Source organism: Rattus norvegicus, chromosome 19 (assembly GCF_036323735.1).
Source record: "Rattus norvegicus strain BN/NHsdMcwi chromosome 19, GRCr8, whole genome shotgun sequence".
Taxonomy (NCBI): Eukaryota; Metazoa; Chordata; class Mammalia; order Rodentia; family Muridae; genus Rattus; species Rattus norvegicus.
This window is the reverse complement of record NC_086037.1, coordinates 31,282,157-31,354,245: the sequence shown is the minus strand read 5'-3', so window position 1 is coordinate 31,354,245 and position 72,089 is coordinate 31,282,157.

Genomic DNA, 72,089 nt, shown 5'->3' with positions numbered 1-72,089 from the left:
TTTTATTAATCAGCCCAGTACCAGGAATCCAACGTTAACAGTCCATCAGGTTCTTAAATACATTTGGTGACACTTTTACCGTGCATTAGCTTGATAGGGCAAGGCGAATATAATGTACCAATGATTGCTTTTCCATTGAAAGCACAAATGGTTTCATTTTTCCTGTCATCTCAAATAAGTGTTAAAGAGGTTTGGAGGGCTGTTGTGTCCACGCCGTATGCTTGGGACTTACAAACACTGATGAGCGCATTAAACAGCCATTAGCGTCTGGGCCTGGACCACGCACCGGCCCTTCTCTTCAGAATTTATTCTCTGATTTAAAGTGAAGGCAATCTGTGGTTGCTTTCATAAAATCCTGAGGCCCCTCCGTTCTCCCTCCGACGAAATGCATTACAACAGTAATTTTATGACTGTTAAAATAACTGTCGTTAACAAGCACTTAATTAAAATGTACAATAAATAGTCGGTTGCAGTCCTGTCTGCTCTCTGGAGTGGCCCGGCCTGAGACTGGAATGCCCAGGCCTGCTGCTGCCCGGCTTGTTTGCAGATTAATTGCTCTCTGAGCTGGCAGGAGTTGCCTCTGTAGCAGCCAGATCGTAAATGACCAGATAGGGACTTTATCAATCAAGCGAGTGTGTGTATGTGTGACCGCTGGTAGTTGGGAAGGAGAGCTGAGGAGCGGTCAGAGGACAAGCTTTGCCTCGGTGATATAGATGACCAGAAAGGAGATTGGTAGAGCTAGCATCCGGGGACGAGGCAGGATGTCAGCTGGACAAACCCGAATGGTCTAATCCACAGTGGGATTGCATGTTCCGGGTCTCATTCCTCATGTCTCCAACATAAAGATAGCTCTAACGATCAGTATAAGAAAATCAGCTAGCCTTAGAAGGGACCTCTTAGCACTGAAGAGGCTGAGAAAGGAGGGTCTCAAGTTCAAGACCAGCCTGGGCTATATAGTGAGATCTTTACACACACACACACACACACACACACACACACACACACACACACACACACGTGAGCTGCTACTGTATAGCCTTTTTAAAATTAATTTGTTTAATTCTCAGGACAACTCCATTAAATTGTTATTATCCAGCTTCTCATTTGTAGGTGAGAAAATGGAGGTTCAGAGGTTAGGTGACTTGCCTAGGGTCACACAGTTGCTAAGTGACTCAGGGAGAATTTACTCGAAGACTGGATGGAAGTTGAGCCTCTAAACCTCAGTGATGTGGCTTTTTTTTTTTCTTTTCTTTTTTTTCGGAGCTGGGGACCGAAAGTGATGTGGCTTTTCTCTGAAGCTGTGAGTTTATCCGTGTCCTCAGAGCTCAGCTCTGTATGTCTTTTCTCTTAATAAGTTCATAGCTTTGAGTCGTTTCCTCTGGCTTAGGTCAGCAAGGTGGTAGAGGGGTGGAGAGCTCACAGACCAGTAAAAGACAACTGTTAAGCAGGTAAAGGGACCTCAGACCCCACCTCCTCTCTCCTAAATTGTGTATGTGCACAGTACGTGTTTGCGTGTGCTCTTGTGCTTGTGTAAGTGGGGTCCAACAGAGCTTTCAAGGGGAGGCAGGGAAGTCACTGTCCCAGGCAGGGGACAACATTTGGGAACTGAAAGGGGTTTGGAGAGTAGTGTCCGAGTAGCCAGAAGACATTCAAGAGAGCTGGCTTCAGAGGGAGATGGGTAAAGAGTAAACCATGGGGTTCAGTAATCCAGCAGGGGCTAAATGATGGCGGGGACTTGTGAAACCAGTGAGTTAATCAGGGGAATCCGTCTGGTCTGTGCTGCCCCTGGAGAAAGTTGTGGTCAACAACTTTGTGAAGAAGGTGTTACAATACCCAGTTTTGGAGCTAAAGAAACAATGTCATGGGAGGTTAGTTAGAGTGGCTTTCGAGTGTTGTTGGATGAGAGATGTCAGGGCAGACAGTGGTTGGTGGGAGTTTCCCACATAGACAACTGGAGCTTGCTCACTGTGGAACATGTTCAGGCTGGGGATGTCTCTTTGAAGCTGTTGTGTTAGAACAGCTGAGTTGTGAAAGAAAGGTTATTGACTCGTTCTCTTGGAGTTTCAGGGTCCAAGGCTCTTCCCAAAGCTGCGGGCAGGTCTGGCACAATGTCTAGAAACAGTAGGACAAAATGTAATCGTAGCTAAGAACTGCAGACAGTGTAGACATTCACTACATCCACAGGAGTCTGGAGAAGGCCTTATAGTTCCAATCGGCTCACCCCCAGGCTTCTCCCGTGTTCTTGGTGCCCTTTTTCACGTGCTGGCTTTTCCTTTGCCTCTTTTCACACACACACACACACACACACACACACACACACGAGGCTGTGAGGTTAAAGAAGGCAGGTAGACAAAGGGGCAGAATGGGAAGCAGCTTAGAAATCTTTTGGCTGGAAGCTAGCTAGCACCTGTCCTCTTCTGTGTCATTGATCAAATTAAAGTCACCCGACTGGCTCTGACCTCGAGGGGATCTGGGAAAACAACTGCCCAGCTGATGCCGGGCTGAGTATTAGATCACAGCCTTGAAGAGCAAAGTGCTCCCAGGCAGTGCAAGGACGGCTGATGGGAAGCTTCCGTGGAGACCACCATAGCATTTCAGGGTATCAGCAACCTTACTAGGGGCTCCTCCTTTCCATTCTCACACCCCTAAAAGAGACAGCCCCAGAAAGAGACCCCGTGATTGTTGCATCTCTAAGAAGGGAGAGGGTACGTGCAGGGAGACTGTCTATCTCTAACACCCATAATCTTATTCTCCATCTATGCCAGGCACCCTGAGCCTTCAGACTTGGACCTGCAGCCTCCCGAGGACTAAAACCACCCACAGGTGATCTCCTAATGGGCTGGTCAAGAGCCCGATTGCTCTCAACAGCTGGCTGTGAGCCTGGACAGGTCAATAAGCTCTCCTTACGGTAAGAAAAACTCTGCCCCCAAATAAGAGAGGAAGCAATGGGAGATTTATTTACTAAGAAAATAATCGAGGGCTGGTAAGATGGGTGGCTCACCACCTAGCCTGATAGCTTGAGTTCTATTCCCAGGTCCTCATGGTAGAGGGAGAGAACAGACTCACACGACTTTTCCTGCAAGTTCATGCTCCAGATGGGGCACACAGTGTTCCTCCCCCATGACAGGCACTTATATACCCAGACACAAAGAAGCAAATAAAGGCACGTATCTTAAAAAATAAGGCAACACGCTGGGTGGTTGTGATGCATACTTTAATATCAGTCCTTGGGAGGCAGCCGGTCTATGCAGCGAGTTCTAGGACAGCCAGGGGTACGGAGAGAAACTCTGTCTTGAGAAAAAAAAAAAAAAGAAAAACAAAAATAATAAGAAAACTTAAGGAAAAAAGAAAATGATTACATTCTTTTCTTTTTCTAGATTTATTTTTATTGTGTGTGTATGAGTGTTTTGTCTACCTGTATACATGTGCACCAGATGCATACCTTGTGCCAACTGAGGTCAAATCTCCTGGAATTGATTGTAAGCCACCTTGTGGGTGGTAAGAACCACACCCAGGTCTTCTGAAAGGACAAGTGCCTTTACCTCTGAGTGCCGTCTCTCCAGCTAGGAAAATGATCAAAGTCTTTTCTGAGGTACAGTCGGGCTTCCACATCCATGGAGGGTTTGGGAAGCTCAGAGTCAACAATATTTGGAAACCTGTTTCATCTGTGCTAAACATGTCAGGCACTCTTTCTCCTCTCAGCATTTAATACACAACACAGCAGCACACTGTGTGTTCCCCAGCCTTTACAGAGTACAAGGTATTAAAACCATAGCTAGAGGCAGCTCAGAGTTTGTAAGACGGTCATGGGTTACACGTAAATGCTGTACCCCTTTATTATGAGACAGAATCAGTCATGGATTTTGGTATGTGGGGATGGTGGGCTCTAGATCCCCCGTTAGGGGAATCTATGTGTATTATGCACACCCATTAGGATCCCTGAAGAGGACTGTGTTTGTGTACATAATGTTCTCCAGACAGCACATTTAAATCATTCCATGCTGAGGAAGTCCATGGGCATCAACACAGACGTATACAGCAAGGACCAGGCTGGGTACCTGGCTGCATCCCCCAGCCTGAGGATGCGGGAGATTCCTACTAATGTGTGTAACTTCATGCATACGGCTCTCTCTTGGCCTCGTCCATTCCTAGAGGCCAGCCAGGGAGCAGCAAGCTACTGCAAACACCAAATCAACTATTGGGTGGAATTCAGGGCAGCGTTTCCAGTCTCAGCGTCTCGGGAGATACTTAGCAAAGGTCTCTACCTGGCTGATATATAACAAACTCGGGACGGAGGCAAGCCTGTCCACCGTCGCCGTGCTCAGGTGGGAGGGGGCGCTTCCTGTGTGTTAAGCTATCTGTATCAGCATCCTATGGGGGCGGACATGTTCAAATGCTGAGCAAGTATGCATAGCCATTTGCTGTGCAAAGGCCTGAAAAGGAGCTGGGTGGGCCCCCTCCGATGAGAAGAGGGGCACAGCCTCTCGGTGACTGGCATCTCCTGTGCATTCATTAAAGGGACAACTCAGTGGCCACATGGACAAAAAAGACGGGGCTGTTTATGCACTGGAAAAAGAGTGCTACCCAGGCATGCGCCATCCCAATTTACTTTGATTGGCTTGTTAGGAGTCTGCTTGCCGAGCATGGAGCACTTACAGAGCAGCAGAGCCCTGTCTTTGCGGGTATTTCTGGGCTTTGCTTCTGCAACTTGCCTTAGGGGTGTGTGCATGGTAGAGTTGAAAGGGAAGAGGCTTGGGGTTAGAGCCACCAGCCCTGGTGTGGGATAATTGTGTCACTTTAAGGACATTACTGTCTTGCTGAGATATATCACATCCTCGTCAATCAAGTGGGAATCATTTCTCTCTCAGCATCTTCGAAATAAAAAAAAAAAAAAGAAAAGAAACCCTGTCCTACCTGTGATCTGCCTAGGGTTGGATTCAGATCTTACCACATGACTGTAGCAAAGTCAGTCTAGAGAGGGAAACCTAGGGACACTAGTGGGGGAATCTGCAACTTGAGGGATAGGTGCTAAGGGGTTAGGTATGGGGGCCCCAAGTCCCACAGATCAAACTGGCTTGTATTTTCCCATTTCATATCCATCACAACCATTTTGGAACAAGGGTCTTGACTTAGTGCTGATATGCACTTAACACTTCTCTGGTTCATTCCAATTTCCCTTTAAATCAAAGAAATCATAGGAACAGAAAGTGTAGTGGTTAGGGAACCTGGACGGGTGGGGGACCTACCAGGGACCAGGACAAGGTGGAGTGGTGGCTACTGGTTTATGGCTGTGGAGTTTCAGTTTGGGAGAGTGATTGCTGGTGATGGCTGCTCCATATGGTGAGGGCCACTGAGGAGGGCTGGGAGGACTGCTGCTCAGTCATAAAATGCTTTCTAGTATGCTTTGCTTACAGTTTTAGAGGGTTAGTTTATGACCATCGTGGTGGGAAGCAGGCAGGCATGGCACTCTAGCAATACCTGAGAGCTTTACATGGAAATCTGCATGCAGGAAGCAGAGAGAGAGAGAGAGAGAGAGAGAGAGAGAGAGAGAGAGAGAGAGAGAGAGAGAGAATATGAGGATTCCTCTGGGTAGAATGGCTTTTCTTCCTCTTAGAAATCCCCAGATTTAGTCAAAGACTCAGTCCAGGTATTGGTACCTCTAGGAAGGCCTTTGTGGCCTTTCAGTTGAACATCTTTGTCCAGCATCTCTTAGCTAACTCCTTATTCTCTTTGAGGATTGTGAGGTGCTGGATGGCACCAGGGGAAACGCAAGCCAGGGCCCTGGTGTTGGTAGGTGAAGGAAGCTAGAACCAGAAAATACTGGGCTGCCAGCTCCAGGGGCGATGATGTCACAGCCAGGTCAACCCCTCTACCCGAGGCAGTGACCATGGAAGCAATGAGAGGCTTCCACTTCCACCTGTCTGAAGAAGGGTCATTCTGTGAGTTTCTTTTTCTTTCTGTAGCTAATTTCATCTCTGATTTTAACATTCAGATAGAGTTTGGAAAGGAGCACACGCTCCCACCCAGAGTGACAAGATTCTGGTTTCTGAGGATTCTTCCCCTTCCCTCTAGCTACCACATGGATCCCCTAAAGTGTGCTTACCTGTCAGCAACCTGACCTTTTGTTTTTTCTCACATTGCCCGACCTGCACCAGTCAGGACTGGTGAGGATGGGATGAGGTAACAAAAAGCCCCAAATGCCGTTGGCTCTGAGCTTGGGCTTGTTGTTCACAGGTATATCAGAACCAATGTCGGTGGGTGCAGAAGGCAGAGCTGGGGAAGAGGGAAAGTCTGTGGTGTCAGTCAGAATAACCTTCAGGTTGGGGGAAGCCTCACCTCGGGCCAGCGGTGTTTCTGTTCTAAGATCTTCTTGCCTAGGGAAGAGGGATCTGGTGACTTGAGTCCGTCCTGATTTTCCAGTTCTGGTCACAAAGACAAGGAATCTCCACTCTTCATGTATCCTAGGGAAGAGAAGTGGATCCTGTTGACCTATAGTGACCTATTTAGCTTCTTAATCCATTCATCTGATTCCTGTGTCCGAGGAGCCCACAAAAGGACCCAGAACAGAGCCTTTCTGGAACCTTCTTTGCTCCAAGGAGCAGCAGTGCAGGGGTTTTGAGCACGGGTTGTACAGCCTAGACTTTCTGAGCTTGAATCTGGCTCAGTTAAAGTTTCTGCCTCTCGAATGGATACAGAAAATGTGGTACATCTACACAATGGAATATTACTCAGCTATCAAAAACAATGCCTTTATGAAATTCATAGGCAAATGGTTGGAACTGGAAAATATCATCCTGAGTGAGGTAACCCAATCACAGAAAAACACACATGGTATGCACTCATTGATAAGTGGCTATTAGCCCAAATGCTTGAATTACCCTAGATGCCTAGAACAAATGAAACTCAAGACGGATGATCAAAATGCGAATGCTTCACTCCGTCTTTAAAAGGGGAACAAGAATACCCTTGGCAGGGAAGGGAGAGGCAAAGATTAAAACAGAGACAGAAGGAACACCCCTTCAGAGCCTGCCCCACTTGTGGCCCATACATATACAGCCATCCAATTAGACAAGATGGATGAAGCAAAGAAGTGCAGGCCGACAGGAGCCAGATGTAGATCTCTCCTGAGAGACACAGCCAGAATACAGCAAATACAGAGGCGAATTCCAGCAGCAAACCACTGAACTGAGAACAGGACCCCCATTGAAGGAATCAGGGAAAGAACTGTTAGAGCTTGAAGGGGCTTGAGACCCCATATGAACAACAATGCCAAGCAACCAGAGCTTCCAGGGACTAAGCCACTACCCAAAGACTATACATGGACTGACCCTGGACTCTGACCTCATAGGTAGCAATGAATATCCTAGTAAGAACACCAGTGGAAGGGGAAGCCCTGGGCCCTGCTAAGACTGAACCCCCAGTGAACTAGATTGTTGGGGGGAGGGCAGCAATGGGGGGAGGGTGGGGAGGGGAACACCCATAAAGAAGGGGAGGGGGAGGGATTAGGGGGATGTTTGCCCAGAAACCGGGAAAGGGAATAACATTCGAAATGTAAATAAGAAATACTCAAGTTAATAAAAAAAAAAGTTTCCACCTCTCTGGTTCTGATTTGTGGAACAGGGAGGGTTAGCACTGCATTAAGTTGCAGACACTGTGAGAAGAAAGAAGATGCTTGGTGCACAGTAGGTGATATGCAAGTGTCACCTTAATGGCCACCAAGTATGTGTTAATCTGCGAGGTGTCACGGAACAGCCTGAGGCCTGGGTAGGGCTGTGGGGCTGAGTAAAGCACTTCTGTCCTCCGCTGTGCTGCTCTCTGTGATTGTTGACCCTCCGGGCACATCGTGCCTTCTGGAATAAGGATTCTTAACTGTGGCTTAGTTAAATCTTCAACCATGGGAAACCCTACATTTCCATGGAGTGTGCGGCAAAATGAGGCCATGGCCTTGTGCCAAAGACAGAATCGAAAGGGAGCTGTGAGGGAGTCTCTATCCTGCTTTGCCTTGGAGCAGCCTGGTTCCTGATGTGCTCTGACTCCTCCCTCTGCTGCGTATTACCGGGCTGACCCCAGGCGAGCCACTCTCGAGTTTCCTAATCTGTGAGATGGGGGTTACAAGGAGGTCACAAGCACTCAGAGATACACTCTCAGCTGCGGTGTGACACAGACAGAGTGGTCAGTACGGGGCCTGTGATTGCTCTCCATGTTGTAATATGGGAAGTGTGCTGATTGCCTGGGAGACCTGGAGGTGGAGATCGAACAGGGTCTCGTGCAGGCAGGGCCTGATCACTTCAGAGTTTAGGCCACCCTCAGCTCCACGAAAAGCTTGACCAAAGGTGACTGACTGCCTTGGGGGTCTGAAATTTGAAAAGATCCCTCCCTCTTCATTGTAGATGGACAGGGACTATCTAGACAGTGTCCTGAGTGAGACTGATGGAGAAAAAATGGAATTATGGTCTATTTGCAGGTGTAGCCTTTTAATACCCAATATCCTTTTAGTATCAAGGATGGGTCAGGTACTGACAAAAACATCTCAGTATTTATTCATCTAGTATCAGGAGATACTAAAAACCTTCCTTTTGGGGTGAGTTGAAGAAATGGAGGCATGCCCAGTGTCTTACAGCTGAATCAAGGACTTGAAACCAGATCTGGGTCCATTGATAGCCGTGTACCAACTGTTAGTTTTCTTTGACCAAAATGAGAGCCTGGGACATGTGACAGATACAGACACCTCAGGGTTATGTGTGGACTGATAAAACATTGTCATTGTTGGCATTTTGTTTCGTTTTGTTCTCGAGGCAGGGTTTCCCTGTGTCGTCCTGGCTGTCTTGGAACTCACTCTGCAGATTAGTCTGTCCTTGAACTTGGAGATCCACCTGCCTCTGCTTCCCGAGTGCTGGCTGGGAATAAGGTGTGCACCACACACCTGGCAGGTTTGACAGGACCTCTCTGAAATGCTTAGGATAAGAGGCATTTCAGAGTCCAGGGTTTGGGATATTTCTCATGCATCTGTAATGAGGCATCCTGTGGACGAAACCCAAGTCTAAACGAGTCCCTTTCTGTTTTAGACTTACCTTATGCACACCGCCCGAAGGTAATTGTGTGATCTTTGTAGCACACCTGCAGTCTGACCGTGCCCCGTGTCATGAGAACAGGTTTGGAATTTTCCACCTGTGACGTCAGGAAGCATCAGCATTTGGAGCATTTCTGACCTGGATGTCTGCTCGGGGGAGGCTATTCGCGCTTACTGTGTGGCTACGCAGAGCTCACTCGCAGGGCGCTGTCACTAGCCTGTGGTCAGCTGTGTGATAGCAGGTAGCTTTGGATAGGCTCACAAGTTGGAAAGGTCAAGTGGAGGCAGCATGGGTCTCAGCCTTCGAGCCCAGCTATGCTCTCTTGGAAATGCAGAGGAGCCAGGGAGCTGGGAATCATGTAAAACCCAAGCCCTTGCTCTCAGTGTGCTGCGGGCCAAGGTTGACCAGCAGCCAGCACAGCCCTAAGGAGCTCCAAAACAGACCCCTCCCCTTTCTTCCCTTCCCTCCCCTCTGCTCTCCTTCCTCTCCTCTTCCCTTCTTCTATTCTCCCACCCTTTTCTACCTCCTTCTCTTCTCTCCAGTAACCGTCCTTCCTCTCCTCTTCTCTCCCACACCTTCTCTTCACCCCTCACATCCTCCCCTCTCCCCGCCTTCTGTATTTCTCTGGTCTCAGTATGTTGTCCAGGCCTTGAGTTTGCCATTCTCCTCTCCTCAACCTCTCTAGTGCTGGAATAGGCTAGGAGCGTGAAGGGAAGATCAACAACCTGGACCATTTGGTCACCAACAACTCATTAGTGACTCTTGCCTAAGTCCCAGATCCTTAGGTTGGGCAGCTCAGGGCCTTCCATCCCCAGCCGCTAGGCAGGCGAAGTAGAGGGAAGGGTGCTTTAAGGAAAAAGTGAGGGTGGGTGGGAGCTGACTGATGTTGAGCGTCTGTGACGGGTTGCACAATTGGTGCGATCAGGGGTTCAGATCCCAGCTGCTCTGTTCGGGAGCAGGAAGCTATGGACGGCGCATGGCTATGCTGACCTTGCTAAGTGTTTGAGGGTGCTGCCGGTAAACAGTTTGGCGTTTAGCATTTCTGTGCTGAGAAGGTTGCCTGCCTTCTGGCTTGGTAGAATTCTTCCCGGTTATATTCCCAGAGGAGCGTCTTCCTTCCCATCGGGCAATTGAACAGCTGGCCTTCCTCTCCAGGGACTCTCTGGAGTGGCTCCTGCAGGTGCTGGCCTCCAGGGACTGGAGCAAAAGACTTTGCTTGGACTCCAGGCTGCCACCCAGTATAGTCCACTCTACTCGGATTGGAGAAAATGGTAGTCCCTGGCTGATGGGGGCTGGATGGGCATGCCTGACTGGAAGCCATGAATCCCGGCTTTTCTTAGATTACCAGACAGCTCTGTAATCCTGTCACTTTGATACCCAGAGTGCTATCGCCCCTTCGCAATGAAGGAAATGACTTCCTTTTCTCAGGTCAGGCAGACCTACCCGATGAATTTATCACGCTCTCCAATGGCTGCAGGACAGCCTGATCCTAACCTGAAGCCGGATGCCCTTACGCTGCTTAGACACTGGCCTCTGCCCTCACTGTTCCCTTTCTGGGGAAGGCTGTGAGCAGTTGTTTGTCCGGGGAATTGGAGCAAGGTATCAGAGAAACAGACCAGGGTGGGCTAGACTGGTTCTACATTGTGGGAGACGGTCAAGAGCCATTTCCATCCTGCAGTCTCCTCAGACTAGACTGCCACATGGCAATGCTCCCTGAATTCTTTTACTTCCTCCTCTGAGGAAGGGAGTGAGGGCATTGCGCAGGGACCCAGCCTTCTCAAGCGCTGAGCACTGATTACTTAATCCTGTCTGAGCCTCAATTTCCCCTTCTGTGGAACAAGGCTGACTAACATCCACATCTTGAAGGGTCACTGAAGGGATGAGAGGTCATGTGTATGCGTGGCAGCTCCTGGTTGCTAAGTTTGTTATTTCTGTGGTTCATGAGCCTGGGCTCCCAGGGGCTCCCTCAAGGCCTTGCTCCCTTCTCCACCCAGCCTAACTTCTCCCTTCTGAGTCCCTTTAGGGGGACACTGTTGCTACACAGGAAGCATCCTGGGCCTTGCTTTTCGCTCATGTTGCTGAGGGCTATGGGCCCTCAGTGCGCGTCCCTCTCTGTGAAAGTGATTTGTAGCCTGGCAAGCATGGAGCAGGGCTTTAGCTAGGGGCCCCCTGTGGCGTAAGGACAGCAGCCTAAGCAGGCTGTTGGTGTCTTGCTGTGGTATGGTCCAGGCTTCTGGTAGACAGGAAGCAGATGGCAGATCAAGCCTCTTTTCCTCCCTTATGGCCCCTCCTGGTCCTTCTTTGCCTGGTCATTGTGTCTGTATGCCATTTTCTTCCTAAACCCCGGAAGCTGATCTCCAGCAACTGTAGTTCTCCAATAAAATGTGGTCCTGAGGTGGTGCCTATTCTGAAAAAGTCACGTCACCACCAACCTTGAGCTGACGCAGGGGCGGGGATGAGGGGTGAGTCCTTTGGGATCTTTGCAGGTGAAGTCTGGCCCTGTTCACAGGGAAATCATGAAGACCCCCTCCTTCCCCCTATCACCACAGCTTCTCCGTCTTGGTGAAACTGTTTCATTGATATTTCTGGGGGATGGTTAGGGTTCCATGCTTGATGGCTTTGTGTTTTGACCTCTCAACAGACCAGTGAGTGTGAAAAAGAAACCGGTAAACACGGTCTCCATTAGAACACCCAGGAACAAAGCAAGCAGCTGCTACTGTCCAAGCAGCACAGCCTGGAGCCATCAGGCAGGACGTAGATTCCAGGCATAGTCTTGGGGCAAGAAAAGTCAGAACTGGGGCATCTGCCACGCAGAAATGAGAGGACACAGCTCCTCCACTGACCGGCTGCATGGCCTTGGGGGAAGAGACTTTACCGTAGTAATTTCCTCACCCATGAAATGGAGATAATAATGGCGCCTGTCCCATGAGATCATCTTGCAGATGACATGAGATAACACACGTAAACGCTGTTGGAATAATGTCTGACACATCGTGTGCTTAGTGAGGGGCCACCATGACAGCTGTGACTCAAGCGGTTATTGATAGAGTGGGAATCCAGTCAGGACCTTAGATAAACTGCTCGTACCTTGAACACTTTGCACTCCTTATATGAGCATAGAGACACTCATACGTGCAGCACAAGGCTCAGGAGGAAAGTTGAGCTGGCCAACCTTTATGATGCGTTTAGCTCAGTGATTCAGGCTCAGTAAAAACCTGCCGTTTGCTTAAGCAGAACCCGAACTGGATGGCGAGAAGGTTGTGCTTTTTTTTTTTTTAAAGAGGAAAAATATTGTATGTGCATTTTGAAAATTTAGTCTCATGACTTGAATCACCTAAGTGGTGTAAGTGGTTTGAGGCTTGCTATGTAGCCCAGACTGGCTTCTAATTCTTTGCTGTCTTGCCTTCTGAGTACTGGGGTAGTAGGTTTGTACAACCAGAGCCAGTTTACTTTTACTTAGTTTAACAGACGAAATTTTAACTATTAATGGTATATGCTTGATATATACCATTATATATATATATATGCATAGAATGACTAATAAGGTAGCTAGTATGTTATTCTATCTGTCTCTGTCTCTCTGTCTTTCTGTCTCTCTTTCTGTTCCTCTATCTTTCTATGTCTCTGTCCCTGTGTCCCTTTGTGTCTCTGACTCTCTGTCTCTCTGTGGTGTCCCTGTCTCTGTCTCTCTGTGGTGTCTCTGTCTCTCTCTGTCTCTCTCTCTGTCTGTCTGTCTGTCTCTCTCTCTCTCTCTCTCTCTCTCTCTCTCTCTGTGAGTGTGTTGAGAACATTTAAAATTTACTCTCAAAAGTATTCCACTGATACTGTAGTCACTAAAACTCCTAGACTTAGTCTCTGTGCTCTGCTGGAATTTTGTAACTTTTGGATCCAACTTCTCATTTAATTTTTATTTAACCTACCTGCTTTGGGCAGGGGGATTAACCGTCTTTTCTTCCTCCTTCCCTCCCTCCCTCCCTCTCTCCCTCCCTTTTCTTGCATCCTTTATTTATTTACTTACTTTGCTGTTTTGAGTCAGTCTCACCATGTAGCTTAGGTTGGCTCCAAACTCATGGCCATCCCCCTGCCTCAGCTTCCTGGGTAGTAGTGGGATTATAGGTATGTGCCATCACTTCCAGCCATTTTTCTGATTCCTAACTAATTTTCAATTTCTAACTAAGACTGATGCACATTGGTCTTACCCACGCCTGGACTTTAAGCACATGGAACGAAAGAAGATGTTCTCTTTCAAGACCTGTTTCCTTGTGTCTTCAGATCTGTCCATGGCCTTGGGCTGGCCATTAGCACACACATTTGCTTGCCTTATGAATGAAGCTATTGTGAGCACTCTCATGCTTTCCACGGAGACCTATTTTTGTTGGACGCATCCATAGGAGCGTAATCCTGGGTCATAGGTAACTGCGTGTTTAGCTTTAGCAGAGCTTGCCAGACATATTTCCTAAGAAGCTCTTCTCATGTTGCCCTTTGAGCTGTTAAAAGAAGGAAGAATTATGTCTGGGAAACTTTCACTCTTGTAATTTTTTTTTTTTTGGTGAGTATCACTGCAGCTCACCAATATTTGTTCATTTTCCACAGAAACATTATGACTGTGGCTAAAAGGTCCAGAACCTGCTATTTATAGTGAGAAAAAGAGAAGAGTAAATCATGGTGTACATGTGGCAAGACAGTAGAAAATGGGATTGTTAGCTGATAAGATGTTCAAGTTTCATTTGCAGAATACAATGTAGACTATGGGCTAAGAGATCTATTATATTAGGGAATGGCTCATAGAATACTATTTTATGAACTATTCAAAGAACCATATCTAGTATCTATCTATCTATCTATCTATCTATCTATCTATCTATCTATCTATCTATCTAACCATCTATATGTCAAAATTAGTCAGAGTACAGACAAGTAAATCTCAGAGCAAGGAATTAGTAAGGCCAGAGATGCTCAATTTGGTTAATGATAGACATACAATTAAAGCAACCACTAAGTATCTATCCACACCCAATAGATTGGCAAAAATTCAGCTGTCTGACAACACTGTTTGGTAAGAATGTGGAGCCACAGAGAAGTCCGTGCATGTGTAGAGATTGCCTAATTGTTCTTCAAAGTGTTTTTTGCTGATTTATAGTTGATAGTCGTCATGCTGATTTGTACAGACATCTTGGGACAGCTTGTCTAGTAGATTCTAAGATGCTCATACCGTGAAGTAGGCACTTTTCCAGCTTTGTACTCCAGAAAGATGTCCTCAGGCTTGCATAGAGATGTAAATGGCAGAAGGGTCACCACAGCACTGCCTGTGAAGCAGAAGATCTTCAACTCCAGGACCTTCCAACCAGACAACAGATAGCTAAGCAGTGGTAGTGTTATATATTGAGACAGAAAACAGAAGGAGCAAACATATCCTGCTACAATGTCCACACCGTGGGGCCTCTGGGAAAACAAAGTAGAGAAAGTTAAGTGCATTCAGATTTAACTAAGCAGTTGAAACTAAGTTGTTTCACTGCTTTTAGAAAGGCAACATTCTGTCATTTAATGTTCTATATTGTGACAGGCACAGTCCTACCTCCTCCAGCAATTTGTAAACCCCTGACTCACAATGGACGCCTGAAACCATAAATAACACTAAACTCTCTCTAGATAGTTGACCCCATAGCAAAGTAGTTAAGAGCTTTTATCTTTGTTTTTCACATGAATGACTCTTATGACAAATTCTTTGCTATATCTAAATTCCTAGCGTTACTTTTCTGTTTTAAGGGGCATACAATCATGGTGACTTGAACACAAGTCCCATGATCCTGACAGTTGTTCTAATACACAGCTAATGTGCCTAAAGGAGCGTAGTATATACAGTGTGGATACGCTGGCTGTAGATGTACTGGACCAAAGCATGATTGATTGACACCCGGATGGAAAGGGGAAGGACAGGGCGAGAGTTCATCACATTAATCCCCCAAATGCAAGATTTAAAGCTTATAAATAGACAACTCTGTAAATTTTCATGTAATCCTTTCAGATCAGCATATATTATGGGTTCTAGTTTCTTTTCTGTTTCTGTGATAAAGTACTCTGACCAAAAGCATCATGAGGAGGAAAGGGTTTATGGTTTATACTTCTGCCTCAGAGTCCATCACCGAGGGAAGTCGGGGTAAAGAAGTCTGGGAAAGAACTTGGAGCAGAAACCACGGAAGAATGATGTTTTCTGTGTGTTCTCTGCCTAGCCCTCTTATCTAGTCCAGACCCCCTGCCTGAGGAAGAGGCTGCCCATAGTGGGTTGGCCCACTCCACATAAATCATCAATCAAGATAATTTCTTGCAGCCATCGCCATAGGCCAATCTGATTCAGACAGTAACCTCCCAACTGAGACCCCCTCAGATGATTCTGGGGTGTGTTGAGTTGATACCACAGAAAGCAAAAGCATGGGTGGGGACGGAATGACATAACCAGAGGGCTATAAACCATGACGTTGGTTGTGTTTATTTCTGACCAGTTAGATTTGGAAAATTAAATTTACCACTTAAGGTGTTTCTCTGTTCTGGGAAGAAGACATTTAAAACTGAAGCAAAAGGATGATTGACAATCCACGTGTGCCCACATGGAGCTCCCCCCTTAAAGATAATGCCCCCTCCCATTCTTTTACTCTTTTGAGTGATACCAAAACTAGGCTGAAAAGTGGATGGCTTCTAGTGTTTGGGTGCAGGTTAATTTCCCCCCATAAGTGTCTAGAGCAGGGGACTACCTTAAGGCATCTGGGCTAATGGGTCTTAACCTCAGGGTGGCTTACAGGTAACAGTGGCTGAGGGGCTGTGGGGTATGTAAGATGCTCAATATTTTGTTCGTTCCCTCAAAGCCTTGGTCTTCGTGGACCATTTTAGGGCCAAGACACTTTTTAAATGAAAACTCTTAAAAGGCAGGCAGACCTTTTGGGTTACGGCCCACTCACTTGAAGCCAAACGGTTTGCTCACTAATACCTTTTCGTTTGCCTCATGACCAATTAGCAGCTTTTAAGACCCAACTTGTTCTGGCAAGAGCTGTTCCCTACAGCAGCAGCTGTCCCATCAGTAGGAGCTTTGGGGACTTGGAAGTTCCATGACCCGGAGTGGATTCCTCCCATCCCTCTTGATGCTCAAAGCTTCCTCTGGATTAAATCTGGGGGAAGCATGGGCTTCTGGGTGTTGACAATGCTTTAACCTAGCAGAGAACCATTTGCGGTGGGGAAAGGTTTAGGCATGTGTCTGTTTAGACCCCTGTGACCCTCTTTGGCCAGGATAGGCATCTTGGAGTGTTTCTGTAGACAGGGCTCCCTCACAGGATGTGCAGCTAAATATGCATCCCTCCTCCTAGTCTTTCCCACCCTGCTTCCCTCTTCTGTCCTGACACTGCAGGGACACCATCCTCCAGGTACTGTGCTGAATGACGGCGTTCTTTCTCACTAAGCTCAAGAACTCCATGAAACCCACTTGGCTGAGAGACTGAGGCAACACGCGGAAGTTAAACGGTTTGCTGAGGTCATGTTTTGAGAACAAGCGGAGCTTAGGCGTGAACTTTTAATGGGCACCTTTCTTGGTGACGCCATGCGAGCACATTTAGCAGCGGTAGGGCTCTGGAGAGTGCACGAGAGTCAGTGCAATAACCCCTCTCTTCAGGGAACACATGGCAGCTTCACAGGGAGGAGATTAGCTTTTAGACAAATGCTTGCTGAGTACCTACTGTGTGTCCAACTCTGTTCTGGATGCTAGGGGCTTGGCAGTGGGTTGTCCTGACACAGCACCCAGCACATGGAGGGACCTTCCCATGTGTGTGTGTGTGTGTGTGTGTGTGTGTGTATGTGTGTGTGTGTGTATGTGGTATATGTGTGTGGTGTATATGTATGTGTGGTATATGTGGTGTGTGTGTGTGTTTGTGTGTGTGGTGTATATGTATGTGTGGTATATGTGGTGTGTGTGTGTGTTTCTGTGTGTGTTTGTGTGTGTGGTGTATATGTATGTGTGGTATATGTGGTGTGTGTGTGTGTTTGTGTGTGTGGTGTATATGTATGTGTGGTATATGTGGTGTGTGTGTGTGTTTGTGTGTGTGGTGTATATGTGTGTGTGGTATATGTGGTGTGTGTGTGTGTTTCTGTGTGTGTTTCTCTGTGTGGTGTATATGTATGTGTGGTATATGTGGTGTGTGTGTGTTTCTGTGTGTGTTTGTGTGTGGTGTATATGTATGTGTGGTATATGTGGTGTGTGTGTTTGTGTGTGTGTTTCTGTGTGTGGTGTATATGTATGTGTGGTATATGTGGTGTTTGTGTGTTTCTGTGTGTGGGTTATGTGTGTGCATGTGGTATATGTATGTGGTATATGTGTGTGGTATATCTGTGGTGTATGTGTGTGTGTGTGTGTGTGTGTGTGTGAGAGAGAGAGAGAGAGAAAGAGAGAGAGAGAGAAAGAGAGAGAGAGAGAGAGAGAGAGAAGAGAAGAGAAGAGAAGAGAAGGGAAAACTAATGAAAGAAACAGCTCAAAAATCAGAAGTACTGACAAGGAACCTGACGATATTCATAGAAAACTTGTAGGTGTCTAACTAGAGACAGGATGCGCCTCTCTAAGTAACCGTAAAATGACATGACCTTGTGGGAAGAGTGTTGTCAAGCTAAATGATCGACAAGGTCAAAAGCCCTGGGCTGAGAATGCATTTCTCAGGTTCAAGGAACATTATGGGGCCAGGGTGGAGGTGTTTAGGTCGAGGCGAAGTTTACGACAGGCCTGGAAGCACATGGCTTGCTTAGTCATGACTGTGAACTTGGTGTGATCCTGGGAGCAGTGGAAAGAAGGAAAAGCAAAACTGGAACAGGAGAGCGTCCCGAGCTGTGTAAGATCCTCCTGATTGCCGTACAGATTCAGTGTATTCCCAACTGCCTGGAGTGTAGAAAGGAGGCCAAATGGCTGCTGGGGTAGGAAGAGACCTGTGAGTGAGCCTCAGAAGCTGCCAGGAACAGAGAGGCAGGGGAACGGGGCAGAACCTGGACTCCATAGGGATGGAAGCTAACAGAAGAGTGAAGATTATAGTCTGAGCTCAAGGGACACCACACTGGGTTTGGAATGCAGGGCCATGCCTCTGGCCTGGGGCATCCTCTCTTTTCAAACCTAAGGTTTGATATTTGTCACTTTGTTAATTTTTTCCTTATGAAGTAGCTATGTTTCTTCCCACTGGCCCTGACGCACCATTGGTGGCAGCAGGGATCCTGTGCAGCCCATGGTGTCCGACAAGGGTGAGGGGTGGAGCTTGGGAGCCAGATGGTGTGGGTTCTCGGCGCCTCCCAGTTCTGATCTGTGGTCTGGAACTTCATTCTCTCCTGTGATTGGTGGAACCAGCCCCGCCCATCAGTGTTTCCATCGTCTTTCCATCTCTGCTTTGCTGTCTTCGTCTCAGTTTTCCTCTCAGGCTGAGGAGGGATGGCTACCATATCCACTAGCGCCATATTCAGATGTGACAATGTCATAGGAAGATGGACCCCTTTCTTTGGGTCAAGTGCTTCTTCATCAGAAGACCCCATAAATGTCCTTCGGAGTTGCCCTGGCCAGAGTATATGCCACGCTTAGTTGCAGACAACAAGGGGACAACATTTTCAAGTGGGATTTGAACAAGGGACACGAAGGGAGGTGGGTGCGGTTGGATGGTGTCATCTTTATCAGAGTGACAGTTATCCCACCTTACAGGATTGTAGAGAGCCAAGTCAAGGGCTTAGGCCAGCAAGGCACACACAGAGAGTCCTTAGTGAATCTTAGTACCTAGGGCACCAAAGCCTTATGGTTTCCTGTCATGGTACCCGTGGTGTCATCCCAAGGGTGGAGCTTTGTGAGTGACGGCAGAATGGATGTGAAGGCTCAAGTACGGTTTGTCACTCTGCTCTTCGAGTGCAGAGCCTCAGTTTCTCCAGCCCTCTTCTCAGCCCCAGCCCCAGGCAGTCCTCCATGGGCCGTGTTGTAATTTAAGCACGCATTAGGTATCCGTCTCTGGGTTCCAGGCTCTCCGGCTTGGAATTCCAGCATAGAAAGAAGCTGAGTGGAATCTCAGGCTCCTGCTCCCTTGCCTCCCAGGTCAGGATGCACATCCTTAGCCCCCGAGGAGACGTCTTACTCAACTGGGAAGAATTTCTGGACAGTTCAGAGCCAGCCTCTGTGCAGGCCTGGAGCAGATCCTGAATATGCAGCCCTGGGCAGGTTAGATCACCTCCTGAGCCTCACTTTTCTTATCAGCCAAGTGGGGCAATGAATCTGTGCTGGGTAGACCTGCTCTACAGATGCGGGGGACCATGGAGCACATGATCTGGCAAGCAGAAGCTTTTTATTACGGTTCCACTTCTCTTTAGAGTTGAAATTCACACAAGACTACTTACCACGTCACCCCACGCCACCTCCCAATCCAGTGTGGTTCAATACCCTCACAGTGTCGTACAATCATCCGCTCTGTCTAGTTCCAAAGCATTTTTTTTTTGACTCTCGAGGTAAAACCAGGAGCCGTGAAGCAACCACTTCCCAGCCCTCATCCCCACCACACCCAGGGAAACTGATTTTCCTGCTGTGGTAAGGATGCGCCTGCCTTAGATAGTTTGAATAAAAGGCATCATAACTTTGACCTTTTGTGTCTGGCTTCTTTCACTTGACATGGTGCACGCTGGTTCATTCTTGTTGCTGTGTCCAGTAAGGCTAGATTCCTCTCTATGGTGGTAATGTCCCTTTGGCTGGATACAGTTAGAGATCTCAGGAAGAACAGTTGTTGCTTTTGCAGAGGACCTGGGTTCAGCTTCCAGCAACCACAGAGTAATCCACAATGCACTCTCCTTCCAGTGCCTCTGGTACCCTCTTTTTGCCTCCATGGGCACACACATACAGATAAAACACACACACACACACACACACACACACACACACACACACACACACACACACACGATATAAATACATACAAAAAAGAATCAGTCTACTCATGGGTATTTGGGTTGTCCTCAGGATTTGTCTGTTATGAAGAATTCCATTATGAGCCTTCGTATAATTATCTTTCTATTGTCAGGAGGCATCTGCAGGAGTGGAGTTACTGAGCTGTGTGGTAATATTGTGTTGAACTTGTCGAGCTATCTGTAATTGCAGTTTGCACTAATGTCCAAGGCTTCTGGTTGCTCTGCGTTCACTGCCTTCTGGCTTTGGGGCTACGCAGTGAAGCAGGAAGAGGTAGGAAGGTGATGTCATGGTTCGTGTCCTAGCATTAGCACAAGGTGGCTAGCTTTGCCAGTCAGATAGAACACATGGGCCTGAGAAACAGACCAGTCACAGGGCTGCCATGCTCAGGAGTGACCCACAGGTCCTCCTCACCTGGAGTTTTCCTCTCTGGAGCCCAGCCCACCTTAGTCATCAAGGTTGGGAAACTTAGGTAAAGGGCTTTGTCTCCCCTTCTTCTTGAGTGGGGAAGAGCAGAGATGGCCAAGGTTAAGTGTGGGATAGTCTTGGGTCCTCCACTTCTGCCTTTAAAGTATCAGGTCAGGCTGTGGGTCCCCTCTTGCCTGATGCTGAGTTCCTGCCTTGGAGAGTAAGGAGATCCAAGCTAGTCTTAGAGAGGTGGCTCCCCCAAACTAGCCAGAAAGGACCTGATCTCTCCCATGTCTTTCTCTTTATAGGCTTCAGAGGCCTAGGGAGGATGCCTGTCTGGGCACAGCTCTCTTACTTTCCTTCCTGAGAAGGCAGTTAGAGCCAACATGGAGACTCCATTAACATGTAAAGGCCCCTCTCCACCCCCTGGCTATTGTTGCTACACCCAGTTATCTAGAAGATAGAGTGGAGTTAGAGAGGGTCAGCAGGGCCCTGACTCTGGGTCAGGCAGCTTAGAAAATGGCGGCGCATGCCAGGGGATGTGTGGGAATGTATAATGTTTTGAGCTGCCAGGGAGCCTGAAGCCTGCACTTCTGAACTCTTGGGACCTTCTGAGCCATATTACCTACCTTCTTCCTGCCGTCCCTCCTCATTAGAGAGCACTCCACCGCCCTCACGCTAGGCCTCAGACCATGGTTGCAAGTGCCTCTTAAGCTCACACATTTCTTAACAGCTCCTTCTAGTCCCAGCCCTTTCTTCAGGATCAGACAACTACCTGCATCAAGGAGCAAGCTGGGAGCCATTCAGGGGGTGGGAAGGGCCAGGTCCACAGGGCCTGTCTTGCTGTGCTGGGATCTATCTCCCTTGCTTTCTCTGGGCCCCTGTATCTGATGCAGCTTAGCATTCTACTGGCACAGGGACTTCCTCAAAGCTTCTCAGCCCCAACCTGTGCGAGCGCCCAACACGTTTCAGTGTCACTCATCCAGGCTTCACCTCTTCATAGGTCATAAGCTTCTTTGCCAACCCCAGCAACATGGCAACACTGAGGTGAAGCTGTTACTAAAGGTACTGCCCAGGAGCAGATCACAACCTCACAAAATATAAAAAGAGGGGAAACTTCTTCCCAGCTGCCACTCAGAACCACACGCTTTGACTTCACAGAAACAATAGTTCCCACTCATTGGACAATTACTTTAGGACAGATACGAAGTGAAGATCCTTACTAGCCAGCCCACAAAGTGGGTCTCTTTTTTTTTTTTTTTTTTGCATTTTATGGGTAAAGAATCTGAAATATAGGGCGAGTTTATGTGTCTTGCCAAGGTCATATACACACAGCTAAGAAAATCCAGCCTCAAAGCTCGTCTGTCTGCCTACAGCACACACCTTACCACCCAAGCACTGTCGAGTAAATGTATAAATATGAGATAGCTTAATGACATTAACTGTAACCTTTACTTTGTAGCTTGCTTCTTCTCCTCCATTTAACAACAGACGATTAACATTCCTTCCACGGCAGGATCCAGCCTCCTATATGATATTATTTTAAATGGCTTCTTAGAATCCCATTGTATACACGTCCAAGGTTTATTTAACTAATCCCTTATTGTTGAACACCTAGGTTGTTTCTAAAGTTCTTATGATTATACACAACACCCCTGTACTAATTTTTTTTTCAAAGTAATTTCCTTGGGGGTAAATTCCCAAAAGGAGAGGCTGGGAGGGAGGAGGCAGGCCTTTGTTTCTTGAATGTCTGTAACGTCTTTGGATCAATTACATATAATTTGTGAACACAAGCTATGCCATTCACAGTGGGGGAAGGTTGACACCTTTCCCAACTTGTTGGGCTTTGCACAACCTAGAATTATGAGTTGTAAACAAGCCTTCTAATAGCCCTGGATTATCTGTGGTTATTGTCAGGTCAGGGAGAGGTGGTAATTTATTAAACAGACCTTTGAAATGTGCCTAAGTACACTTGGGGTGGAATGAGCTTGGGAGAGGCTGCTGCAGGAGGAGATGGGTGTGATGATGTTTAGGGGTTTCTGGTCGGTTGTGTGGGCTCCTAGTGTCTGGCCAGGGCCTGACTCACATCAGACCCCCGTCTGCCCCACCGCCCTGCTGGCTGGTGTTGATCTGGACTGCCCTGGAGTGAGCTGCCCTAGGCTGTTCCAGGACAGATGTGAGAGCACAGAGGTGGAGCTGTAGAAGCTTGAGGAGGTAACAAGTCATGCCCTGTTCCTACAAGGCCGTGGGTGCCATTTCAACATGGTTATTATCTTGTTGCAGCTGCCAGAAAATACCAGCTGTTGATGGTGAAACCACCCAAAAGAATTTCCCCAGGACAGTTTCTCACCCCCACGAATATCATGAAGGACTTTTCTCTCTGTGTGCGAGGGACATCCTGCCTCCTGCCATCCCTGAGGCACCCCTTACTGACCCGGTCACATTCTTTGGCCACCACTTGCTTGACCACATTACGTGGCTTCCAGGCCACCTGCTCTGGGAGTGGACGGGAGAAACTGTGAGGTGGGACTTGGCAGGGAAGCACACCTAGGGAGGCGAGTTAGGGTCAGTTTGGACTTAAATCCAGCCATTCAGTGAGATACACAGCTCAGGTCCTGGGCAGACAATGGGTGGGTAGAGATGAGAAGGCACCCCTGCCTGTGGGGATTACCTTAAGGGGATCAACAAAACCCAAGACTTGGAGGAGCCTCCTGGGGTGGATGTCAGTTTGGTGGCAGCCCTAATGGCCTTATGTGTAAGAACCAAATAAAGTCTACTGGCAACTACAATGGTGGTTCCCATGCCAGGAAAGAGATCTCCTCACACAATCCACGACCTCCACCTTCTGTACCCTGTCTTTTCCACCTGATGGCACATACTGTCATTCATAAGGAGTGAGACGAAGTCAATTGTTTGAGCACTTGCTGTGTGTCAGGAACTACATTCAACACTGTATACATTTTTTCACCTAACTCTGCCAGTCCTCTGGATGGCAGCCATATTGTCTTTGTAGTACAGATGGGTAAAGCCAGGCTAGAATACTGTGCCATTTGCCTCACATCACCCAATAAGATCAGCAACTTGTTGTTCATTCTTTTGGTAACAACTGCCTTGTGCTTTTCTTTTTCCACATCTCCAGTAGTACTTAAAAGTTATTTCCCCACTAAAACCTGAGTATCCCCCCCCCAAGGGCCTCTACTGCTGTCCTAGAAATGTCACCTTTAAAGACAAAATATTATTGTTCCTCTGTCCTGATGGAAGGAGAAGTCCCTGGAAACAAAGATTTGGGGGACTCGGATTTGTAGCTCCGTATAGGCATGGAGTGTGCGCTTGGAAAATGGAAGGGCTCAGGAGTGTAGGGACTCAGCTGATATCTGGGTATCTGACTGGATATCTGACTGGATGTTTTATCTCTGGAAGCTTCTTCTAGAACAACTAGGAAACAAACAAAAAAACAAACCTAAGGGATATAAACTCTAGGAAGGGATTGAGTTGACACCAAGGGTTTCCTAGCATCTCCAGAATCTTGCAAATGTGCTTTTCTTTCTTCTGTCCTGTCTTTTTGGTGCCTTTCTGAAGTAGGGTGGAGTTTCTTCCTGTGTGAGCTGATACTTTCTTGAGATAGGGTCTGCTTACCTAGCCCCCTAGCTTTGCCCTCTCCTGCTGCCCGCTTCTGCCCTCTGAGTGTGCCCCTCTGAGTGTGCATTGCCACACTCCACCTGTTCCAGATCTTTACCTTCACTCCTGTTAGTGAACGAGTCTGGCAGGCAGAGAGCTCATCTTTTGGTTGAGCTCCCTTGATCACAGGGTCATTTTCAAGGCCATAGTCTCACAGGAGCTGCCGACAGGGTCAAGGGTCTACGCTTCCAGCCCTCTATCCTTGCCCTTTCCCCTACATGCTAGAGAGGCCAGCGGGCATGGATTTCCCCCCAGGTCTCTGGTGAATATTTTTCACTGTTGTGTGCAGCAGGGCCATGTCCAGGGGTGCTAACCATTTCTTTCACTTGGAGCTGGAAAGCTTCTAGAATATGCTACATCTGTCCTCCATATTTTTTCCTGAGTCTCATCCAGGACTAGTTTGGGCTTGGGGTCCCCTACAGATCCCCGTTGATCTTTTTGAACACAATCACACCTTAGCTTCAGAAGCAACCCAGGTCAATACAGGACCCAACTGTCTGAGTCCCTGCTTTTCAGGATACCACGGAACTGAGAAATCGTGAGAATCACCCTCCCTGCCCTAGCTGTCCCCACAAGGTTTTCACCAGGGAAAGCAGGGAGATCCTCATGCATGCCTGAGAATTGGGAGACAAGAGACAGGGAGTCTTTCCGAAGACATGAACCTAAGTATTGTGGGGAACAGGCCTCTACGTTAAGTGTAGGGACCGATGTACAGAATAAATCGCCTTGTGTTGCCCGCTGGGGGAGTGCAAAGATGGGTTCGATCCCCAGTCAAATGGCTTTCTAGAAAAGTAGCCTGGCTGAGGACTCGCTGGCAGGTCCATCCCAACTCTTCCGCATGAAGGAAAATCCCAGCTCGTGACTCCGTTCAGTCCAGCGTCATCACTAGAATACATCTTTAAAAGAATAATTGCCCATGCTAACTCCTTTGTGCCTTTTCATGTAGGTATTATGACTCTGATGGGGGCAGGGGTTGTGACAAAAAGCCACCTGCACTGGCCCCAGTAGCTGTTCTGCACTCCTATTCTCTTCCCCAGGGGACCATCCAATCAGGCAATGCTGGCCAGTGACAGGCGGCTGCTGCAGTCTCCACACTAATGTCCTTCTCAAGGACATGCCAAGTGTCCAGCATGGCTCTCTTGTCAAGCAGTGAACTCAGAGGGGAGGAAAGTACAGGGAAGGCTTTGGCAGTCAGCAGCAGCTGTGGTGGTGCCTGCGCCCCCAGCCCCTTCAGATGTCAGGGCTTGCAGGATGCTGGGGACACTTCAACAGGCATCGTAAGACCTCTGGGGGCATTTTCAGTCTCGGCTGCCAGGGGAGGAGGAAGCAAGTGGGCGCCACCATTTTCTAGCAAAATATTCCTTTCCTATGGCAGTCAGAGATCGGGAGGATTTAAAATGTGTGTGGTGCCTTGAGATATATTCCACACATCACAAGGGGTGTGTGTGTGTGTGTGTGTGTGTGTGTGTGTGCATGCGTACACACACACACAAACATGCTCACACAGCACAGTGCCTATGTAGAGATCAAATAAGAACTCCTGGGAGTCAGTTCTCTCCTTCCATCGTGTAGCTCCTGGAGATATAACTCAGGTTAGCAGGCTTAGTGACAATACCTTTACCACTGAGCCATATCTCTATCCTACAAACATGTCCTTTGGAAGGGTAAGTAGCATTGAACAAATCTACAATATAGCACAGCCATCACCTCTGCCTAATCCTATCACCCCTCCTTCCAAAGAGTTTCCAACTGGATTCAACCCCAGAACAAAACCCATGTCTATCAGTAGTCTGTCCCCTGCAGTCTCGCAGTCCCTCCATGTCACTGGCTCTCTAGCTGAACCTCTCTGGACAAGCAAGTAGGCCCATAATATGAATCCTTGGTGACTGGCTTCTTCTGCATGGGGGATATTTCTACCTGGCCTATCTGTAGCATGCACCAGTGTTTCCTTGTTCTCCATGGGTGACTAAGATCTTGTGGAGGGAATGATCCTGTGTCTTTAGTCACTGAGAGCTAGACAGCTGGATTGTTTCCAGTTTTCAGCTTGTGAACATTGTTGCTGTTAACGTTTGTGTGTACATTTTTTTCTGGGACATAGTTTCAGCTCTCTTTTGGTTTGTCTCTGAAAGAGAAATTGCTGGGACATGTGTCAACCCTATTGAAACTTAGAGTGACTTCCAGACGGTTGCAGAGCGACTGTACCAGTTTGCACTCTTCCTGGCAGTGTGTGAGGGAACCATTTCTCTGTATGCTCTCCCACAGTTGTCATGAACTATCTTGGACTGTCATCAATGTAGCCAGAGTGAAGTAGAGTGCCCAAGACACACAGAAGCAATCCTCAGGGAGACGCTAAGAATATATATATATATATATATATATATATATATATATATATATATATATATATATATATGAGAGAGAGAGAGAGAGAGAGAGAGAGAGAGAGAGAGAGAGAGAGAGAAAGCAATTGGACTGTGGGAATGAATGTTCTAGGTCCTGTCCCTGGGAAGCATTGTTGTAGATCCAATAGACACTACCTAGTGGAGTTCTTCAGGGTCCTTGGGTAATGAACTGCTGGCCTGTAGCCCCAGAACCCAGTGTCAAGCTGACGTCGTACACATTCATAACTGAGTGTTGAATGGGCGATTTGGAATGGAGGTGTCAGTCGCTGAGGACCAGAGGAGCAAGGATGGATTAGGAGATAGGCTACTGCTCTGTGCAGTCCAGGGGAATGATGGTTCCCTTGGGGCTAGGTCCTTAGTTTATTTGGGGATCTGGAAAGGTGTGAGGATTCTTTCCTTTGTCGATAGAGCAGAGAAGAGAGTGGGAAGGGCCACCTTTACCACGGAGACTGTAGGCTAACTGGTGAGGGAAGCAATCCCAAGATGGCTGACCGGCAGAGGCTGCAGCAACACCCCTGTGCTGCTCACCTGTGACACTTGACTTCCTGTGTCTGACCTTCGGTTTCAGGTCTCTCCTGCTTATTCTCTTCTCTCTGCAGATATCATCCTGACAATTGCTTTTTTGTGGTAAGCAAAGGGGCAGCCACTGCATGTGAGCCTTCTGGAGTAGGCGTGGAGGGTAGGGGGGATGTCAACTGCACTTTCTGGTTTGGCTGTGCAGGGGTAGGGGAGATGTGAAGCTGGAAGCATGAGGCTTCTGGTGACGTTTCACCCTGAGATGAGAAATGTTCTAGATGGCTGACAGAAAGTGCCATCTAGTAAGGACAATGCCGCTTCCAACTCAGAATATTCCAGCCATACTGGCTTCTGCCCAATGCCTTCCCAGACACCTTTGTGATCTAGTTCTGGCCAATGAGATGTAACGAGGGATATGTTGGGCCCCCTTTAACAGGACAGGTCTGGGACTATAAGTGCGTTAAGTGGCAGTTTCTGCAATTTCAGAACCACCCTACAACAGCAAGCAGAAGTACAAATCCATGTCAGGCCTCTGAGATAAGCCCGGAAATGCCTAGACCTGACATGCTGTTGTTTGAGAAAAATGTCTTCTTGGTTTGGTTCTCAGTACGTGGGATTATTTGCAGCTGACACTGATGAACTTTCTGATTAGTCCTCATGGTTGCCCCAGGGAGCTGCTTCTATCTCTGCTCAGAGAGGTCAAGGAACTAGCTCAAAGCCACACAGCTGAAAAATGAGAGGGCAAGAGGGAATTTAACCAAGATCTCCCAACACTTACACCCGCTGTTTCAAACTTCTTTTGCTGGCTAGATAGAGCTTTTGACAGGGAGAGAAAAACCTATCTGGGCTTTCCTAGTCTGGAAGTACACCTTGGCGCTCACGTCACTGGGCTGTCCCTTTTCAAGTGGGCTCAGTTTTGGAGTCCTGTGGTACAGGTTCACAGCTGGCCGGCAGGAAGGGACAAAGAACAGAAAGGCACGGTGGGCTCGGAATGAAAATGCTGGACTTGAGCACCAGGTTTGTCTTGTTCGGGGCTTGTGGCTGAACCTTTGTGAGCGTCAAGTCTTCATTTTAAAATGTTGCAGACCTGGACAGACAGAAAACCAGTCTCAAGCTGTCTTGTGCCAAGAATGGAAGTGTGCCCTGCTTTTAGCGACTAAAAAGTCCCAGGGGTGGACCTGGCTTCTGGCAGACAATGTCGGCATCCTCCTGCCTCTCATCTCACTACCTGGCTGACCCTGCTCTCCTTACAGCTCATACCGATGTGGTGCTGTGTCCTGAAAGCAAGCCCCAACGGTAGTTCTACAGTAAATGCCTGGAGCTCTAAACGGCTTGTCTTGTCACATGACCTCTGTCCAAGTTGGAGGCCAAGCTAGTCCCTCCATGTCTCCTTTCAAAGGAGGAATGGGGTGGAGTTTGCATGGAACAGTATGGGTCCAGTAGCCAGAAGTGGGGAGTGGATACTGGGTAGAAAAAAACAAAAACAAAAACAAACAAACAAACAAAACAAGTGGCATCCCCTCTGTCACCTCAAGGGCCATCTTCTGAGCTATGGCGTTCTGTGTGAGTGCTGCGTTCTGTTAGATTGGTAAACTGACATGAACAGTCCTCTTCCCAAGCCTTGGCACCATCCTCTCAGAGGCCCCTGGACTGTCCCTTACGTCAATGGCACACTGCAGGAGCAGGCCTGTCTGGACCATACAGTTCCTATCCATCACGGCAGCCTTTGTTCCAACCTGAAGATTACAGTGTGGCCGGAGACGAGACTCTAATCCTATTACTCATTCATCAACAGGCGATGAGAACCCACGCTGGATCGAACGCTGCCAGGGAAGCCGCAGAGGCCTCCTCCACCACTGTGAAGTCGGGCTTAGCTCAGGCACAATAGGTGTGTAATTTAAGGTTTTGTTGAGCCGAAATCCAATCACATACTTGAATGGTGGATCACAGAGCCTTGCCGGCTAAAAGAATGAGATAATTCCACCTCCCACAAACACTGGGACATGGCTTTGACTTAACAACACATGTGTGACCAACCTTACCCTGCTGCATTCTCGCTTTTTATTTTAATACATCGCCATCCCTTTCCTCTCTCTCCTCCCTCCTGGGTCCTCCCTGACTCACAGAGATGGAGTCCTGAGCGGAAGTGCATAGGTAGCAGGAGAAGCTTCATAAACAGGGCCTCTGGGGTGCTTCCCTTAGTGTCCTGTCCTATGGGCTTCCTTGGTGGCCCAAGCTGTAGTTTATTGTCAAAGCTTGCTGCTTTTTGGCTTCCGCTGGGAAGACAGTAGCTGTGCTCCATGTCCCCTAGAATGTCATAGGCACATTGTAGAGAGCCACCAACATTGAGTTTGTGTCAAACAACTACAAAAGAGAAGTGGCTTCTAGGAGCAGTGTAATTCCGAGGGACCTTATTTCTTCAGCTCCTGTAGTGGGTTAGAATGGGCAAAGATGGCGGCCACACCCTTGAATTGATCCCCTTAGTCACTCAATGTGTCTTCCTTCCTTCCTTCCTTCGTTTCTTTTCCTTCCTTCCTTCCTTCCTTCCTTCCTTCCTTCCTTTCTTTCTTTCTTTCTTTCTTCCTTTCTTTCTTTCTTTCTTTCTTTCCTTCTTTCTTTCTTTTTTCCAGCCCTGGGAAATACTGTTCAGGGTACGATGGGGCAGGGTTCAAAGGAGAAATAGAGCTCTTGCTTGGGATTCCTGTTGAGTGGATTTCTAGCCATTCCTATAACTCCAGGTTCCACTGTAAATGGCGCCCCTCAAGCTAGTCACTCAACGGAGATGCTTGCAGACTGGCTGCTGCATGAAGCCAGGCACTCTTTCTAGACATTGGTGTCCTGGTGACTAGAGCCATTCACAAACAGTGAGGTCTGGCAGAGGAGGCTGTGTTAGGAGTGGGAAGAGTGGTGCTAATGAGCTTCCAAGGTGGTTATAAGGGAAGGGCACGCTGGAAAGCTGTTGAAGATGGCCCCCAAAGAAAGAGAAGCCCCCACTGACTCCTTCCACATGGTAACAGTGTGCTAGGTGATATAGTAACGCCCAGATGCAATTGCATTCACAAAACATGAGAGTGGCTAGATAGTATTTCGGCTCCTCCTGGCCCTTGGGCATAGGTATGCAAAGGGTGTTGATCTTCCAAGTGTTAAGACCTGCAACCAAGTTTTGGACCCCATTTTCATCAGATTTCCTTCTTAGCAAGGAGTGGCCCTAAACTCTAAAATGAGAGTCCTGGGCTTGAAGCTTTTATGGGCAGTTTGAGGTGCACAAGTCTATTTGGGGGTTTTCACTGAGGAGGGGATTGATTTGTGGCTCGTGTTAACTGAGTCTTCATGGAACTCTGGAAGCTTTGCCAAGTGCTTTATATGTCATTTCATCTTCTCCAAGAGCCGTGTTCTAAGGACACGAAAGCTTCTTGTGGTTAAGTGTCTTGTTTTAAGGTCCCATCGGCCAATGGCAATGCCCATAGATCAGTTTGTCTTCTGTTAGCACCATGACAAGCACCTGTCACATGGGTCTCACTGTGTGCTCTTACTCTGGAGGCACCAAGTATCGCTTCCTTTCCCACTTCCTGTAGATAGCATTCCTCTTATTTCAAGATGTTATAGTTTCCTTTCTTGGGGTTCTTTCGGTGAGTTCTGGCTAAATGTAGACATTTGTTTATTCGGCTTACAATCCTGATCCTGAAGATGGGTGGCGTCTACCATGTCTGGCATGTTCTCCCTCTTCTTCACTGAATACAACTTTCCCCTAGTTTCTCATTCTCCTTTTTGGGGCTCAGATCAGATGTGTGTTAAGTGTCTCCCCGTGCCTTCCTTCGATGTTTCTGCATCCGTTTCTCACCGTGCTGTGGTCTAATTTCTTCAGCCCTGTTGTCCAGGGCATGGGTTTCCTCTTAGCTGTGTCTCAAGCATTCACCCACTTCCTCTTTTGAGTTGTAAGTCTCACCTAGGGACAGGTACAGAGACCACTGCCCATGGCTTGATGAATTGCTCCCAAAGCAAATGTATAAGCAAACAGACCATGGCCAGCTCCCTGGGGAAGCCTGCTTCTCTCCCTTCTCCTCAGATGACTCTCCTGCCATCTGGTAAGATAGATGGTCTTGTCTTTTTGTTGTTGTTCATACATGGGCTAACACAAGAGAGCTGGTTTTTCATACCCACAGTTTCTGTATCTGTTAGTCCCACATGTTGAAAATTCAGTCCATTGAAAATACTTCAACATTTTGTTTGCTAGTGTGGGATTTCTTCCCCTAGTAGTCTTTAAATAAGAGTATCACAACAGTTCCACAATAGTTGCATTGTATTAGTTATTGAAAGTGAGCCAGAGATGATTTTAAAGTATGCAAGAGGACTGTGTGGTTATACATAGATACTATACTGTTGCATAGAAACGGTATGGACAGCCTCCGTCCTGATCCCATGGAGTGACTGGAAGATGCTCTTTTGTATGTGACCATATTTACCCACTTACGTATTTTTGAAAGTTATCAATATTGTGTGGAGAAACTACTTCTAAAAGTTTCCTTTAGTTTAGTCTCCTTGCCCCATGTGTGGTTTTTTTTTTTTTTTTTTTTTTTTGCTTTTTCTGTTGTTTGTTCTTATTTTGTTTTGGAGACGAGATCTCACTATGTAGCTCTGACTGGTCTAGAGCTGTGTGGACCAAGCTGGCCTCAACTCACAGAGATTGAACTGCCTCTGCCTCTCAAGTGCAGGGATTAAAGATGATTTGAATGCTACCAGGCCTGGCCAGGTCTTTTTTTTTTTTTTTTAGAGTTGGATTTTACTTTGTGCCCCAGCCCCCACCTTGCAATCCTGCCTCAGCCTTCTAAGCAATTTGATTGCATGTTTGCATCACCATGTCCAGCCTTACTGGGTTCTTAAAACATACTGAACGTACTTGTTTTGGGGACTCTGTTCCTGCAGGTGCCACAGGTCTCTCTCACAGTGGGCTTGTAATTCTGTGACATGGGGTAGGCGAGTCATGCTCTTTAGCCCTCTGATTGCCGAGGGTGGGTCATCTTCTGGCTTTGTTCAGGGGTCCTAATCTAAGTATCCATCTTACCAATGTCTCAAGCTTGGCCTTTACCCCCTCCACATATCAGAGACTTCAAAGAACAAAGGCTAAGGCCCGCCAGGTGTTAGCAGCTGTTTCTGGGACAGTGCCTGTGGAATATACACTCGTCTGTTCTGGTCTAGCTTTTCACTCACTTATTTTGCCAGCTCCCCGGAGCAGTAAAATTTTTTATCCAATGTGTATATGTGTGTATGTGTGTGTGTGTGTGTGTGTGTGTGTGTGTGTGTGTGTGTATGCATGCATGTCTTAAACAACTGGATGGTCTGCATAGTATCTATTCCACTTTAATGCTGGCCTAGGTAAGTAAGCTCTTGATTGCCATGTGTCTCGTTTCATTCTGCCTGACAGAACTTTGAGACCAGTAACCAGAAACACCCCCATTTCACAGATGAGGACACTGAGGTTCAGCAAGCAGCTGTCCAGATGGTACGAGCAATGGCAGAATCGAAAGCCAGGCTCTGCAATTCCAGAACCCAGGGTGAAGTCAGGGTATTCTGTGGTCCAGGGTCTGACCCAGCTTTGGACCAGTAGAACAATGACATTATCAAGAGACCTGGTCTGTTGCCAGAGTTGAGGCCTGCAGTGCAAAATGACAGCAAAGTGCTTGGTCCTTGCGGGTGGTCTGAACATAGCCTTAGACAGTAGTGTTAGCCTTCCTTGGGAGGTAAAGACGGACCCACAGGGGAATGGTGTCCACTGAGCATCCTCAGCTAGTACAAGAGTCCCGCATCCTAGGGGAGGTGAACATGGGTAGGCAGAACACTTCAGGCCATTTGGGAAGACCTCTGAGGACAGCTCTAAGTCTGATTTGGGGAGTCCTCAGGATGTTACAATGCAAGCCGCCTTTCCTCCAAGTGTCCTAAGATCCCCGTGATGCCTCTTCTCCTCTCCCAGCCCCAATCGTCCATCTAGTCTTGAGGCTCCAGTGTGTGGCTTCCTTTTTCCATCTGGATCAGATATGACTGGTGAGCCCCATGCCAAGGAAGACAGGGAAGCACGAACCTAAACCCTTGCATCTCCTTGGCCTGTGTCCCAGTGGCAGGGCAGGAGCACGTCAGGATCCCAGTTCTCAGCTGCTGCTGACTCCTCCGAGGGTCAGTTGTTTGCACAGAGAGAAAAGAGATTTCAAGGGTTAGCAAGGAAGCTGACTCCTGTCCAGCGTGTGCTGCATGTCAACTATTTAGTGGAATGAGATATCCTTCTTGAGGGTCCTACTTCTCCATGGTGTTGCGTTTGACAACTGGGACACAGGACACGCACTGTTCCTAATAGAGTCTCTGCAGTCCCTGGTGACCAGCTCAAGTCCTGGTTTTGCTGCTCTCTGCTTCCATGACGGCGGGCCTTCTCCGAGCCTTCCTGAAGGAAAGGACGCTATGAGGAACTACTTCTTAGACTATAGCGGATCCCATCAGGCCTTGGAGGCCACATTCCCTTGGCCCTGCTAGGTCACCAGTCGTCTCTTCTCACTTTTCCAATCTCCAGCAAAACAAAAACAACAAAAATGGTCTAGAACGTTAAAATCCCAAGAAAGACTGATGTCCGGTGAAGCCTGGGAGTGGGAATTGAGGGGGTGTTACTGGACAAACTTTGCCATCCGTGGTGGGACCGTGATGTGTGAGGTCAAGAGACTCAGAAGGTCCCCACTGACACAGTCCTGCAAAGAGTCACCTTTGTTTTTTATGGCACACCTAAGCAGCCTCCATATATGCTCATGATCTGCGTTCAGGGTCTGATTGTCAAGCTGGCCCCATGCTAGATAGGAGGAGAGAGGCTGCCCTGGGAAGCCTATGCTTTACCTGTCTGTTTTCAGCACCCATCCTGGTGCTTCCCTTCTCTCTACACGTGGCCTGGCTGGTGCCCTGATGTGTAGTTCAGTGGTTTGGGGCTAAGCAGATGCTGACTTACTGGGGAATCACTGATGCGTTGGGACTACACTGCCCACCGTTCTTCAGCCACAGAACCCTTTCATTTGGAGAGACACTGTGTGTGGTGAGGCTGCCAGGTAGGTGGCTGTAGGTTTCGTCACCCGTGGATCTTGCTCTCCATGAATGGCAAGCGATGTTGAGATTCTTTTCTCTGGAAGCTAGAGAGGTAGCCCAGAGGGTAAAGCTATCCATAACACATGTGGAAAAAAAAAAACAATAAAAACCCATGTGACACGGATTTGTAATTCCAGAGCGGAAGGTGGAGACAGTCCCAGGGACTTGACGGTCAGCCTAGCCAATCAGGGAGTTCCATTCAGGTTCAGTCACAGACTCCTTAGAAAAGCAAAAAGGAAAGAAAAATAAGAAAACAAACACATAAGTGGAGAGCTATACAAGAAGACACTCAACATCTACATATGCTTGCGCCTTCCCAAATTTTCTTCCCCAACTAAGACAGTAGAACATCTATCCGTTCAGTACCAGATGGCAGGCCTTGGCTGACATGAGCTGGGGGAAGACTCATTGTCTCCTGTCATGGTGGATGTCTAAATGGGGCGATCATCCTATGACCTGCCTCACAGACTGATGCTCAGGGAGCCTTGGGTTGGACTAGCCTTGATCTAATCTGACTGGCTGGGACTGGTCGATGGGTGGCCATCTTCTCTTCTACCAGATCGGTTGCTCTACACTCCACTGCAATACCAAGAAACAGAAATCCTCTCTGTTCCCGTTTCCCAGAGGAAGGAAAGCGGCCCACCCTAGGTGCCTTGGTAGCGAGTAGTGAGGTCTTGTTAGAAATCGGAATTGTTCAGAAGCAAGGAAAGAGATGAGGGTCTTGGGACTGGGCGGAGCATGAGGCTTCCTGGTGGTAGGAATCCTCCCACAGAACCCTGACTGAAGCAGCGCAGGTCCAGGACCTGATCTTTCAAGGCGGTGGGTGGGTGGGTGGGGCCTTTCATACAACAGGGGGTGGGGTGGATTGTGTTCCCTTTGTGGGTGATGTTTCCTCCTAAGCTGGGAAAGGGGAGAGGGGAGCTGGACCCCAGAGACTGCCCCAAGCATGCGGAGCAGAAATCTGTCCCCAGCTGTGTGACGCTGTGACCAGAGCTGGGATTTACCGTATCTCTCCAGCTGGCCAGTGCGGGGAGAGGAAGGGCATTCCAGATGGAAAGATGTCACCCACACTGCCTTCCTGTGCTGACCTTGGGGCCAGACTGTGGAACCAAAGGAAACATGTCACCTGCAGTCCATCGCCCCAGGATGTGACTCTCAGGGGACAGGTGAGGATACCACTGAGGTTGTCCTCCAGAACAGGAGACCTCTCTGGGGGTAACTGCACGGTTAACTGACATTGTAAATATTGTTCCTGATAATGTTTTGAGCACTTCCACTTGCTGCTCTGGTACTTCGTCTAAATCACCCTGGATGGCACCCTTGGGTGACTAGCAAGGTGTTCCCTCTGAGAAGGTGGCAGACGGCCATGGCTTCCCAAGAGAAAAGGACTCGGTCTCAGTTCTCTTGGGGGCTTCTTGGCTGGGCAGTTATGCACCTCACAGACCGCACAATTATGGTGATTTGGGGGAATAGATCTCATGAACCCCATTTGGCAGATGAAGAAACTGAGGCTAAAGAGGCCACATAACCAGGAAGGGACACTGTCAAAAGCTCTGAACCAGATCTGTCTGAGCCCAAAGCTGGTGCTATTCACCATGGGTCACTTCATTGTATACCTCCAGGTTTGGTGGGTCGCTTGGCTGTGCTGGGGGTTGGGGGAAGAAGGGAAAGACCCATAAAAGATGTCTTTCATCAAAACCTTGTTATCAACAGACCAGTGTAAAAAGCAGTTTTTAAGACATCAGCAGAGGAAAGGAAAAAAAAAAACCCACAACAATTTGTAAATACCATTAGGTTCTCTGCCACTTTGTTGAATTTAGCTGGTGTTTTCGGTATTGACTTTCTCAGCTATCAGCTTAACTATATAAATCCAGTTGACGTGTCTTTATTCAGATAAAACTCTAATACTGCAAGTGTAGCAAATTAGATGCAAATGCCCCCTTTTTTTATTTTAAGTATACTTAAAGCTGCCTTTCCAATGCAAATTTTATAGAAATCTCAACCAGCTAGGACAGCCGTCTTAGCTGTCAGCAGGCAAATGCTTTCATTTTGGTCCCAGGCAAGGGAGCTTGCCTGCCTTTTTCCCTTTTGCCCCTGCAGACTGAGATAATTAAAACTACAGAGAAATTGTTTTAAATATACATGATACAACACAGTTCCTCAAATTATGGGATAGTGCATAAATTCACCCATTACCATATTTGATAGCCCTCTTGCTGACCAAAGCTGGGAGGTAGGGCCAGTGGGCAACGTGGCTCTGTGACACCTTGTTTCCCTTGTCAACCATCTCGAGGATCCTGTCACATCAACTGGTATGTCCTTAGGAGCTCTGCTGGAGGTTCAAAAGGGGGATGCGAACGCTCTCATTAAAAGGGAAATGCTGCATGTTTTTTTTTCTTAAGAAATAAAAATGTTAATAGTGACTTTCCCCTTCTTTCCCCCTAGTAGCTTTCAGTCTCTCTGGAATACACATCCATTTCGGCTTTGATTTGTTGAGCTCCCTGAATGAGTTTATCCAAACAATGTGAATTTACTCAGATCTCTCTCAAATCCCACATCTCTTGTGGTTGATAAAGCTGACTTCAGCTAAGAAGGGTGGATCAGTGTGATTTGAAATTCACATTGGGAATGATACAGGCTTTGCTGGAAATAATAAAGCACACTCAAACGCTGTCAGAAGGAAATAGGGGTGAGCAGGGAGAAGTTTGGTGAGGCCATCCTGGCTCCCTGTTCTTCCTAGAATCCATGTAGAGAAACAAGGGGAAAGGAGCCCAGGGCTTTCCATGGGCAGATGCTTAAGTCTTGTGGATGGTACGGGTGACTGGACCAAGCACTGAGCACCTGCTTCGCGCTTTAGCATTAGACAACTACACCCTTGATTCATGATGGGGAGTCAAGCCGCCATCTTTATCTGACAACCATCCTCGGTTCATGATGGGCAGCCATGCTGGCATCCTTCCTTACCGTGGTTCTTGACTCCAGTTGAAAAGGGTCTCCCACAGCTCTTCCTGAGCCCTGTGGCTCCTGGACTAGGCATTTCCTTCTTTCTTCCTCCACACCCTACAAAGCAGCATGACTATTACATCCATTTCAGGGAGGTGCTACTAAAGCTAGGTTTGGGTCCACAAACCTGTCACAACTCCTTCAGGGCTTGCCCAAGTCCCCAGAGTGTGATTCACAGGGGACACAGTGTCCCAAAATGGAGGGCAAAGAGCCCAAACATACTGACTGCAACAGCAGCCCTTTCTCCTCTGCTCTGGGTTGGGTCTGGCCGGTACGTCGGTTTGGACTGTCTTTCTGGAGAACTCGTGCAGTATGTTCTTCTGGGCTAACCTGTGGGACAGCATGGGTGGGAATGGGCAAGAGCGGGCACCTGAGTTCTGAGACAAAGCGAACTGGATTTATACAGTGAGTAGAACATGAGGGAGCAGGACTTCTTCCTCCCGTACTGATAACGAGGCTCTGAGTCTTAGTAGTTCTTTATTGAAAGGGGGAGAGAAAATGAGTGTGTGTGTGTGTGTGTGTGTGTGTGTGTGTGTGAGAGAGAGAGAGAGAGAGAGAGAGAGAGAGAGAGAGAGAGAGAAGGTAGGGGCAAGGTATCCCTGGCTTCTCTATCCGCTAGATGCCATTGATAATCCTACTCTAAGTTGTGACAACCAAGTGCCCCATGGCATTGCCAAGTATTTAATGGGAACCGACATGGCCATAGCAGAGGAAGACCAGAGAGCCTCCTCTAGAGCCCAGAGTCCTAATTTTCTTTAAAAGGCAGTTGCCTCATCCACCCCCTCCTCCCATCCCCTTTGTCTCTGAAGATCCCACTTTCACACGCCCTGCTAAGCAGCTGAGCAACCTTCCTTGGAAATAGTGGGATCAGAGGAGCTTTGCCATGGAGCCCTTGTTTCTAATTACCGTAATTACTCCCTCTCGAAATCACCAGAAGGCCGGCCGGCTGGATAAGGCATTGGGCTTCTTTCTCCTCACTAACCGAGTCTCTGTGATTTCAACTGGAATTGATGAATGAGTTCTCTGGGCATGAGCCCCGCCTATATGTGTGAGAGCACAGTGGCTAGCTAGGCCAGGGCCAATGGGGCCACTAATTCTTCCCAGCTCCTGTCCCCAGGCCACTTTCTCCATACTGAAGTCTCATTGCTGGCCGAGCATAGAGCTCACCACTCTTCTCCCTCACCTCAGGACCACTCCGGTTCTCAAGACCACTCCGGTTCTCAACATCTACCACCTGTGATGCCTGGCCTGACCCCAAGGCTGGTGTTTTCTAACCTAACAGACAATAATCATCAAAGGGCTGTTTAACATCTATTTAGGCTAGAGGGAGGAAAAAAACCAGGCAAAACCTTCTAAAACATCATCTGTAACACAAACAAATCCTTTGCAAATAGGTTATTTTTCCTGGTTAATGACCGGTTGTCTGCCCCAGGGTCTGTCTGTTTCTATTCCAGATGGGAGCAGGGCCGACCAGCCCAATTATCTTTATTAAGCACCCGACCACCACCCCATTCTGAAAAAAAAAAATGAAATGGCAGCTCCAAAGTGCCTTCCACTCCCTTTCTGTCACCCCTGGACCATTTCCTGCTTTTGCCTCATTATGGACAAGTGTGTCCTTTAAGACACAGACTAATGAGGCGGCTTTACGAGACTAATACATTTTAAATTTTAACACGGAGGCGAGCATCTTTAATTGTGCAATTACACATTCATTTAGCGCACACTTGCCGGCACCCTCTCTTCTGACTTTAAAGGATAACAAACCCACACACGACTAAATGTGTCAAACCTACCAGCCCCACCCCCACCCCAGGACTTTAAATCGCAAAGGTGTAGGAATCTTTCCCATCCTGATAGGTTTCTTTGGCAAAATTAGTTATTCTTCAAGGGAAAATGACTTTTAAAGAGTGAGTGGGCTAGGATGCAGAGAAGGGTGGAGATCCTTTTATTGTGAACCTTTAGTTTTCAATCCTTTAGCGATTTCCACAAATAGAGTTCATCCTAGAAAGTGTGTTGAAATTAAAGAATTAGGGAGATAAGGAGGGAGGGAGGAGAAGAAGGGGAGAGACAGGGGAGTGGGGAGGGAGGGCGGGAGAGAGAAGATGTGTCTTCAACAGAGGCCCCTGCACTCCCCACCTGACAGCTCTCTATTGGTAGTAATAAATAAGGCTGAATTATTGATGATGAGAACTGCTAATATTATTATGACCTCAATTAAGTGCTTTTTTCAGATGCATTAGTAACAAAGGGTCTTCCCTTGCCCCCTTGCTGTTTTCCCCCCAGGCCCCACTTTACATTAAAATCTAATTGATCAAACCTAGTTGCCATTCACACAAGAGCCATAATGGGTCATCTATCAGCATGGTCTCCTCATCAGACTATTAACACCTTTTGTTCTGTAGCAGCTGAGGGGATCAGAGAGACTAGGGTCTGGAAGGACGTGTGCTCCCGCGTGTGTGAGGTCTGACATGTGGTACTCTTTAATTACCCTCTTTAACACCCTTACAAAACACTTAGATATTCTCGCTTTGGGGGAGCCCTCCCAAGCAGCCTGCCTACAAGATGGCGTCCTCTTTATCTGAAGAAAAGGGTGTCTCCGTGGACCCTGGGCTGGCTCCTCCCTTCCACTCACCGCCTCCCTCAAAACCCTGGCATATGGACTAAGCAGGAGCCTTGGAGCTCTGTGACTGAGCAGTTTAGACCTCAGTGGCTGGCTCACAGAGGGTGAGAAGGATGAAGCAAAGCCCCCCCTCCACTCCCAAGAACAGAGTCAGATCAGCCATGGCAGAACAGAGCCTGCTGTGACTTCCTGACCCAGGGTCACCATAGAGGTTCCAGGTTGATGACGTGTAATTTCTCCCAGAAATGTGCAGAAGAGTTGTTTAGACTGTATTTCTGGAGGAGAATAAAAATACACTGTCCATTAGACTTCCAAACTTGTCTTTGACCTCCAAGTGAGTTAGAATTCTCTTCGGGAACCTCTTGTGTGGAGGAAACATCTATGTATCTGACCCCATCAGAATTGCTGGTTTGGATCCAGGACCAAAGGCGACCAAAGGTGACCTTCGCTCCTGCTGCACTGTCTGGAGGGACTCTTTAGTTCCCTCTCTCCACTCCTGTCTTACTGTACTGACAACCTCCTTATCCCAAAGTAAATGTGAGGGGGCTCTTTCTGAATTATTCCTTCTTCCAGCATCCCTGGGTATTGGAAGTAGGCAAGGAATAGGAAATGAATGTTATCATGGTGGAGAGGTCATGGACAGGTTTGGGGCAACCTCAGAAGCCTGGAGCACTCCTCAAGGTCACCTTTCAATGTGTGTGTATCATGCAAGTCCACCATGAAAATAGTATTATTCTTACTTGATTATAAATTAATATACTTAGAAATCAGTCCAAAGGGCATTAAAATTCCCCCAAATGTTAAGAAGTCTCACTTTCTTTCCTTCCTTTCTTTACTTCTTTTCTTAGGGTAATATATTTTCTTTGTAACTCAGGCTGGCCTTGGACTTGCTAGATAGCTCAGGCTAGCCTTGACCTCCTGGTCCTTTCTCCAGTTGTCCTAGCAGGCTAGCACTCCTGTGACCAGCTTGTTTTCTTCTCAAATCATGATTTTTTTTTTCCTGGGATTTTTCCTGAGAACTTTTAAAAAAAATTTTTTTAAACAGATGTATATATTTTGTTTCTCAGTTTTATGGTCTTTTCTACAAAACATCTTCTCATTAAAGTAATTGTTGGCAATATTATTTATTCTGAACGACTTTAGAATTGTCAAATGGCAGAGCTGTGTTCTTGGGACGCCTCACCTCTGGTTAGGAGTCTTGCTTGGTTTCCTTTTCGTCTGTGGTAACAGTGGGTGCCCCGCTGACTATTCTTAGACGGACACATTGCTTACCTTATTACGTCTTAAGGTGGGCTGTGACCCTGCATGCTCTAGCTTAGGGCGGTTATGTTAGTTTTCAAGTTCACAATACAGATAGGTTAGAGAACTAATGCTATGTCTTGCCTGATTGCTTCGGGCCTGACCTGAGTCCAGGTATGCCTCTGTTTGAGCTAGAGGGACGGGGCTCCCATTTCCTGTCCAGTGGGATAAATACACAGTCTCTCAGCAAACAGCAAAGAGACGTCAAAGAGGGCAGTTTGTGATGATGTCCCAGTTCGGTTATACCTCAGAGTTCTGTAAAAGACTTGGGCAGACTCACGCCAGGCATTTACAGGGTTTCTCAGTGCCCTTGCTCCCCAAGAGGATCCTTGAAACCCTAGGTGTCTGTTTAGCTCAGCCTGGTGGCTTCTCAGCCTACATTGTCTTAATTCAAGTTGTCATTCATAGACCAGCAGAAAACTAAAATCAATAAAGGTGAAAATGGGCTTTAAAGGCAACTAAAACAGCAGAGGGGGAGGGGAAGTTTCCATTCCCTGGACGGGTTGCATCGCCCCTGGCTAGTTAGGACTGCATCTGGCAGCCACGTCTTTAAAACAGATGAGGGTAGGAAAACACCAGTGGACTTCTTTTGAAGAATGCCTGGATGTCCACCAGGGCTAGTCAGGGCCAGGCCATCCTTTGGACTGCAGAGGACAGTGAAGTTGACCACACCTGGGTTAAGTTTGTCTTTTCTTTCTTCAGAAAATGCAATTTCTATTTGACGACGGCCATGCTACTTTTGTTAAGTCTGGCTACTTCTCTGGGCCACCATCTTCTGCCCTAGTGGAGAGAAGGCGAGGTGTGGTCGTTTTTAGCCTATTCTCCTGTGAGAAACAGAAGCAGATAGAGTCGGGAGAGGAAGGAAATCAGATCAGGTGGCAAGCACATTATCCTACGTCTGTATCCCGACAGAGCTACCCTGGGCCCCTTTCAATGATACCATCTGAAGTTAGAATTTCATGGCAGAGACGAATGCTTGGAGGTCATGAGGTAGATGGCTTCCAAGTCTCCCCCGCCTTGGAGAGGCTCTGCCTTCTAGTATATGCCTATCGGCTACTACAGGAAAACTGGCTTGGCCTAATTCCACCCTCTCCCCATGGCCATCAGAGGTGTGCCAAGGGTGGAAAAGGGGCCAGGCTTAGGGCTGAGAAGTGCTAGTCCTACCAGTCATGTGACACTGAAGGGTGTGTCTGTGTTAAGTGTGGCCTAGCACACCTAGTCTCGATCTTACAGACCCAGAGATCAGTGGAGCCAGGGGACTCAAAGGCCAGTCCACAAGACAAGGCCTTGAAAAACAAGAGACAAGAACAGTAAAAGCTCAGAGTACAAAAACACCAGGGTTTTGTTTTTTTTTTTTTGTTTGTTTGTTTGGTTTTTTTTTTTGGTTTTTTTTTTTTTTTTTGGTCTTTTGTTTTGCTTTGCTTGTTTTTGTGGTGGTAAAAATTACATGGCCCAGTCTGTACGGCAAGGCCACATGAGACATTTTTTTTTAAATTGGATATTTTATGTATTTACATTTCAAATGTTAACCCCTTCCCCCCTTCTATCCCCCTCCCACTCCTGTTTCTATGAAGACGCGCCCACTCCACCTTAACATCCTGACATCCCCCTACACTGGGGCATCGAAACTTCATAGGACCAAGGGCTTCTCCTCCCACATCCTCTGTTACATATGCTACATATGGAGCTGGAGCCATGGGTCCTTCCATGTGCACTCTTTGGTTGGTGATTTAGTCCCCAGGAGCTCTGGGTAGGTAGGTGGGGGGTCGTCTGGTTGGTTCATATTGTTCTTTCTAATGGGTTGCAAACCCCTTCAGCTCATTCAGTCATTTCTCTAACTCCTCCATTGGGGTCCCCATGCTTGAGAATGGTTAGCTACAAACATCCTCATCTGTGTCAGTAAGGCTCTGCCAAAGCCTCTCAGGAGACATCCATATCAGGCTCCCGTCAGCAAGCACTTCTTGGCATCAGCAATAGTGACTGGGTTTGGTGGCTGTATATGGGATGAACCCTCAGGTAGGGCAGTCTCTGGGCCTTTCCTTCAGTTCCTGCTCCACTCTTTGTCCCATGTATTTCTCCCATGAGAAGTAGACCCTCTTCTACACTTTGGTCTTCCTTCTTCTTGAGCTTCATATGGTCTGTGAATTGTTTTCTTGGGTATTCTGAGCTTTTGGGTTAACATCCACTTATCAGCGAGTGCACACTATGTGCATTCATTTGGGACTGGGTCACCTCACTCAGGGTGATATTTTCTAGTTCCATCCATTTGCCTAAGAATTTTATATAGACATTGTGTAAATGTACCACATTTTTTTTTTTTACCCATTTCTCTGTTGAAAGACATCTGGCTACTATAAATAAGGCTGCTATGAACATAGTGGACCATGTGTTCATATTACATGTTGGGGCATCTTTTGGGTATATGCCCAGGAGTGGTATAGCTGGGTCCTCAGGTAGTACTATAAACAATTTTCTAAGGAACCTCCAGACTAATTTCCAGAATGGTTGTACCAGCTTGAAATCCCACCAACAATGGAGGAGTGTTCATCTTTCTCCACATCCTCACCAGCATCTGTTGTCTCCTGAGTTTTTGATCTTAGCCCTTCTGACTGGTGTAAGGTAGAATCTCAGGGTTGTTTTGATTTGCATTTCCCTGATGACTAAGGATGTTGAATATTTCTTTAGGTGCTTCTTGGCCGTTAAGTATTTCTCATTTGAGAATTCTTTGTTTAGCTCTATATCCCATTTTCAATAGAATTATTTGGTTCTCTTGGTGTCTAACTTTTTGAGTTCTTTGTATACATTAGATATTAGCCCTCTATAGGATGTAGGATTGGTAAAGATCTAGTCCTAATCTGTTGGTTGCCGTTTTGTCCTAACCACAGTGACCTTTGCCTTACAGAAGCTTTGCAATTTTATGAGGTCCCATTTGTTGATTCTTGATCTTAGAGCATAAGCCATTGGTGTTCTGTTGAAGAAAATTTCCCCTGTGTCTATGTGTTCAAGGTTCTTTTCTACTTTTTCTTCTTTTAGTTTCAGTGTATCTGGTTTTTTATGTGGAGGTCTTTGATCCACTTGGACTTGAGCTTTGTGCAAGGAGATAAGAATGGGTCAATTTGCATTCTTTTACATGCTGACCTCCAGTTGAACCAGCACCATTTGTTGAAAATGCTGTCTTTTTTTTTCTGTTGGATAGTTTTAGCCCTTTTGTCAAGGATCAAGTGACCATAGGTGTGTGGGTTCATTTCTGGGTCTTCAATACGATTCCATTGATCTACTTGTCTGACATGAGACTCTATTGAAGGATCAGATCATCTGGGCATTGGCTCTTGTGCTGTTGCTATTGTCAGCTGGATGCAGTCTGTGTCACAAGGGAAGGAGAAACCTCAGTTGAGGAGAATGCCCTCATCAGAGTGGTCTGTAGGCAAGTTTGTGTGTGTGTGTTGGGGGGGTATTTTCTTGTCTAATGATTGTCATAGGAAGACCTGTGGGCACCCGCTGTGGGCAGTGCCAGCCTGGGCACATGGTTCTGGGAAGTATATGAAAAGTAGCTTGCGAGTACTTTCCTTTATCATTCCTCTGGATTCTGCTTCCAGGTCCCTGTCAGACTTCTCTTGATGATGAGCTGGTACCTGGAAGCTAGAATTAACCCTTCCCTTCTCAAGTGGCTTCCGGTTCTGGTGTTTGTCCCAGCAATGGATGCAACCTAGGACAGTACCAAAAGGGCAAAGGGTCATCCTGGATGGGCAGCTGTGGAAGGAAGAGGAGGTTTCATCTGACCTTCTGCCCAAGCCATTGAGGTACGGAGGTGTTCAGGCCCCAGGTAACTGTCTCCTTGTTAAGTCTGTAATCAAGAGACCTTTCCTACTTTGAGATTCTGGAGTTTGTGGGACTTGCATGGAGTCTCACCGTTGACATACAGAAAATCTCCCTGCCCAGAAGTTGTTAGAAACATGCTTACCAGTGTTGCAGCACGTGATATCAAACAACTCTCTGGAGCGTTTTCTCGGTAGCTGGTTTTGACTGGGAGCTGACTTTGAGAGATGACAGTGTCTTTTCCTGGCGGCAGGAGCCAGCACGAGTTAGCTCACTCTCAGCCACTGCGAGCAGCCATCTTGTGCTTCACTCACCTTCCCATCCAAGAGTTGATATCCAGAGGTACTGGGTGCTGGGTGTGGGTGCCATTGGCTGCAAAGGAGGTAAGCTAAGCAACAGAGAACACAACTTGGCCCTTCTCAGTCCCTCTGCCTCTTTGACCCAAAGGTGACCCAAATTTCCCCATGTGTGTCTTTACCTGTTGACTTCATTAGGTTTATTTATTGCCACATTTACGGAATTTTCACTCTGCCACACTGCCCAGAGCCCTCCCTGCTCACAAAGAGGCTCAATTCACAGAGGAGTCTGTTGATGCTCAAGATGGGACTCAGAATCTAGAGGTCGTGTGACCCTGGGGTTAGTTTTCTTTGAAGCTACAGAGACCATCTCATTTAAAGGAAGAGAGCTGATGGACACCTTGGATACATTATTTTGACCACACTTGGGGCCCCTTTCCTTGGAGCAGTGGGATTCTCTGTTTATAGGGGAATCTTCATCCCAGCAGACTACAACTGCAGCATGCTGGGAAAATAGTAGCACCTTCTTCGCCCAGTAAAGGACAGAGGGATGGCAAGGGAGAAAAAGGTGGCTGGGACACCTACCACAGTCCTCCACAGAGGGAGGCATTGACTGTTCAGAGTGAGCCTTTCCCCATACAGTCATGTGCTCCTGGGACCCCTCCTCCGCACCTGACCACCAAGATGTCTTCTATCACCAAGGGTGTTGGAGGGACTCTCTGGGGAGAGCCCCCACGTCCCTCTAACCCTGTTTGCCTAGCACACTAGCAGCCAGACCTTCCCCCTTCTCCCACGGCAGTGAGAATAGCCACCGACAGCTCAGGAAAGGTACTGAGCCCATGTTGTGTAACTCTTAATTTTTTGGATTGTGGGATCCTGTTTATTTTATGTGACAGTCGCTTCCTTCCCCCTATTGTAACAGAATGTTCTGTGGTGTATTTTATGATCTTTAATTAAGGGAACTTAATTTGGTTCAGAGGCATCCTTTGTTAGTTAGCGACACCCTCGGGTGTTTAAAAACCAGTTTTGGAATCACTGCCATCAAAGCCTGCAATGCAGTCTAAGCCAGACTCAGTCCTTGGGACCCATGTTGGTTTAGAGTAAAGGAGCCATGGTGCCTCCTACTCGCTTCAAGTCTCCATAGAGAAACTGGAACTTTTCCCATTTGCTTGGGAAAAAAATTTTTTTTGGCCCATCTTCCAAGGAACATACCCTACCAGCCCCCCAAATGGACCATGAGCCAAAATTATGTTTGAGAAGGGGACGGACCATTTAGATGACAAATGGGCTTCCAGGCGCTGTCAGAGAGTCCAAGCGGGGAGGACTATTAATGGTCACAGGGAGGCAGCCACATCTGTGGTACCAGAGCCAGTTGGTGGGTCCCCACTGCTGTGTTTACTGCCCCTTAATGTGGTATTGTTTACTCACAATTAAACCCTTTACCATTAATTTAACTTTCAGATGCTGAAATTGGTCACACAGCCTCGAGTCCCCAGGCTCGGACAGATGTGTTCTCTACACTTGTTTAAACACGGCGCTCATTAGGAAGTAAGCATGTAGAGCAAGTTGATTACACCACAAAGCAGGACGCTTTATCATGGGGGCCCCTCCGGAGGCGGCGGGAGGGGCCGTCAGCTGCCACTGTCACTCTGCTGCCCCTCGGATCCTGAGTGACAGTCAGGCCCGCCACCTCCTCGGCTGCCTGCTCGGAAGTACACAGCTTCCCGTCAGAGTGCCGCCGAGCTGCCTGGGAGGAGGTATTAATTGTTGTCAGCGTTCATTTCACACCCCAGATAACAAACGAGAGCCACCCTGGCGGTGTGCAAGGAAGATAAACAAGTTGCTTGAGCCCCTGCAATTAAACATGCTTGCATACTTAACGGAGACATTTCCTGGAAAAAACGCAAAGTGCTCTGAGAAGACACCACACAGAGGCCCTTCCAAACGGCAGTGTCCAATGATGCAGTCGCTGTCTGCTCTGTGTGGCTCAGAAACGGGAGTGTCTTAGAAAACCACGTCTTCTCAAGCTCCTCTCCCTCCCTCCCCAACTCCTTTTTTCTTTCAAGAAAGAGTCTCTCTATGTAGTCCAGGCTGGCTTTGAACTCACAATCTTTCTGCTTCTGACTCCCAAGTGGTGGGATCATGAGGACGGGTCTCCACACCTGGATCCATGTCTCTCCATCTTGACACAAATAGACATCAGAGTTTAGTAGGATGTGGGTCTGTGTGGCTCTACACAGCTTAAGGAGATGGGGAATTAGCACTGATAGTAATTAATGATTCTCCACTGGCATGCTCAGAAGGGAGTGCGCGAAAAGCCTAGCTACAGACGCAGGCTATCGCTGCGCAGTAATGGCATCCATGTTTGACTGCAGATGGGGTGGTGGTGCGGGAGTTCATGCCAGAGTTACCGGTCAATGTTTTCATCCATGACAGTTGAGCATACCCAAGAACTGGGCGGATTTCCACTAACTAGATATTTGCTGACACTTCTGTCTCCATTCCCGAAAGGACCAAATCTCACAGTCTAAACTTTCTTTTCAGTTTCTCTCCCTCCTCCCTGTCTTTCTTCTTCCTCTTCTTTCCATCACTTCAATTTCCTCCTCCCATTTCCTTGTCTCCTCTTCCCTTCCTTTCTTTTCTCCTCCTCATCTCTTCCTCCTTCCCCTTCTCTGTATCTTCCTCTTCTCTTCCTTCTCTCCTCAGCACCTCTTCTTCCTCATCTCTGTTCATGCCCCCCCCTTCCCACCCTCTCTCCCTTCTGCCCCCCTCTGGCCTCACAGCGAAGTTGCAGGCCCACTAGCCCACCATAGCCCACTCCTCCGTTTCTTGTCCTAGGTGTACCTGCCGTTCCAATCCAGTCCAGATTCTAACCCTTGAATGGACAGAGAAACAGGGGCAGCTGGAAATGGTCATTTTGCCCCTAGTTAGGAAATTCTAAGCCATCACCTATTGTGGCAAGCATTTTGTAGACGTCCTTTCCTCTGCCTGGGCCATCTCTGTCTGTATCAGTGACCTTTCTGGTGTTCTATGCCACAGGACCTCTCCCTAGGCCTTCCCCATCCTCCAGATGGAGATAGATCTTCAGGTGTTCAGAACCGTCTTTGTTTTCAGATAATATTGCTTATTATATTTCAGATAATAATTAAACTTATGACTTGAGTCATCTGCTCACTGTCCTTCCCAATGAAAGTGACCACTGTTGGGCTTCATCTGTTGGGTCTCAAGGCATAGCAAGCAGGTACCATAGAGTGAAAATGGGAGGCTTCTTTGGAATGTTTGAGCTGGCTATTTTGAGAAGTTAAGGATGTGGGACTAGCTCTAACTATTCCCACAGCTCAGGAAGATCTATGGTGGTCACTTGATGTGTACTCTCTCTGTTGACAGACCCAATTGTTTATCATTGACCATGTTCTGAAAGTGCTCAGTATTAACATAGCTCAATGCCACCCGTTCCATTTTGTTATCAATTACAGGGCTGATCCCTGCTGTGCCTGACTCATCAGGCATGTATACACTGGAGAAAGTGAGGCCATAATGGTAGGTGTCTGCTGGGGTCCTGCCTGAATCCCCAGCGGATAAGAGAGACTACCTCATTTGCTTGTAATTCAAACAGATTTGTCTCTACTTTTTTTTCTACTTTTGGGTTATCTGTGGCTATATTATGACCTTCTGAGGACAGGGGGACGGTGTTGTTTCCTCTGTGTGGAAGATGATTATGACATACATTGTGGTGAGTTGTCCTAGTGACTCAAACCGGGTTCCTAAACACTTTGGAAAGAGGGAATATCCTTCCTCCCCCTAAAGCCTCCTGTGTTTTGCCTTTCTGTGGTCCAGTGAACATTATTTTTGCATTCCTGTCTGTCAGGGACAAGGGTCGAAGTGGACTTCTGTCAGAGCATCTTTGCGTGTCCCTCTCTGGGGTCTGTAAGTCTTTCCTTCAGCCCTGCTGACACCATCGTCTGCCCAAGATCCCACAATGATTTGTTCTTGGACAATGCAAAAGATGTGACTTTGCCTTATAGGAACATTTTCAGGAGGTGAACCCTCTGTTTATTTTTCTCCACAATTGTTTCCTCTGTGCTTTGTGGCTGCTGATCCACTCTCTTCTCATCTGATCGTGTTACCATTAATACCACTCACATTGGTTAGGGATTCTGTATCCTGTGCGCATGTGTGTTAATGTGTCCAGCAAATGCCCTTAATGATGCAGTCAGAACTCTGCTCCCCCAAGAACCAGCTTCTATCTCATCCAAATCCATCCATCTTCCCACATAGACTTTGGGGGATCAAAATTCCTGACTCTTGCGAAAAGCAAAAACATCTTTTGAAAACACACGTACACACACACACACACACACACACACACACACACACACACACACACACACGAGGTGAAATTCCCCAAGCTTTTATTTCACTTCATGGTTGAACTTCGATGACTCAAATCATTTGCAGGCAATCCATTTAGTTGGCTGGTCCTGCTGACTGCCAAGGGGTCAGCACTTCTGGTTCTGCCCCTCCGGGGGCAGCATGTGGCCCCAGCTGGCTATGTGGTGGTGGGAATGGGAGCAGAGGGGCTGTGTTGTCTGGAAGCCACATTGAGAGTTTGCAGGGTGCTCTGTGCATGTAGAGATAGAGGCTTTCAGGGAGATCTTTGTTTTGGGATTTGCTTGTATTGGGGGGTGGAATCGACAAGCTTACATATAATAACTGGGAGCAATATCTAGCGATTAGATGTTATCTTCCAGGTGTTTAAAAGAAACCTTTAATATTTTAAGCTGCTCGGAGGCCTCGAAGCACTTTATTAACACGGCTGCAATTGAGAGCACCAGTTGGTGGCGATGCTTTCTCTAGATTTTCTTGCCAGCCCAAGGCCCTGGAACCTAGGATACCTCTGAAAGAACTTAGAAGCCTTTATTGTGCTGGCCTCTGCTTGGGAACAATTGGGGCAGCCACCCATTGAATGGGCGATGGTGGGCTGGCCAGGCACTTCTGGCCCCTGTCAATCCTTCTCCGAAGATCCTTGACTTCTTTGAACACTTGACTGAATCGCTCAGAAGTTCCCTCCTCCTCCGAATCCCACACAATTGCCTGTTCTCTCTTTATTAGGCGCTTTGAGGGACATCGTGGTCTACACCTGCCTTTGAAGGGGCCCCCACCACCGTTTTAATGACCTCCATTTGTCAAAGGAAAAGTTCAGAGTTCGTTCTTTTGTCCCAGTCCTGGCAACGGAGGCGTCCAGGGTACTGACTGGTCAGTGATCTTTATGTCATGGGCTTGAAATCCTTCCCTGTGACCCCGCTCATGTCAAAACAGTGAGCTGGCTGCTCTGGCCATTGTCATCAGACTAAGGGCTAAGTGATGCTGCTTGGTCATTACGTGTGCCCTGATTGCCAATCAGGGCACAATAAGAGGTCATTAAAGGCCATAAAAGTGCCAAAGCCAAGAAAGGAGGTTTTGAATAGAGCCAGAGGACCCTGCCTGCCTGCCTCCCCCTTCCCCTAGCACAGTTGCCTTCAGGAGAGGATCTAGAGCAATTTTGATGGGGGAGGTAACCAACTTGATGAGATTAAGAAATTTCTCCTCATGACAGTAGGAGTAACTATGTCCCATGCTACCTTTATGAGGTCAGTTCCTCCTTTCTCAGAAGATACTGGGAGCAACAACCAAGCAGGGTTATGTGAGACAACAACTGGGGGCTCCATTTCCAGAAGGATTCCAAGGCTGGAGCTTCTAGTTTCATCTGGCCAACAGGAAGTCAGTCCGGCCACGTGAACGAGAATCAACATATGCCTAGGTGCAGACATATCTCTCTGAAGGGTTAGAGGTGGCTTTCTCAGATTAAAGCTGACACTAGCCCATGCAGACAGTAGAAGGCCTTCCTTGGTCTCTTCCCCAGCATTGCCTGTCTCAGAGAGGAGCTTCAGAGAGATGTGAGCATCTTTTTTCTTGAGTAAACATTGAAAGTTGTGTTTTATTGAGTAAAGGCCTTGTGCTAGGATAAATACTATCTCAAACCTCATGCTGGACTCTGGGGTCCACACTGTCATCATCTCTTCTTGACAGTATGGAAGTTGAAGCCCAGAGAAGTGGGGTACGGACTTAGCCCAGGCCTGGGGTGCCAGCTCCCACATTTCACTGTATAGTTTCACGCCTATCACTTTCTGCTCCACTGACTGGGTTGTCAACCATTTTGTAGTATAGAGATTCTAGGTCTGGCTTTGGACAGATCTAGACCCTCCCCTGCTGTGAAGCCCTGGTCAAATCACTTCACCTCTCTGGGACTTAATCCTTGCCACTGAGTTTTGTCTTTGGTGGGTGATGAATGAACCTGTCCTAAGCTTCTCAATGGGGGTTTTTCTTCTCTGATTTAAACTAAGGAAGGTCATATAGTGTCAAGTTTTGAGATAATTAATCTCTTGTTGCAAGGCAAATCATTTGAAACATTAGGTTCTGACGTCATGGAGACTGAAGTCCCTGTGAATTTGCAGAGGCAGGAAGACTTGGGAGAAAACGTGGCGTTTGCTTGGCCTGTCTTTGGGCTCTGTGCATCCCACAAGAGTACGTACCTTTCTCCTCTGCCTCTTATGTAGCTCCAAAAGTAGGGTGGGGATTCCCAAGACAACCCCCACACAAGGGCAATTTTCAGCACTTCTAGGGTCACCTTTTTGTTGATAAGAAGAGGCCCCTCATCATCAAAGCAGCCCCCTGAGCTCAGAAATCGTCTGGTGGTAAGAGGTATGGGCACCAGAAGAGGAGTCCCATCCTTAGACTGTTGGGAATTTCCAGAGTTCTATTGACAAGCTTCCTTTGGAGCCAATAAGAAAGGCTCTAGACCCAAAAGAGGGACACTGGTGAGACTCTGGTGCCCCTCTCTGAGATACCATGTCCCATAGAGGGGGCTTGTCTGGAATGCCTAATGTCTGGGAGGAGGGGATGCAGAGAGGAAAATCTATGCAGAGACCTGGAACAGACTCCACATCACCCAACATAACCCTCATGGCCTGATGGCTGCCGAGTTCTGTGACTGAGTCTAAGGGTGAGCCCTGTGCCTCTACTGTGTGTCCAAGAAGTCTGCTCTGATGGAGACAGGCAAAGAGAAAGGGAAAGGAAGGAGAAGAGAGAGAGAGACAGAGAAAACAGAAAGAGGAATCACGTATCTTCCCCCTGGGTCGGGGCTCTCTTTGAATGATTAATTTGTTCTCCTCCTTAAAATGAAAGCCGTTGAGAGTCCGTCTATCTCGTAGCCAGTCTCCGCTTTGAGTGATTTATTGTCCTTTTTTATCTGTCTCTTTCTCTTTGTGTCTCTGAGTCTGGGTCTTCTCCCCCACCTCTTTTTGACTATCTCGTTCTACAGCTCAAGCTGCTCTCAAACTCAAGACCTCGCTACCTCTGACTCCCCAGTGCAGACATGGCAGGGTGTCCCAGTGAGCCTACTATCACGTCCCTCTCTTGGCTTTAGAATAGAGGGAACTTTTCTTCCTCTTTGTTGGAGGAGATGTGGTCTTGAGGAAAGGAGGGGAAAGGCTTTTTGATTGAGTTAGTCCCTGGTTAAGGAGCAGTTGACACTTCTGCAACATTTGGAATACCCTTGATGAGGTATCCCTAGGAACATTCTGGAATACGAAAGCTATGTGAGACTCTTGTTCACTTGCCTGACTTAGGTCAGACTTACCCCCACAGATGGAGATTTTCCAGGATGCCTTCTTTGCCTCCTGGAATTTTCCAAGCACATCTGTCTCCGGCTAGGAGACAGGCAGGATCCTGCCATCAGTTCTGGTTTCCGAAATCCTGGAACCTGACAGTGTTGGGAATCTCTATCCCTGCATCCTGCCCCTTGGAAGAGTGGGCCTGAGAACTGCAGCTGCTGGAGTTTGAATTATCCAAGGATCCCTGTGAGCAAGATGCTGTCAACTTCCAGGTCAGAAAATCCCCCAATACATCGTTTTCCAGTCTGCCTTCAGTCCTTCCAAAATGCCAGACATCTACATATTTGGCTGTGAACAGCCATGCTCATCACGTAGCCTAGAGCCATCCCCTCTTTGTGGCCAACCCTTAATTCATGAAGTATAAGATGGGGAGCTGAACTGTTGGGGGCCTCTTCTAGTGCTAACATACTATTATAGCCATTCCTTCCTTCATGTATTCTACATGTATTTACTGGGCATACACTATGTATTGGCCCACAAGATATGGAATCGCTGAGTTCCTTTGTGAATGAGAAGATAACGTCAGATTCCACAGCTAAAAGAAACTATGAACAACTGGGAAGAGCACCACAGGATGTGGAGAAGGATGGAGGAAGACCCAGGAGCAGAGTTAATGGAGAGACAGATTTCAGATCTCAGAGACTGACAGTTGATCTCGGCAGATTGCTTCTGGAGAGCTGAATACCCCACATCTCATGGTGTTTAAGTGTGTCACAGTCACGGCACGCAAGGTCTGATGAGCAATTCCTGTTAAGAGGTTGGGCAGGAGCTGGTCTAAAGGAGGACTGAGAGGTGTGGTTTTGGGTAATGGAAGGGTGTGTGAAAGCTAGAAGGTCAAGGTTAGACCCAGAGGAGTTAGGTTCATCCCAGGTTGGTAAAGACACACCAAAGCCATTCAATACAACAGGGATGTGATCACAGTTCTAAGAAAGCCTCAGTAACTCCGGAGAGGTAAGCAGATAAGATGTTTGGTTTATAGCATGCTTTAAGAGTGGTCAAGGTAAGACCGTCAAAGTCATGTTCTGAACTGAAGGAGGGTCTGTAAGGGTGGAGGGAAGAGCTAGGTGCGAGATACACCAAGAGGTGGGATCCAGACAGGTGGGCCACCAGGTTGTTCAAAGAAGAGAGATGGGTCAAGGATGTCATCTGGGACCGTGAGTTCCTGCAGGCAGATTACTATAGACTCTAATTCTGCTGCAGGCACCTTTGGAAGTTAGATACAGGAAAGGGTAAATTGTTTGGTTTGTCTGCTTTCTTTTCCTTTTGTTTTATGTTGTTTTTAAGAAGAAGGGATGCGGGGTTGGGGATTTGGCTCAGTGGTAGAGCGCTTGCCTAGCAAGCGCAAGGCCCTGGGTTCGATCCCCAGCTCCGGAAAAAAAAAAAAAAAGAATAGAAGAAGAAGGGATGCTAACAGCTGTTGGTGGTGTCCAGTGTATCCATGAGTACAGCATCAGCACATTCAACAAACCATTGAAAATGTTGTTTTCAGGTTGCACCAGGTGCTGGGGAGACAGCTCAGTGGACAAGTGCTTTCTAAGCAAGCAAGGGGACCAGAGTCAGAGTCTCCGGAGCTCACATATATCTGGGAGCTGTAGTGTAGCGCATTTCTGTGATCTCAGTGTGCCTGCCCTGGAATGGGAGGCTCCTCAGAAGCTCGCAGGCCATCTAGTCGATGTCACAGGGAACCACAGAGAAACTAGTGGAAGTATTGGCATTGGAGGTTGTCTTCTGACCTCCTGGCATGCGCTAGGCATGTGCATACATGTTCGCTGACTGGCTTCTGGTGAGGCTGCTCTTGCTGTCCAGAGCCAGACCCCTCCTCTTCCTCCTGTTGTAACACTTATTTGCTTATTAATAGATTTAGTTTATCTACTTGGCCCCATCTTCACGACCATAGTCCCTTTACTTATCCCTTGAGAGGTCTTGTCTTCTGATAGGCACGTTGGTCATTACAGCTTTGACATGCACACTTGTGGGTGCCTGTCGTCTGGCCAGGTACTTTGGCAAATCCCAGGGACAGACTAATATGTCAGCAGTGAACAGAGAGACCCAGTCGCCTGGGCTACTTAACAACCATCATGGGGATATGTTCACCTCTAAGAACTAGGGAGATTTCACTTGTCCAAACTATAGACACGTCAAACCCCATGCAGGCATCACGGAACAAACAGTATGGAACAGTACACAGAAAGTTGTGTCCAATATCAAGGTAAGGAGTGCCAGAATGAAACATCAATTAGATATTGGTGGTGTCAGGAGAGATCTTTAAAATGCAAATGAACCAAGTGCCCTAGGGTATCAAGGTCCAAACCACTGTCTATTCCTCTGGGCTATTTTCTCTGCTGGGACTACATATCTATCTTGTCGAGGGGAAAGCCATTAAAGTTCTTATTAACCAGAGGTGGGGGGCATTCTTTCCCTCTCTTGGAAGCTCAACCTTATCTGGAGGGACCTCTGTCTCCAAGAGCTGTAAAATAGGCTTTTCCCCTAAGCTAACGGCACACAAAAACGGTCACATAATGTATAATGACTCTGTAATGTGAACTAATTCCACTAGGGACCTCATGGAAAGTACCACTTTCATTAAGCTCTTCCAGCAACAGGGGCCGAATACCAATTTGGAGTTGGCCGTAATTTGCAAGGCGCGCATGTTTTGAGACAGTTGCTGAGGCTTCCCTGGGAAAAGACCCTTGGGGTGGAAATCCACCCACTGGGTGTCTGTGATATCCTGGCACAGTGGTAGGTGGGAGAAGGCCACTCCACTCTGCGCCCTAGCCATGGAGATCCTGGGCTGCTCCACTCGCTCTTGTCTCTACGGTCTCCTCCGTCACCAGGGGAGTTCTGCTGACCCTAACATGGCGGAGAGGGCACCAGGACATCACCAGGAATTAACGAGACTGCAATTACACTTATTTGCTTCAAGGAATTAAGACCCAGCACAGACCCCCCCCTCCCCCAGATAACAGTGACTCCTAATAACATGGTGATCCTTCAGAAGTTACTAATAAGGAGAAATTAGTACCCTCCATACCAGAGGAGTGTATGTGTGAGCTCTCACAGAAGTAAATAAGAGAGACAGGCCTCCTCTGCGGAAGAGAACTCCATCCTCACTCTGGTGGCTGCATGGCCCCTCTAAGACTTGTCTGGGCCACCAACACCCAGAGATGAGAGGGAAGGCAGTGGCCATCAGAAGCCCCACACCCACCCTGTGCCGTTTTCCAGCCTTGCTAATCTTAATTGAATCCATTTCCCAGGCTCTCTTGACAGTGAAAGATTGATCAAAAAGGGGAGGCTGGGCTGGACACCACTCCTAAAAAAAAAAAAAATCTTCCTGAATCATTAATTTGTCCACTCTCTCTCATTTGGCCCCATTCTTCACTGTCCGGTCGTCCCCTTCCTCGGTAATCACTCTGGAGTGCTCTTCCCAGTGGGCTCGCACAGCTAAGAAAGTAATTTACCAGAGGAGAATTTTGTAGGGCAGCGCTGCTCTCACCCTCCCGAGTGCGCTCTGTCCCCTGTCTATGAACTGCTTTGGTGGCTCTAATTAAGTCCAGTGAGGCCTCAGGTACTATTTGCCGGATGCACTGGTCTCCAGCCCTGTCTCCCACAGCCAGAAGTACCCAGCAACATGCTGGTAAACCAGAAAGCACAAGAACTGTAGGCTGCACTGGCTCACACTGGCTCTCGTCTTGAAGGGAACTGTAGGATCCCTCCAGGGGATGCTCTTTCCTCACCCCCAGTTCTCAGCTCTCTCGGGCTGTAGGTTTCACCTATCTCTGTGTTTCTTAAAGTAGGTCCACTAACCAGTGAGCGATCCCATGAGAAGAAGGACACCTGAGAGAGCTTGCCACCCACAGCCAAAGCCAAGCTTCGGCTTGGACTTTGTGATAGCATGCGGGCGGCCCCTGCTCCTGTTCTTACCTCCAACATGGTATTCTTCAGGCACAGGTAAGCCTCCAAAGCACTTGGTACATTGTTTCCCCCTCGGCTCAGGCTGCCTCATGCCCTGAGCTTACTCAGCTAAGGCTAAAGAGGAAGGAGCCTGTGGCCTACCAGGCCCTGTAGGAACTGGTCCCTTGTCTTAGGGTTTCAGGCTCTGGGAAGAGACACCATGACCACAACAACTTTTGTAAAGGGAAACACTTAGTTGGGGCTGGCTTACAGAGGTTTAGTCCGTTATTATTGCTGGCACTCTGTCTAAGCTCCACCCCACAGCTACCTGGCATTAGGGTCCCTTCCTAGCATTGGCACACATGGTGGGCTGAGGGGCGGCTAACAACCATTGGTGACTCCAGTTCCAGAGGATACAATGCCTCCTCTGGCTCTGAGGGCGCCAGGCACACACATGGTGCACATGCATGTATAGAGGGAGACACTAAATAAATAAAGTCATCATGTCGAGTCACATCCTTGGCCACACGGCTCCCCAACTACCTCCACCATGCTGTTCATTGTCTGGCCCAGTGTCTCCTTTATTCTTTGTCTCCTGCTACAAGCTTGCTTGTAAGAGCTATACAACACTGTCTCTACACATAGTAGATACTTATTAAATATTGTAAGTAGTTGAATGTTTGCTGATGGGCAAAGGTGTTTACCATCCAGTAGGATGCCTTGAGCTCAATTCCCCAAAACCACATGGTACAACTGATCTCCAGTGGTCCCCTGGCTTCCGCATGTGTGCCGTGGCCCGTGTGTGCCCACAAACATATGTAGATAAGTGAGGAAGTGATCTTTAAACATTTCAGAAGGTGTGTTTCATGAGGGACTGTTACACTAATGACAGGATCTACTGAGAACATGTCAATGACATGGGACTCTTGATGGTAAATTTTCATGATCTCAAAGTTCATAAGATGACCCCCCCACACACACAAAGACTGTTAATTACACACAGAAATCCTGTCTCAAAAAAACAAACAAACAAACAAATCAACCCTCCACCCCCCCCAAAAACAAACATAATAACAACAAAAACAAAAAGAAAAAAAAAAGATGTCGCACAAAATGTTCTGTATCGATCTCTTTTGGGAAGAGGGTTGCTGTGAATTGAACCTAGGTCCTCACACATTCCAGGCAAGAGCTATACTACAGAGCCACATTCTCAGTCTGTAGTTTTCATATGACCTCTGGCGTTTCACAGGAAAAACAAACTAAAGATGGGGGACAGACCTAAACCGATTCTCTGAAGCAGTAGTGACGAAGGAAAACCAAGCAAGGAGGGGAAGTTGTCACACCAGGCTTACAGTGTGACAGCATCTTCCATGGAGCCCATGCCACTGAGACAGAGGCCCCACTCTTAACCCTAGGGGCGAGGTTCACAGGTGGATTTATGGCAGCCTTGTGAGCTGTCCCCTGGCCTTCCAGGTCAGCCCTCCCGAGGCTTCTGTGTGCAAATGCCAGCTGGTAAAATAAACAAACTCCACCATTCTCTCCTGCCTGGCTATAAATCGGTCCTGGCCTTAATCATGGGGACAGAGCCAAGTCTGATTTATGCACTTTGTGAGATTTACAGCCTAATCATTTAACATAAGAAACAAGACCTCTCAAGCATAAATTCCAGCGAAAGCAAATGTTTGGAAACTTGTGTTTTCTTTTGGTGACATTGAGCATGCCCACCTTATCTTAGGGTTCGTGGAAGGTTGGAGCCTCCTCTTCTGAAAGTGCCTGGCACGCGCAAAGGCCATTGAGCGCAATGCTCAACAGAGGCTGTGCCCACCAGGCACTTAGCTGGTTTGTGGAAACTGGAGTTTGAGGAGACTGAGCTCAGAACGGCGAAGGGCACTTGCAGCTTCTCCAGAAAGTCCTTCAGCCCTGGAAACAGTTGACGTCACGGGACATCAAACCTTCATTAGTTGATGTAGGAAAGTTGGAGGATAGGTGGGTACATCAGTGCCCTGATGAGTGAAGGACTGGTCCGAGTTGCAGAAATGTCTTTTGGTTCTATGTTCCAGAAGGGAAGACAGCTTCCCTTTGTGTTTTCACAGAGTTTGGTGCCAAGAGTAGTTTCTTTTAGCTAGAGTTTGATTTTTATCAACTTAGTGAATTCATATGCAGTTAGATGTGATTTTTTTTACATATTTACAAGTTTTTTTTAACTAATAGAGTTTATAAAATTAAAAAGAATCTGATTAAAAATTTTTTTCTCTATCATTATTCTGCTACCTGTGTATGTATGGCATGTGTGTGTGTGTGTGTGTGTGTGTGTGTGTGTGTGTGTGTGTGTTTTAGGGTGTGTTTGTACATGCACGTATGTGGGCAATTTACTCATGTGGGCAATTTACTCATGTGGCCACATGCAGTAATTAACATTGGGATATCTTCCTCATTTTTTTCCATATTTTGTTCTTTGAGAAGAGGTTTCTCAATGAATCTTGAATTCCCTTGATCACTATGTTAGCTGGTCATTGAGCTCGTGGGATCTGCCTGTCCCTGTTCCCCAGTATTGGGGTTACAGACTTGAGTCACTGCACCCAGCTTCTTATACAGGTAATGACATGCAAACACAGGCCCTCATGTTTGTACAGAAGCTACTTTATGCACTGAGCTTTCCTTGGGCCCTGGAAAGTTCTTCTGTGGTCACAGTGGTTAGAATTACTCCTTACAGGGTCAGGGAGGTGACCCAGTGGATAATGGCACTGATTGCCCTTGAGGAAGACCTGGGTCCAGTTTGCAGAACCCACCTAGAGGCTCACCAATGCCTGTAACTACATTTCCGGATCTGACACCTTCTTCTGAGCTCCTCAGACCCATTCGTGCACATGTGCTGCATGGGCACACGCTCAGCCGAACACAATAAAACAAAATAAACCCAAAGGAAGTCATTTCTCTTTTCAATACAGGATGTCTCCTTATTGAAGTTGCTTAAATATGCCACTCGAGAAACACTGGGTTACCTCACCTTCAGGAACAGAAAAGCAAGTTCGAGAAAGGCTTTTTTTGCCTGAAAGTTGGTTGAATTATTGTGGGATTTGTCTACTTTAAAAAATGAGGTTCTTCCAGGTTGATTGTTTCATTTTAAAAGCAGTGTGTGTGTTTGTTTGTGTGTGTGTGTTCATGTGTGTGTGTGTGTGTGTGTATGTGTATGTGTGTGTGCGTGTGCGCACACATGTGTCTATGTATTTTCTACCACCCAGAGGACAGTCTTAACAATATGTTATATGCCCATATATATATATATGTATACATGATATATTCATACATATATATGTATATAAACATATATACTTACATATATCTATCTTCCTGTTTGGGTGACAGTTTTAAGATCCTTCTGAGCAGTGATGAAAAGCTCACAGTTCTAATGTGTGATCATTTCCCCTTTCATTATAATGCAGAATTTCTCCATGCAAAATCAGGCCAAGATAGAAGCTGAAACCCAGGGGCAAAATTCATTCATTATGCATGTGCATGACTCCCCCAAATATTGATAACACTTTTCATAATAATTATTTTACATATATTAGCTCTTGCTGCCATATTAGCATTAAAGATACCTTTATTAATCTTGAATATTTTACTGAATAATAAATAGGGTCTCAGAGGCTTGAGTTAAAAGCTGCTCTTAGCTAGAATGCTGTAAATCAGTTGTTTTATGAATAAAATTGGCTTCCATATTTTTTCCTTAGGATTGCTTATTTAAATAATTTTCTCATTTATTGAATGTGTATTTTTCTTCATTTTTTTTAAAGCCAGAGACAAGGCCTCCTACTGTTACCCTTTCTTCTGCTCCCCCATTCCCCCCTCCCACATATATATACATGCTTACTGGAAAAAAGTGCAAGGCCTTCCCCAAACCTCTGTGTGCAAGGGCAGATAGTTTGCCCTGCAGCCCAGGCTGGATACAGTCAATGGACTCCACATCGCAGCTCTTAGCAAACATCAGAGCTGAGGTAGGAGCTACCATCCTGGCCAGCACACCCTGCTTCTTGTCTTTCCCACCATGTGGCATTGGCTCTGGCCTCTCTCCTTTCTTCCGCTCTCCAAACCGAGGACACATATATCTGCCTTCTTAGGGTGGGAGATGGCAGCGAAAAGGTAAGGATAAGAGTTATGGAGAACCTGTTTCAGGACAGACATATTTGTCGAGGAAGGTGTTTCATCCGTATTTAAACAAATGCTACCAGAAATGCCAGCTGAATGCTTTATCCAAAAGGCTTTGGATTGGAAATAGTCCAATTTTGGCTCTTTCAGATTTTGGGATATTTGCATATGCATAATGAGAAGGGCGGACCCCAAGTTTGAACACCAAATATACACCATATGTACCTTGTACACGTAGCCAGAGGCAAGCTTACAGAACACTATTTTATTATTCTGGAGCAGGTCTTACTATGTTGCACAGGCTGCTCTATAATTCATGGGCTCAAGGGACTCTCCTTCAGTCCCCCAAGTAGCAGGCATTACATCCACAGGCCACAGCACCCAGCTGTTTGCAGAATTTGTTCTTATTAGTTTTGTGTGTGAAACCACGTTTTATGGTGGGGGATTTTCCCCTGTGCCATTGTGCCCATGCTCAGGGAGTTTCAGATCTTGGAGCTTCAGACTCAGAGGTTAGGGCTGGTCAGGCTGTAATGGTAGCTCAAGCGCTGACTGACACTGTGGAGGCCTTAGCTTACTCAGCACTCACTCCTCTAATGCCTCCGTTTTATCTACGACAAAATTTAGGGGAAAGTCTCAAGTAGTCAAGATTCAAACCTAGGCTTGTCAAGCCCTACAAATCCTCTCAGTGTGGCCTCAGAGGGAAACATTCTAAGCTGTGTGTCTGGGTGGTGTTGAAAATGAGGGAGGCCACAATGGCTGAGCTTGTAAGTCCTGAAGATCCCCAGTCAGGATCCTGGCACTCTGGTGGTAAGATATCAGTAGGGGGAAGGTCGTGATTGTTGGAAGGTCAAGCCTACCCTGACACAGCTTAGCACCTTCTGAGTTTTCCTATAAGCAGGAGGAGCTGACATCTTCTTGGCCTCTGATTACTCCACCCTTTGCAGAAGCTAAGGGTTGGACCTCTAGTGCCAAGGGGATTGACCGATGGATGGGTCTTGCCTGGAGCCGAAGGTTGCTCAGAAGCAACCTTGATGGTTTGCTTTCCTAATCAAAATGCCTGACGGAAGCAACTTAAGGGAGAAGCGGTTTATTTGGGCTTACTGTGTCAGAGGCGCTGTCCCTAATGACAGGGAAGTGTGGGGCAGTGGTTTTATGGCAGCTTTGTGGAGCTTGGGGCAGACTCCTCACATGGCAGCCAGATCAGGAAACAGATCTAAACCAGCCAGAAGCAGAAGTGGGCACTGTCTTTGTTGCAAAGGTCCTGTGGCTTGCCAGGACAGCCCCATGATCTGGGGACCAAGCATTTGACTCATGAGCGTGTGGGGACCATTCCAACCAAAGCAATCAATTGGGACTAGTGAGTTTTTTATTACTGTAACCAAATGCCCCAAGCAAGTAACTTACGAAGAAAAGAGGTTAACTCAGCTCATGATTATGGTGCAGAGCACAAACTCAGGGTGAGAGCATTCTCTTGATGCATCTCACGGAGGGCAGTTGTAGCATATAGACTTTTACCCAGACCCTATCCTGAACTCAGAAGCAAAGTGCTATGACTCAAAAGGTCCCACTAGAACTCCTGAGAGCACATAGTAGCCATCTAAGGATCTCTGCTCAGTACCCAGCCTCCGGTCACCATGAACGTTGGCAGACACTTGAGTCATCCACAGCCATGGAGACAGTGCTCCTTCCACATGGCGGTGAGCATCTTGGGAGTTCTCTCCCCTGCTGAGCTTGTAACCACTGCGTGGCTGCCTTGGAACTGTGGGTCTCCTGTTCTGAAGGGAGCAAAGCTACGAGCAGGTGTGAGCTCTCCAAAGCCACGCAGGATAAGGGGAGACCGAGGTTCTGCAAGTGCCTCTGAGCTGCTTCTCCATGAAAAATCTCCTCTGAGAGGTAGAATCAGGTTGACTCTATTCTCCTCATAACACACAGGAAGCCCATTTTGGGCCTGGCTACCTTGGCCTCAGTCACCATCTGCTTGGTCTGTGTGTTGTTTGTCATTGTGAATCCCCTAAGAGGAGGAACTTACTCTGTTTACTGTGCCTAGGAAGTGAACGCATACCTGACTGTGTAAGTGAATGGCTCTGCTCTGCCCCAGGACCATACACACCCCTCTCTCAGAAAGCCTTAGTGTTGGTCCCAAATTCATCCGTCCCAAACTCCACCTTTTGGATCTGACCACTGTCTGACATTCTGGATTTTATTTCTCAATTCATGTACTATCTTCTGGTTTTGTGATTTAATCATGACCCACAGTCTTCCTTGGGAGCAGCCCAGGGCCCAGAAACATATTCCTGAAGTAATTTGTATTCCTAAATACTGCCTCTTTGGCTCCCACAGCTAGGGGCAGCCTGGCTTAGTCAGGTTTTAGATATGCATATTATTATGTAAATGTGCTAGAATTGAATATAATTTCCTTAAAACATTTTCCAATGGAAAATAAATCTGCTTGCAGGAGAGACCTTGCCCAACAGCCCCTGAAGAAAGCTGTGTTGTCCACACAAGATGTGCATTTAGGGCTGATGCTTACGGCAAGGGCTAGGATTCATGGAACACTTGCTGGAAGCCACACGCAGATTTAAGTTCATAAGAAAGGAAGACCTTACAACCATACCCCTAGGTTACAGATAAGTAAACTGAGGCATGGAGAGTGCTGGAAACACATGCCAAGGTTGTCCAGCTTGCAGCAGTTTCTGGTGTGTTCAGTTTTAGTTGAGGGGTGACCCTATAGTGTCCCCCAGCTCCTCACTATTGAGTTATCTTCAGAGACATCTCAGAGGAAACAGTGAAGTAGCCCTGGGATACAAGGGGCAGACACATGTCTGTCCAGTACTCTTTGTATCTTTCCTTTGTGGGTCCAGCTGGCCCATTGCTCTCTCAGGAGTAACTGGAGAAGGCCAGACACCTTTGGTTAACAAATCGTGACATGAATCAGTATACATCCCAGCTCGAACACAACGCACAAGTGTCAGACTCATTTGGTTTTCTAAACGGGGGTTCCAGGCACCTCGGAAGAACATACTGCTCCCTATAAGAGGTCTGGGGGTGAGATCCCAGGGTACGTCTGGTTTGTGCCTCTAAGAGGACATTGGGAACCCCTGCCCCACACTTATTCCACAGACTTTTTCTCCACATGATTAATCCAGTATCCCATGACCTCCCTTTAATGTGATGGGGACACAGAAATGGAGCCTGCGGCTCCTGCCGACCCCAAACATTTAGTTACATTAATCACAGAGCACTTTTGGACTCGGAGCATCTCGAATGAAAGACACTTTCTTGGGGAGACATTGATCAAACAGTCTACAGGTATCTGCACATCGAGGGACATTAATCATCTCTGCGTTATCTCTCCCACCAGTAGAATATGTAAATGCGATTCCTGTCAGTGATAAGAGGAAGTGAAATTATTCTTGGAGATTGGTCCATCTGGAGCTGTTGATACAATCTTACCTAAGACAATAGGTTGTAAAGATAAATTTTTTAGCATTACTAATCCAGCGTTGCCAATACCCATGGAGAATGGAGAAATTTAAAACCAAACCAAAGACGTACCCATGGCCCAAGAGAGGAAAACTAGCCTCCATTGTGCTTCAGTTCCTGTAATACTGCTTTTGGCAACCTTATGGGAAAGACGCTTTCTGCATAACTAAGGAGGACATTTTTGGAAAAGTCTCAGGATGCATTTGGAGAGTGTTCTGGAAGGGTTCACATCTGGTTGCAAACAAGACAAAAGCCTGCATACAGATACACACTGGGATAAATGTTTCTGCACACTCAAAATCCAGGAGTTTCATCTTCCTGAGAGGAATCTTTTTAGAACTTTCAGCTGCCTCTTACAAGTTGGCAAAACATACCCAGTATGGAATGGAACAGAAAGACATGGGTAGAGCTCTGAAGAAGAAGGAGGAGGAGGAGGGAAGAGGGGAGGAAGAAGAGGAGGAAGAGGAGAAGGAGGAGGAAGAGGAGGAAGAGGAGAAGGAGGAGGAAGAAGAGGAAGAGGAGAAGGAGGAGGAAGAGGAGGAGGAGGGGAGGAGGAGGAGGAGGAGGAAGAGGAGGAAGAGGAGAAGGAGGAGGAAGAGGAGGAGGGGAGGAGGAGGAGGAGGAAGAGGAGGGGGAGAGGAAGAGGAGGAGGAAGAGGAGGAGAGGGGGAAAGAGGAAAAGGAAGAGGAGGAGGGGAGGAGGAAGAGGAGGGGGAGAGGAAGAGGAGGAGGAGGAAGAGGAGGAGAGGGGGAAAGAGGAAAAGGAAGAGGAGGAGGGGAGGAGGAAGAGGAGGAGGGGGGAAGAGGAGGAGGGAGGAGGAAGAGGAGGAGGGGGGAGGAGGAGGAGGGAGGAGGAAGAGGAGGGGGAGGGAGAGGAGGAGGAAGAAGGAGGAAGAGGAGGAGGAGGAGGAGGAAGAGGAGGAGGGGGGAGGAGGAGGAGAAGATGACAACGATGACACAGATTCTAATACCAGCCCTCCCACTTCTCAGCTCAGATCTGACTCATTTCTTAAACACATAATGAGAGCTGGGCTGGGTCAGGCATTCACTCCTCCTGACAGGCCTTCCTATGGGCACACCTTCTCTGTCAAGGTTGGAAAAGTCAACAAGTGCACAAAGCATCTTGGTTACTCACCTTTAGGAGTCTGTGGAGGAAATGTGGTGCATTTACAGAATGGAGTACTGCTTCTCTATTAAAAGCAATAACTTCATGAAATTCTTAGGCAAATGGATGGAACCAGAAAATATCATTCTGGGTGAGGTGACCCAGTCACAAAAGGACACACGTGGTATGTACTTACTGATAAGTGGATATTAGCCCAAAAGCTTGGAATACCCAAGATACAATTTTCAGATCACATGAAGCTCAAGAAGAAAGAAGACCAAAGTGTGGATGCTTCAGTCCTTCTTAGAAGGGGGAACAAAATAGTCACAGGAGGAGATATGGAGACAAAGTGTGGAGCAGACACTGAAGGAAAGGCCATCCAGAAACTGCCACACGTAGGGATCCATCCCACATGCAGTCACCAAACCCAGAAGTGCTTGCTGACAGGAGTCTGATATAGCTGTCTCCTGAGAGGCTCTGCCAGAACCTGACAAATACAGAGGTGAATGCTAGCAGCCAACCATTGTACTGAGAATGGGGTCCCCAATGGAGGAGTTAGAGAAAGGACTGAAGGAGCTGGAGGGATTTGCAACCCCAAAGGAAGAACAACAATATCAACCAACCAGACCCCCCAGAGCTCCCAGGGACTAAACTACAAATCAAGGAGTACACATAGAGTGGCCCATGGCTCCAGCCACATATATAACTGAGGATGGCCTTGTCTGGCATCAATGGGAGGGGAGGCCCTTGGTCCTGTGAAGGCTCGATGCCCCATTATAGGAGAATGTCAGGGCAGGGAGGCAGGAGCACCTTCATAGAAGCAGGGGGAGGGAGGATTTCTGGAGGAGAAACTGGGAAAGGGGATAACATTGGAAATGTAAATAAAGAAAATATCCAATAAAAAAATACTTAAGAAAAAAAAAAGTCTGTCCTTTCTTCTCCTGCTTACTATGCCCGGGGACTTAGGGCCCAGGGTGTTGGTGATCCTTCAAGACACCCAGATGGGCAAGAGGCCCCTGGAAAGAGAATGCATATGAAGACCATTTTAATTCAATGCTGCAGATACTGAGTGTCCCTCTTTTATGATTGTAATGTGAAGCCCTCCCTGCAACACACACACACACACACACACACACACACACACACACACACCACCATGGGCTCAAGTGTGTCCCAAATTGGTTTTGCTGTTTCAGAGCTGAGGCCCAGCTAGAGAATGTGGGTTTCTTTCGAGGGCAAGTTAGGGGAGTCACAACCCGGCCCGGCCTCAGTTCTGATCTGAGTTCCTGTCTTCTGATCCATCCAGGTGTGAGCAAGTGACCTGACAGTCTCCCCCCCACCCCTCACCCACCCTACACATCCCACCCCAACCCACCCCCGTGTGAATAGGAGCTACTCCTACTACTGTCTGTGTATACTACCATGAGCCTGCACAAAGGTTTTCTTCCTTAAATTGCTCCAACTGGAGAAAAGTAGCTGAGACTTGCTTTGTCCGGCCGTGTGTGAATGTTAGTGTGAATGCTAAAAATCTGAAATAGGGCCTTACCCTGGAGGATGGTTAGAAATCAATTGTCAAAGGGAGTTTCCTGAGCTTCCTAAATTAGGCAACTCTCTCCACAGCCTTTTTTTAGGGCGACAAAGAAGAGACAAGAAGGTTCCCAGCTGTTAGTTTTCAGCTCTAGTTGGGTAGGGAAGAGAAGGGTGTTGAAGGGTCAGAAACTGGCCTTTCCCAGTGAGTGAAGGCAGTGGGAGGCAGGCTGTTAGGGTAATGAGAATCACTCCCTCTGAGACCTTTAAAGAGAGGACTAAACTTGAGTCCCTAAGAAAGAGGGACAAGGTAATTTCCCTCCCCGATATGTCAGCTTCCAAAGGTCACAGATGTTTCTTCCCCCAAATTCTTAGCTTTCTTGAAATAATCCATTATGAACCTGACATGTACAAATTAGCCAAAGTGTCCCTAATGAATGCTTTGACTTTGTCATCTCTTGTGAAGGTTAAATGGTGTCCCTTAAGCTGTGACGGCTGCACCTTCCTGTTTCAGGATCACCTTTCTTGGATGGTCCTCCTCATCTGCGTTCTTTCTAAGAATCAAACGTCATTATTGAAGGACTCCTTCTCATATAAAGCCATTACCCACGAGCTCCATTCCTGACGAACTTTAGTTTCTTCTCAGTGCCTTAAAGGCCTCTTAAAGGCACATTCACTGTGTGGGGCTTGGATTTCTTTTCCCTACATGTGCCAGAAATAATTCTGCTACTTAATAACCTTTAACGTCATTACTTCTTTGTTACATGGAGAGAGAGAGAGAGAGAGAGAGAGAGAGAGAGAGAGAGAGAGAGAGTGTGTGCAAACCTGAGGTCAACCTCGGTGTCTTCATTGATGACTGAGACAGTCTTTCACTCAACCCGGATCTTGTTAATTCTGCTAAGCCTGCTGGCCAGCTAGCCCTGGGGAGTCCCTGTCTTCAGCCTTTCACATGGGTCCCGGGGTGGGGGTGGGGAATCTGAATTCCAATCCTCACCATTTGAGCAACAAACATTTTACCCACCAAACTGTCTCCCTACACCAATTAGGACAGCTTCTACAAACGCTTCCTGTATAAGTTCCCTCTCAGCTTTAATCTTTATTAGCAGGACTCTTGGGTAGGAACCCCATGTGTGTGACGATAGGCCCCCTCATCCTACCACAGCCCCCAAATCGGTTCTCAAGAACTGGTCAGCTGAGTCTCTTACAGGGATCGCTGGAGCCAGGGATTTTGTTCCGGAACTCCAGGTCTGAGAGTCTAGTGCTCAGTGGAAATGTGGGCCTTGATGCTCTTGGCAAACCAGGGTGCTCTAGAACTAAGAAGGTGACCGTCTTCAGTAACTCCTGCCTTTGTAAGCACAGACTCCTCTTTCTCAGCACGCTCCCTGCAATGAGCATCCACAGGGCACAGAACCGGGGAAGGAAAGCTGAAGGCTATGGGTTCTGACATCCCTCAATGCAATGTTCAAGAAAGCACATTGATTCTGTTGGTCCTGTGTGCGACTTAGGAGTGTAAGGATCCACAGTCACTTCTGAAGTGTACTTGTTAAGGATATCTTTGATGGAAAAGAGGTGTTCTTTTATTTTGCAGTTAGGATTAAACTTGCTTTTCTGGAAAGTGATTTCCATACTTGTAAAAAAAAAAAAAAGGTGACTACGTCCTAGGTAGCAACTGTTCTTTTTAGGAATGCTTATGCGTGCTAAACTGCACCAACCTGCACAATCCTAATACTGTGATGGAATTGATTTTGATGCTTTTATTTGTGTGTGTGTGTGTGTGTGTGTGTGTGTGTGTGTGTGTGTGTGTGTATGCCATGTGTGTGCAGTACCTGCAGAGGACATTCGATACCCAGAGCTGGAGTCCCGGGTGGTTGTGAACCGTCTGACACAAGTGACAAGAATCATACTCTGAGCCTCCCGAAGAGCAGGAACTACTTTGAAGCAGCAAATATCACTTGGGTGGAGATTGAAGAAAATTAGTCTTCGGCCTGACACAGACACCAAGTGATGGGAAGGGAAGCACCCTCAGAGTGTCAGTGTGAGGGCTAACACTCACTTCTCATGGTAAAGATGAACATCTCCAAAAGGAACTGCCCCTCCTCCAACCCAAACAGAATAACCCAACAAGATTGTCTCTAACACTTTCTCATGTTGTAGGAAAAGCTTAATACTAAAACAGAAGCAATGAACTTCAGACCTCAATGGCCCAAATTGCTGCCTTTAAAGAAATTGGGAAGAAATACATTTTTAGGCATTTGTTGAATTTATTACCGATGTTCATGCCCCTTTGGAAAGTGTCCAGGGGAGAACTTAGCAGAAATATAACCTAGAAGAAGCTGCCTAAAGCAGACATCACGGCACAGAGCTGTAGAGGAAAGTTCTTCAACAAAGTTAAGTGTGCTACCTACAAGATGTGTCTCCACATGCATCCTTGTTTCCTTCTCTGTCCCCAGTGACTCTGAGACTGTCACACTAACTCATCTGCTCTGGTCCCCTTCAAGCTCCTCTGTTGAAGCCCCTCTTCAGAGGATGCACTGAGAAGTAGGTCTTTGGGAGGTGGTTCGTGGATGGAATTGGAGATCTGATGAACAAGGCCCAAGAGTTTCCTCCTTCTTTCTGCCCCGTGAGGGAGCAGATAGGAGAGAACTGTCCACGAACCAGGAAGCAGGCCCTCCTGGTACTTTTGAGCACCCAGTTTCCAAATCTGTGAGCAACTGTTTCTGGTTGAATTGTCCTGAGGATGATATTTTATTCCAGCAAATCTCTCCATTTGTTCAGACTCCCACTTTTTAATAGGGCAGAAGACGCTGCTCTGGAAATTAAGAATGCCATCTATAGAGTTCCTTAAAGAAAAATATGGCCCCTGCTCAACCACAAAATGCAAAGCTTCCCTTTACATTTTAGATCTTGTCTGTTAAACTATAAACAGCCCCCCCACCAAAAAAAGCTTTAGAGATTTGAGATGTTTCCAGTGTAAAAATAAACAAATAGTAAACAAACAAATAAATAAATAGTGACAGTCCCCCTAAGAAGGGCTGGAAATGAAGACAATTTAGAAGAAAAGTCTAAAAACACTCTCATTTTCAGAGAGATAAGAGAATTTCATATACTCAGAGAAAAAGTTGTAAAAACCAACAAGTCAGTCAGCCTAAAAGAAGTCCAGTAGGAGGAAAGAACTGTTGTCTAGAAGACTAAATCCCCCTGTTCCTTGTGTGAAAGCTTAAGGAGCCTCCACACAGCAAAGAGGTACAGAAGCCGTCGAAGAAAAAATACAAGAAAACTGCTCAGAAATCTTAAAATTAAGCTACTCATTCATTTCTTCATGTAAGGAATAGAAAAATAAAGTCACTCCTAACAGTACAGTTTCAGAATGATTAAAAAAAAATGAAAGAAAGCATTCTAAGCAGGACATGGTATTGAAGGCCTTTAGTGCCAGCACTCAAGAGGCAGAAACAGGAGGATCTCTGGGAGTTTGAGGCCAGCTTGATTTACAGAGTGAGTTCTAGAGAGGGATGCACAGAGGAACCCTGGAGACACATCCACACCCACACCCACATCCACACACACACACCCACATCCACAGAGAGAGAGAGAGAGAGAGAGAGAGAGAGAGAGAGAGAACACTAGGGTGACACAGAGAAACTCTGGAGAAGATTATGAAGTCTGTGAGAGAAATGTCTGTTTTTACAGAATCCCAATAGAGAATGGAGAGATGGCTCCGTGATTAAGAGCGTTCATGTCTGTTCAGCTCTTCAGGGGACCAGGCTTTGAACCACAGCATCCACGTAGTGGTTCACAACCTTCTGCATCCAGTTCCAGAGGATCCGATGCCCTCTTCTGGCCTCTTTGGGTACCGGGCACATTGTGGCGCACAGACAGACATGCAGACAAAAACGTTCATAAACATAAGATTAGGTAGAATTCTATACATACAATTCTAAGAATTCTGTATTTAGCAAAATCCTTTGTATTAAGGATATGAACAATAAAAAAAAAAAAAGAAGCTCCCAGGTGTTAGTGAAAGATCTGTTTTAGCGAATTAGATTTTTATCAGTCAACGTGGGCGTCCTTGACAAAACACCGAGAGTGGATAGCTTAAAGGGCAGACATTTGTTTCCTCTCATCACTAGAGGGTAAAGGTATCAAGGGAGCATTCTGGTGAGGGTTTCATGTTGGTTTCAGATGGTACCTTCCCGCTTGTCTCCTGGCAGGGTGGAGGAAGAGTGCTGGTGTCCCCTTCATTTAGGGTACCAGGGTTATGTGACTAAGACTATGCCGTTTGTCATCCCTTCACAAATGCAGTCATAGTGGAGACCACAAGCAATTCGCAATGAGAATGTCAACCAAAAAAAGCGAAGAATAAGAGAAACCAGAGGGGAGACGACAACATAGCCCTCAGTTTGGCCTCAACTCCATGCAAGCGTCAAGGTGCGCTGTGACCAAAAGCTTGGATTGAGAAGCTGCAAGGGACAGGGACAGGGACAGGGACAGGGACAGGGACAGGGACAGGCATAGGCACAGGCACAGCACAGCCCGAGGAGAGCTTACTAGTAATGAATGGAAATAAAAAACATCATAAGGATTTATTGCAGAACAGAAATACCAGGCATGGAAGCAAACTAAAGCATTGGACGGGACTTGGGCATGACATCTGGGTTTTAAATATCTGGGTTTTTACTATTCCCTAGCTGGGGCACTTCTCAGAGTCTCGCTTATTTCTTCTGTAAAATTGGCAGATGGGAGTTGCTAGATGCAGGCGTGTTCTTAGACTGACAGCTACAAACCAACTCAATACCCATTCCTGCGGAAAAGCTCTTGCAGTGCATTCTCTGTGCATATTAGTATGAGGAGAATGGAGAAGACACGTTGCTGGAATGACAGATCTTCGGTGCTGAGGGGGTCTAGGAAATAAAGGAAGAGGAAGAAAGAGTGGAGAATCTCAGAGCTTGCTGAACAGACTCCAAGATTTCAAAAGCGAAAGTGCCATCAGCACCCCCACCCCACTCTCACCCCTGTTTTACAGATTGAGGAGATGGAGCCCCTGAAAGGAAAATTC